The following is a 72,089-nucleotide window of genomic DNA, read 5'->3' as shown; positions in this document are numbered from 1 at the left end:
CGGTGAATATTCAGAGTTCTTACTCTGTGCTAGGCCCCACATTGAGTGTTTATACATGTTATCCCATATATAGTCATATTGCACACTGACAAGTTAAGTTTAGAGAGATTAAGTCACTTGGCCTGGTGACCCACAGCTAGTGAAGGAAGGATTGAGACTGGAACCCAGGTCTCTGGCTCTAGATCCTTTGCTTTTACGCGCACACCAAGCATCTCCCAACTCCAAAGGTCCTGAGCTTCCCTCACAGGGTGCTGGTGATGCGGTGTCAGAAGAGAGGAAGATACCCTGCTCAGCCCCATTCAACCAAAGTAATGCTTGGAAGATACCCTGCTTAGCCCCATTCAACCAAAGTAATGCTTGGCTGAATCCTAGTCCCAATCCTCAGAGAGCTGGGATGCCCTTCTTCTCCCTGCTTACCTCTGCCTGGCCCACCTCTCCTCCCTCAGATCCAGGCCTCTGCAGAGGGCCAGCTCAGTTCTGGGAGCATCCTGCCTGCTAAGGTTAGAGAGCTAGGCCTGAGGAAAAGGAATATATTTTTAGCAATAATAATTATGCAAACCTGGACATAGAAATATAATCCAGAAGGAGGCTTCATTTGCCCACAAAATAGCTCTACTTTGAAGGAGAGGCCTGGAGAATCTTTGCATGTACAATTTATGTAAGCAAGCTTCCTAATAATATCCTTTTCAATGAAATTAATTTAAAAATATCACTTGGGTATAAAAGAGACTAGGAAAAAAAATCTGTATAAAAAGCAAATGGGGTTCTTAAGCCCATAAAATCTCTTCATTGACACAGAGATTGGGGTCGGCAAGGAGACTTTTCGAAAGATTCTCCAGGTATGAAATACTGGTTAGGAAATGCCCTCTACCTGGTTGGAGGTAGGAAGATGGGGGTTATCAGGACACGGGCCTTGCTAAGTCCTCAGGGTCTCGCTGTCTAGAAGGTTCCACACTCAAGGACTCCAGGCCTTCCATATACACCACAGGATAAGTGCTGTGATTCTGGAGTCAGAGAAAGCCAGGGCTGGATTTAAGCTGTGTGCTTTCTTCTCCTACTGAAAATAGAGAGAAGTCTATTCTCACCGCTGCAGTCAGAGTGATCCTCCTGAATCAGATCAAAGTACTGATCTGCTCAAAATCCTGCGATGGCTCCCCACTTCCCTTAATGGCAGCCTACATCCTTACAGGAAGCACTGGCCTGAGGTCCTTTTAAGTTCTTAGTAGAAACCCAAGCCACCTAAGGTGATACCTGTTAAGCTCCAGTCACCCTGACTCATATGCTAAACTTGTTCACTTTTCTCTAGCCACATTGTCCTCCAACGATGCCAGACGCAGCTCCTACTTGATGGCCCTTGTATTGCTGCTTCCTTGGCCTAACCAATGGGTTCACCTCCTTTATGTCTCTGCCTACATATAAACTTCTTAATGAGACTCACCCTGTGAAATTATTACAATCTCTGCCTGCACCCCTTTTCCTTCCCCGATGTTTTTCCCTGATCACCTTCTTGGTATACAATTAATTGATTTATACATTTTATTTTTTTCAATGTCACTTTCCCCTCTAGTTCAATCTACATAAAACTAGAAGTGTTTGTTTGTTTCAGTCATTAATAGATTCCAAGGACCTAGCATGGTGCTTAACATACAGTACATGCTTAATAACTTATGGCTGAATTAATGAATGAATGTTTAATGCTCACAAGCCACTTCCTCTCCAAGCCTCCGTTTTCTTTTCTCTAAATGGCGGTAAAAATAATACTGCAATGAGCAGCTGCTGCTTTTGCCTACCTGGTATTCCTTCTACATTTGATAAGAGAGCTCCTCTTTCCTAAACCCATTTCATGTGGTTCTGATAGCAGCAATCACAGGGTTGCTATTGTCACCCTGGCTGCCCTGGCAATCAGGGAACAACACCATTTCCCTGGTCATGGTGGTGCACAAAAAGGCATGCGTTTCAAGCAGGGCCAATCTGTGGGACTAGGTCAGTGCTCTCTGGATGAAGGGCCATTTGGAGGAGCCTGTGCTGGCAGGCCATGTGGGCTGTGGCTGTCAGCAGTGATTTTGCAGACTCTTGAAGGCAGCTTTCTTGGGATGTAGCCAAGCAGAGTCAGGCAAAGCAGAGCAGTTGCCTGGAGAAAGAACAGACCTTGTGCTCTTTTTGAAAGTAGGGTCTAGCTGGAAGAGAGCTGAGGCAAACAGACCCTGGGAATGGACAGGACTAATATGGAGAGACAAACTGAGGAGCCAAAAGCAGAAATTCCTCTGCCTAGGACGGCATCCTTCAATTTTTGCTTGGCAAATTCCTGCTCATCCTTCAGAACCTCATTTGAGGACTTCTTGCTCCCCTAGATCTCATGGGCTGAATTGATCACGATTTCCTTTGTGCCCCATGGTACCAGGTTTCAACTGTATCAAATTCATCACTACAAATTGTAGTCATCCATTGTGTTCATTTGCTAGAAATGCCATAACAAAATAGCACAGTATGGGGGGCTTAACAGAAATGTATTTTCTCATGGTTCCAGAGGCTGGAAATCCAAGATCAACGTGTTGGCAGTGACGGTTCCTTCTGAGGCTTGTCTCCATGGCTTCGCCCTGTCCTCACTTGGCCTTTCCTCTTTGTGTGCATCCCTGGTATCTCTTTGTGTGTCTAAATGTCCTTTTCTTAGAAAGACATGAGTCAGATTACATGAGGGCCCACCCTAATGGCTTCATTTTAACTTATTTACCTCTTTAAAGGCTCTATTTCCAAATGCAGTCACATTCTAAGGTGAGGGTTAGGGATTCAACATATGAATTTAGAGGGACAAAATCCATCCCGCAAAATCTACTTTCCTACTTCCTCCACCAAGTTACTTGAGGTCAGATGGAAGCTGCTTAATAAATGTTTGATTAAGAAAGGATTAAAAAGATGAGTGAATGAAGAGAAATCATTGTGCTGCCTCAGGGCTAGACAGATCCTTCCTTTGGCACCAGTGGTCACTTTCCAGTCTCTCCTCAGACTGGTCTGGGAAGATTAAGTCTTCCAGAGAAGGGTGAGGTTATTGGAGTTTCTTCTGCCCTGTTTCAGGGTGGGCCAGCTGCCAAGGGGATGCCTACGTGCCAAAGGCCAAGAATCAGTTTTGCTATTTTAATCCCATTTAAAATCTTTCTAGCCTCTACTCTCTTACTGACTTCCCACATCTGGTAAATTTCCTGAGCTGTCAATTCTTCTCCTAAAGTAGCTATCACTTCTCTCAATTCTTGTGAGGCTGGCAGAAACCCTGACTAGCTCTTTCTTAGATCAGAGTACCAATCTCCTAACTAGCTGGTCTGTCACCACCGTCCCCACTTTAATATACCTTATCCTTGTGATTGTAATCTATCTGAAATCAGTGCTAACTGTGCCATTCAGATGCTAAGAAAGCTCTGATCTGCCCTACTGTCTAAAAGTCTAGGTCCCCTTTACATTCCTCCACATGCCCTTCAGACCTTTTGTGGTATTCATTTTATCATCTCTCCAGGGTCCTCTGTCGCCTTCACTCTCCTGCCACACCAAGGCCACGTCTCTGTGCCGCCTCATGTGTTTTTCTACAGCCTGCAACACATCTCTTTCCCTTCTCCCACAAGGATCCCATGCTTCACAGGCCAACTCAACATTACATGCTTATCCAAAGCTTCCCAAGAACCAAGTTTAGTTATACTTTGAGCTGTTTACCATAGACTCTACCATTTTGCATTGTAGCTTTTTTTGTGCATGTGTATGTTTATCTACATCTGCTAGACTGTGAGTACTTTGATGGGGAAAAAAAAAAATCAGTCATTTTTTTTTTTTTTTTTTTTTTTGAGACAGAGTCTTGCTCTGTTGCCCAGGCTGGAGTGCAGTGGCGCAATCTCAGTTCACTGCAACCTCCGCCTCTTGGGTTCAAGCAATTCTCCTGCCTCAGCCTCCTGAGTAGCTGGGAATACAAGTGCCCACCACCACGCCTGGCTATTTTGTACTTTTAGTAGAGATGGGGTTTCACTATGTTGGCCAGGCTGGTCTCAAACTCCTGACCTCAAGAGATCCACCCACCTTGGCCTCCCAGTGTGCTGGGATTATAGGCATGAGCCGCCTCACCCAGCCAATCAGTCTTATTAATCAATATATCACTAGCATTCAGTACATATGTAGAATATAAAAGATACTTACACTCATAGATAATTTCAAAATAGTTAGTTGACTTTTTTGGTTGCCTAAATGTGCCAGGCATAGAAACACATATGGATCTGACCCAGGTATAGACACAACATGGCCATGACTTGCAGTAGTGTGCTAAGGGATCAACAGAGGTGGAAATGAGAAAGGCTTCCTGTGGTGGTGGTGTGTGACCTGGAGCTCATCACCTCAGTAGCAATTTTGTAAGGAAAGTGAAAAATAATTCTTGTTCACACAGGGTGAGGATAAGGGAAAGCATTCCCAGTGGAAGTAAATTACCCAACTGGAGGAAAATAAGGAGCAGGTAGACAAAAGGCTAAAAGGCTTCAAGAATACTGAGTGACTGCAGTTAGCTGAGAAGAATCGTTTGCTGAAAGTCTTCATGTTGAAATAAAGGTACCTGGCTTGCAACACAGGTCACCTGTTTTCATGAACTTCCAGATAGCAGCATAAAAGACGAGAGCCCACATATGGGATGACTTAAATTGGTGCGAGGAAATGCGTGTGTCACTCTGATCGGGGTGGTACGTGCTGCGTTATTAGGCCCAGCCTGAGGCCACAGTACAGTCATAAATCAAGAAGAGGGTGTTTAAAAAACAGTGGAAGTGTTAGGGAAACATGAAGTGGCTGACCTGTGGGGCTGGGCTGTTCCTCCCTACGAGAACTTCTATGACTAATGATGTGGATAAATAGTGCTTAACTTTCTTATAACCACACGTGTAATTTATTTAATTCTGGGGTACTATGCAGTTCTGTTGAAGCCCCTTCAGATGATGGTGATCAGTTGAAAAGGGTTTCCCTCTACTCAGAAGAGGCTGGAGCCTTGTTCTCACCAAGGAGATTCTTTTTTTCTGATAACTGGGATTAATGTATAGAAAGGTGAGATTTAGGAGTAGCCACCCACTTTTCTAGTTTAATTTATAGCTCTTGAAAGTCTACCAGCAGATAATCATTCCACTGGATATTTAACAGCCTTTAAAATGAAAATGAAAATAAAAATATCTGGGAAGAAGGTGGGTCTCTCTTTAGGATTTGTTGGATCACATTCATTGGGATTCATGAAAGTTGAGTAAGGAAAAGTCCTAAAAGCTTGTGGGATTGCAGGATGACAAGTAAATGAGTAGAAGCCTAGACTGGCCACCTGCGCTACTCATTAACAGCTGCCACCTTCCCCCTCTAAGCCTCAGTTTTCTCATCTGTAGAAGGGGCTAATAATACCTACCTCATAAAGTGTTATAAAGATCAAAGTCCAAAGTCAGACACCTATTCCTAGACATGATATATTTCTTAGATGTGTGTAAAAGTCAAGTATATTTAAGTTGAACAAGCATATAGATATATTGTAAGAAACAGCTGGTTCCAGATAAATATAAATCACAAAATTTCTAATTACACCTTACTATTTCTGTATAAAAATCTTTATTCTTAGAAATATTTTTAGCATTTTATTTCTATTCTTTAATAATTGTTTTAAATTGTATTTTATAATTGAACACAATGATAATGAGTGTAAGCCCAATGCATATTGAGGTTCATTAAGGTCATCAATTTTTTGCTTTCAGTACACGCATTTCATTTCATTCATTCATTTATTCAATCACTCAACTGGAACAACAAAGTGAGTATCAACTACTTGGCAATTTAGTCTCAAATGTGTTAGAATTATGAAACTTAGATTGATGTATCGCTGTCTTTTTTAAAATTTTAACCTTTCTTTAAAAAATTATAAAATTCAGTCAATATTCATGTAAGTCCACAAACACTGCAGAACATACACGCCACTGTCAAACAGAACTTTTGGCCTCCAAAAATGTCCTAGGGATAATTCAAACAGTTTTTTTTTTATTAGTGATCATGAAAGTCTAAATTCAACATATACAGAAGTTTCAGGGGTATCAATGTAACATATAGATAGTAGAAAAAGTTGAAAACCATTAGTAATGTATCTAAAATGTTTTGGTTAAGGCATCTTCCAAATATAAAGAAATATCAGGAATGGGATATCAGAGGGTGATGCCAGAGTGAGAGAAGAAAGCAAGAAAGCATGCAAGCAAAGGGTAAGTCCTGTTCAAAGACTTCATGCATTTCCTGAAAGCTGGCTTAGATCAAGCTCATTATTTTTCTTCATTATTCAGGAGAGCTTCTTAATGTAGACATTCTCAATCCTGGCTGCTTCTTCAAAACATTTATTATTCCCATAAAAATAAGTCAAGGCCTGGGGCCCACCCAAGGTTGATTAAATTAGAATTTCTGGGGTGGCATGCAGACATGGGTTTGCACTTATGCTTCTTCAGTTACAAACAGCATAGTAGTGAGTAAATGACTTGACTTTTGTATAACAATTTTCTCATTAAAATGGTTACTGATCTATATCACAGATAACTGTCTAGGTTTACACCTGATACACAAAAAACTGCTCAAAATATACTACTTTCCTCTGTATTAGTAGACAGTGCTAAAATAGGCAGACGTGAACAGCATTTCTGAGAGATCTTATAATATTATCAAATGAAGCAGGCTGATGAGAGGATGCAGATGCCAGAAGGAGCCAGGGAAAATAACAATATGCTTCTCAGGAAGTAAGCCAATTGCAAAGCATCTGCCAGTTTTCTCAGTCTTAGATGGGGCACCATCCATAAGCCAGTAAGTATGACTGCTTCTGACCTGGTCAATGGAAAGTAGAAAGAGAGCTTGCTAGTAGATGTGATGGAAGAGGCTCAGCACCCCAGAGTGCTCTCTAAGGAACAGGGCATGTTAACCAACCTACTTCTTGCAACTTTTCTTAAGCCGCTGAATATTTGATTGGATTAACTCTTCATAATGAAAGGTTACACCACAGGATCAGAGGGTTGGAATTTATAGTTTCACTCCCCAGCCTCTGGGGAGGGTAGAGGAACTGGAGATTAAGTTCAATCACCAACGGACAATGATTTAATCAATCATGCCTATATAATGGGGCCTCCATAAAACCCCCTAACAATGGGGTTCAGAGAGCTTCTGGGTTGCTGAAGGCATCCATGTGCTGGAAGGATGATCCACTCTCTGTGAGCAGATTATTGAACCTGAGGATAGGTTGGTGACAACCTGTGATTTGTGGCCAAGTTGGACAAAATGTAGGTAACCTGTGGATCTGCTACTTGGAATCAATGCCTTAAGTTGTAGGGGAGAGTGGTCTTGTGAGACTGGGCCTTTAACTCTCAGAGTCTGACATTCATTATTCATAGATAATGTCAGAATATAATTGAATAATTGGACACCCAGCTGGTAATTGCAGAGAACTGAAAAACTGGTACCCCACACATTTAGTGTCAGAAGAGTTAGCAATAGAGGAACCATTTCATTTGCTTTCATTTTTTTTTAAACCTTCCTTTAGTTTTTGCTGTACTTTCTTTAACTTCTAGAGATAACCACATAAATGACTGATTTCCAGTTATGCTCTATTTTTATATATTTATTCAAGACTATAATTTCATTATCTCTTTTTTTCCCAAATATTTTAAAACTTCCACCTGAGGTTGGGAGTTCCAGACCAGTCTGACCAACATGGAGAAACAGCGTCACTACTAAAAATACAAAAATTAGCCAGGCGTGGTGGCACATGCTTCTCCTGAGGCAGGAGACTCACTTGAATCTGGGAGGTGGAGGTTGCAGTGAACCGAGATTGCACCACTACACTCCAGCCTGGGCAACAAGAGCGAAACTCGGTCTCAAAAACAAACAAAAACAAAAACAACTTCCATTTTGATTTCTTATATGATCCATGGATAATTTAGAAGTATATTTCCCTCCTTTCAAACTTATGAGAGTTTCAAATTATCATTTAGTTACTGATGTTTATTTTAGCTGAATTGTGACTAGAGAATACATTCCATGTAATCTCAAATCCATAATATATGTTGAATCTTGCTTTATACTCCGATAGAAAGTCACATTTTGAAATTCCACATGTGCTTGAAACTTGATGTATCCTGGAGTTGTTGAGTGCAGTGTTCCATATCTATATATTGCATCAACTTTATTAATCAAATTGTTGTTCAAACCATCTGTAGGCTCACTGATATTTGGTCTGCTTTCTCAACTACTGAGAGAGATGCATTTTAAAAATCTGCTATGACAGTAGATATGCCTATTTTTCTTGAAGATACAGTTTTGCTTTTTGTTTTGTACATTTGAGACTCCACAATTTTAAATTTTCATACAGATAAATTCTTGCAATTTTTTATAAAACTGTTATATTTCCCTGGTGAATTAAAACTTTTCTTATCATAAGTGACCTTCTTTTTCTATGCTAATGGCTTTTGGCTGAAGTTCTAGTTTGTCTTAATATAGTTGAATAAGTTCAGTAACTTAATTGAATAACTGGTTATTCAATTGGTTACTGTTTTCCTGAAGTATCTTTTTTCTTTCTTTTATTTTCAACCTATCCTCATACTTACATTTAAGATGCATCTCTTGAAACAGCATGAAATTAGACTTTTTAAAAAAGTCTAAAATCTCTTCTTTTTACAGAAGTATTTAATCAGTTACATTTATTATGACTATACAGTTTTGGTTAAATCACATTATTTTGTGACTCACACTATCTTATTTTTTTTCAGAAAGATTATTTTTATCTTTCTGGTTATTTTCTGCTTTCTTAGTTTGGAAATTATACCATCTTAATATTATTTCAATGGCTATTCTCAATTGTATCATGTAACCTTGACTTAAATTTTAATATCTATCTTTACTTTTATATTATTTCTAGACAATGGAAAACATTTAGAATACTTTAACTCAATTTACCCCTTTCTGATTTATACCTAAATATTGTTAGATGTAAGTCATCATTTTACTTTATTATTTTATATTATTATTTTCTAATATAATTTTCAGTTTTATTTTTACTTAATATTTTCTCTGGTTTTGCTTATTTCACAAGTCTCAGAACCTCCATCTGGAATTATTTTCCTTAAAACTGAAGTGAATCATTTAGAATGTCCTTTGTTATAGTTCAGCTGTTGCCAGTTCTCTCAGTTTGGGTATGTTTGTTAACATTTTTGTTTCATATCCATTCTTGATATATATTTTAATTGAGTATAGAATTCTCAATTAAAGTTGGCAGTTATTTTTATTCATTAGATTAATTCCTCTGGCCTGGCTTACATAATTGCTGGTGAAAAGGTAGTTGTTCATCAATTGTCTCTCTTTTAATGATGATCTTTCTCTTTTTCTCTGTGGTTTTTATGATCTCTTTGCATTCTGTTGTCTATAGTTTCTTTATGATGTATCTTAATATGAATTTTTTTTCTAAATAGGATTCACTTTTGGTATAATAGTTTCTATGGGTTTTGATATGCATCTACCATTGTCATACCACAAAGAATAGTTTCGATGACCTAAACATCCTCTGTACTTTACCTATTCATTCTTCCTTCCCCTCAACCTCTGGCAACCATTAATCTTTAAACTGTCTCCATAGTTTTGCCTTTCCAGAATGTCATATAGTTCAAATCATATAGTATGAAGCTTTTTGAGTTTGGCTTCTATCACTTAGCAACATTCATTTAAGGTTCCTTCTTGTATTTTTATAGCTTGATAGCACATTTTTCTTGTTAGAAGGAGTCCTGTTTTATTGATTGAATGTATCACAGTTTATTATTGTTCACCTATTGAAGGGCAGGTTGCTTCCAAGTTTTGGCAATTATTAATAAAGATTCTCTGAACATCTGTGGATCTTATGTGCACTCATGTGTAAATGTAAGTTTTTAATATATGCCTTTTCAATGTTTCTATTTAAAATTAGGCTTCCTGGAGCTGTGAATTGTTGTTTTTCATCAATTCTAGAAAATTTTCATTATCTCTTCAAATATTGCCTCTGTTCCTATTCTCTCTTTATTTTCTTTCTGTGTCTGACAATTCCCATATCTGAAATATTTGGATCAGTGCTGCTGATTCTCACTCATGGTATCTGTACCTGTATCCTTGGCGCTACTCACTGCCCTTAAAAAAATTATTTACAGAGGCTGCCCAAGCCTTTTTATGAAGTTATCTTCCTCAAAGAAGATGTGGGTTTTTTTCCTGCCAGTCATTTAGTATACTATCAGTCCCTAACAATTTTAGACCAAATCGATGGTTTGAACTTTCTTGGATTGCCCTGGTGAAATCATTTGTACTTCTGTATGGAGGCCAGTGCTTAACTTGTAACCTTCCTGGGAAAGATTTTCCTTTTTTCCCTTTTATACATACCCTCTCTGCTCAGTGTTAAGGCAACTCTCCTGTTCCATGGGAGAGTTAGGAGTGTAATAGTGTTAATTCATGCATACCTTAAGATAAACATGTAGTCCTTCAGAATCCAGCTTATTGTGAATCTGTGTGGGTATCTATCAAACCCCAGATTTTTTGCACTTTCACTTCTGTTGTCCTTGAGGTGCTAGGCAGTCGAAACAAACGTTCACATTCATTGTTGTTTCTTCTAGGAAGACAAATACCCTCTGGGTAAAAGTGATTTTGCATTCTCTCTTAACTTTTAGGTAGGGTTCTCACCTTCATGTTGGCTTGATTTTGACCTAAAAATTTTTCACCAGCTTGTAGCATTATGATGTTTTTAAGAAAAAAGAGTAGAATATGGATATCTATGTATCTATGTATCTATCTATGTATCTATGTATCTATCTATCTATCTAAATTTCATCCAGAATTTCTAGTTGTTCTGGAATAAAAATTGGTCAAAGTAATTTAGCCCATCATGTCTATAAGCTGACATTCCCTTAAATAATGTTTTTGAAAAGGAAAATACAACATTTTCTCTGTGAACTCTAATTTTATTCAGACAGTTTTTATGAAATAATATTGCTATGTGAAGTGTGTTATTGGTTGTATAGTGGGAAAGCTATACTAAATATTTGGAGTCTTTATTGGGTTTTCAGAGTTATGTCTAATCTCTGAATTCTCAGCAGATGTTGAAGAGTTAAAACGGTTGCATTTCAAAAGAAATAATTGCATTTACTATATAGTACTGTAATATGGTTCTTTTGATCACCGTATTGTGATTTAACTCAGACATGTTCATTGTTTGTGCAATTTCTCCAAACCCCTGAAAGATGATATATATCCCTCTGGCAGGAAAGCAACCCTCTAGAGTGGCACTGGGTTATTTAACCACCCTTATAAATAATTTACACTTGGGGATATTATGCAGAAACCTTTTCAATTAACTTGTGTTGACAGAGAAACTAAATATAGTAGTCAGTGAATTTTTTTTAACACATTCTTGACCTATCAGGCAGAAATAATCTTATTTGAAATAACATCTACTCTAGAAAATTAATATATGAAAGAGAAAGATTTTGAATAATAACCATATACGAGAGTTAAATATCTATGATTGTTTTGATTTCAGAGGAAATTTTAACTTTTTCTAAGTACATCATTTTAGTTCACTAAAAGAAGGATCTGCTGGTAGAGTAAAAAAGCCAAAGGTTCTAAACCCTAAAGATTTTGGTCCAAATCGTGGCTTCAGATGAGTCACTTGAGTTTTCTGAAGCCTTGTTTCCTTATCTATAAATTAGGAATAAGAATAGCTTACAATGTTGTTACAAGAATTAGAGATAATATATGTAAACTATCTCAAATAAATTGTAGTTTTTATTCTGGAAAGAATTTTCCCTAATGAGTTTAATCACATGTCCTATTTTATTCTATTAACTGATGAGCCATGGTCTTAGGGATTTGCAAGAATGTGGCACTATCTTAAAAAGAAAATAAGTCTTCTTTAGTTTTTTTCCTACATGTAAACTTATTTTAAAATTAATTAAGAGCTGGAGTAAATTAATACTAAATATGGCAAATTAATTGTGTTGGCTTTAGCAAGTCAAATCTGTCAACTGAAGACAGGCTGCTTACTAAAATACACAGGCATCTGCAGAAAGAACTAGAAGATGGTAGTCAATAATTTGACTGAACTATACAGAAGTTTCCAGGGGAATTTGTGGCAGGATGATGATGATGATGATGATGATGATTGTCTGTATGCTTTCTTTGTAGACATTCTAGTTTTCCTTATACTAATTCCCAATTACCTTTGACTATCATTGTCAAAAATAATGCCACACTTACTTAATGGCATTTTCATGCTTACTGTTTTGACTGTTAAATATGAGTGTTAAAGAAGAATCCAGCATTGGCTTCACAAGCCAGAAGAGCTCTCTTTTCTTCAATAAAGATGGAACTCATTTCCTAGGGTATAGTAAGAGACCATCTACCAGGACAGCCAAATCAGCCCCATCTACCCTGACCATCAGTAATGTGGTAGACACCTGAGCTTTCAGGTCATTAATTAACTAATTTGTCAACCTAATATTTTGTGAGTGATTGATATATAATAGCCCCATTCCAGATGTTAGCAGGATGCAGAAAAGGTTCAAACAGATTCCTGCTTTCAGTGTACTCACAGTTTAGTGCTTGAGCACTCACAACTAACCTTTGAATCCCTTCCTATCTCTACTTCTCTGACTTGATTTGCAGCATAAACATAGGAATAAATATTCCTAAGGTAACCAAGAATTTGGTCATGAATGTCTTTCTAATCCATTCACACTACCCAAAACACTTATGCAGGATTATCCATCACGAGTCATTCTACAGCCCTAATCACACTGGCTGCTGAAGGAAGCCTCGTATTTATTACATTTTTCCTAAATGGAAAACAGCTGTGATAAATTAATCTATTCACCAGAAATCTCATATTAGGAAATGAAGTCTCATATTTCTCATATAGGAATATCTATATCCTGATATAGATTTTTCTCAACTGTCAGTGTCTCCAACTGGAAGAGGAAGAATAATATCTTCCTCTACCTTACCTGTGTCTTTGAATGCGGCTGGTTCACTTGGCCCCTTCTACTTCTTTGTCATACAGCAGAGACAAAATGTTTCCTCAGCTAGGCTAGAAACATTTAAATGATAAACACATTTTTTTTTAAAAAAATGTCACTCAGATGCAGTAAAGTCAGCAAAACAGAACACATAATTACAAGGCCCACTTAAAGAGACACATCCAGAGCATAAATCTCCTGCTTAAGGATGGGCCTAATGCAGATATTACTGCTAATGCCACTAAACATTCAGTCTCAGAAGTCACTTCCTGTGCTCTGATTCTAGAAGAACTAATTAAGATTCTGAGTATAAGTTGGCTTCCCAAATGGATTTTCTTTATTGGGATACATTTTGCTACCCAAAGAAAAGTTTCCTGTTCTTTTGTTGGTTTCTCATTATTGACAGATATTTTGACAAATTCAAATATCTGAGGCTACTAAGCTAAGGCTTAAACATTGTACAATTGTGATTAAAGAAGTGTCATACTGATTGCCTCTCTTCCCCCAACCCACCCCCAGCCCTTCAAGTAGTAATATTGAATTTCTTTGTGCCTTCTATATATGCCATGTCTTGGTCATTTGCAAAGTGATTTTAATTACCAACTTATGTTTTTCCTTTCTGGTCAGCAATCCTGGTAGATTATATTCATTATATGAAACAGAATCCATCCCAGATATTTTAAGGAGAGAGGAACAGAAAACATTAAAGTAAGTATGTATAAAATAATGGCAAGGGCTGGAAGAATGGCATACGTTCTAGAAATAGAAATGACTCCAAGAATCCACAAGAACTGACCTGCGAGGGGAAGGTACTACTTCTGCCCAAATCTGCACCTTCAGGAAGTTGTAAGACCTAAAGACTGCCAATGGAAATACAAGTTAAAACACATGGCATCATGTGTGTCATACTAGGATCTAAACATCAGGGAACTGGAATCAAGATACCACCGCCACTGCAACCTCCTCTCAACACCCATCAGGAGGTGAGTCGACATGGAATCATTGTAGAGTCTGCCCCAATGGCCTCTTGTTATCAAAGAAAACAAAACTAAACAAAATTGACTCTGTTTCTATGGCCTTTCTTGCCAGCAGAAAATAGCCAAAAACTGTAGGTAAAAAGGCCTGCTCAGTTGTCCCCTCAGCATCTAATTTCATGGGTATATGTTTGCTGGAAACTGGTTTTCATTCATGATGTAGGTAATGTAGTTTGTTTTTGTTTTTAAATTGTCCAAGTCATGCAAGATAAAAAAAGGGCACTCTAGATGTAGGTAGGAAAGAAAACTGAATACCAATTGACCATATCCAAGATATTTCATCTTCCATTTGTCTTCTTATGTTCCTACAAATGTAATATAAAAATTTATGCATGATACCCTATCTTACACATAGTCTACTCTTTGCATGCAGTCTCTTCATGCAGATGTATGTACGCATTTGAGAATATGGTTGAAAATTTGCCCTGGAGTTGGTTGTAAATTATTATACTTAGTAGCATACTACATGAGATTCTGTGTAGTACTATAACTAAGGATGCTATAGCTAATGATTAAGTATGTAATAAGTGTATCGTTGAACATCCCTATGCCATATGTAGGCTGAAGAAAAAGCCAGACAAACCTCCAACGAGAAAAGAGCACACGCATGTGACTTTTTACATCCCACATTTACTTTAATGAAATATGGACGCCCTAATCTGCTGTTTCTTTCCTTTCTACTATGCTACAATACTTTTCTTATTTAAGAATAATCACTTTTTTTGGTAGCTTCAGTTATTTCTTTCAAAATATCCAAATACAGTTATCTTCCTCTTTTCCAGCTCATAAAGAGAACATGCAAAATGTGTGTTCAGTGAAGAATGAAAAATATATATCCAAGCTTTCTCCAAAAAGGCCTCAGTGACTTTTGCAACATCCTCAACTTCATTTATCTATAGGATGGCTTTTGATAGCTTTATGTAAGCTTTTTAAAGTTCAGCCAAGCCAGCTGCATGATCAACACAAAGACAATAGCTCCCACACACAGGGTTACATGGATTAAAGAACCCGATCCATCAGTAAACCTGCCAGATGGCAGTGGAAGAAAGCTTGTAACTCTCTCACTTTCATTTCAACAGCAGCAAACAACGTTCAATGTTTAAAATAAACTCTTCCAGATGAGCTAAAGATAAACTCTGAGGTGGGTGGACTTGATCTTGCTAGGCTGCAGCTCTGAAGTGTTTGATTACATTAACACAAAACCCCTGGGTAGAACCCACTTCTGTCAACAGAATGCCTAGACTCAAACACCTACTACACAAAGCCATTTCCTGTGCTTTCATGGGTTGGTGGCAGAAACTCGCTCTGCTTTTTTCACAGACTAATAATGATTATATATTTTTCTGTGCTCAACATTTCCTCAAACCATGTGGATAACTTCAAGATATAACTAAAATGCCAACATGTATGTATGCCTGCACAGATGAAATGTTTTGAATCTGTTTACAACTTAAAACTCTACTATTTATTCACCTTACTACTCTCATAGTAGCAAAAATGGGGGCTATTAGGAAGATTTAGAACCAATTTCATTCTGTCAAAAGCTGGAGAACTATCTACATCTGTGGGTTATACCAAAAAGGAAAAAAGAGGAAGGTACAAGTGCTTAAGTTCAACATTATAAAGGAAGGTAGAAACTTCTTTGTTTTTAATAGACTCTAAAACCCCCAACTTAGGACAAACCAGCCTGGAATTGTCCATATGTAACATGGCAACTTCCAAATATAAAATGACATACTGAAAAATAACTTTATTAAATATTCAGAAACATATTTATCACAATTAATAGGAGCTTTTAAAATGAGAGAGAGAGAAACAAATCTGATGATGAAACTAAATTTTAAGAACTGGCTACAAAAACACTTTAGGACCAAATATATCAAGTTATCAATTCAATATATTGGTGCATTTTAAAAAATAAAACTATTCCCAAATTTAGATTAGAACTCCTTGGAAAAACATGCTTCACTACACAGAACACATTTATTGTCAATCCCTCCAAACGAAAACTCTTCTGATATGAAGTGATATCTCTGCTGTACAATAGAAGCATTCTTATTTTGAATTGGTTGGTTACATTTAAAAAGTTGATTAAAACAGAAAATAAAAAAGATGAATCATATGTACCACAAAATGTTTGAACTTAAAACATATAGCATGTTCATTTCTTTGTCTGTCTTCTAATATAAGGCTATGGGTTCAACTGGTATCTTTGTTGTTTTCCTTTTTGAGCATGGACTCACTTGGAATTTCATTTTCTTACATTGTTCAAGAATACCTTGTTTTATCATGCTTCACTTGACTGTGCTTTGCAGGTACTGCTTTTTTTTTTTTTTTTTTTTTTTTTAACAAACTGAAGGTTTCTGGCATCCCTGCATGGAGCAAATCCATTGGTGACATTTTTTCAATGGTTTGTGCTCACTTCATGTCTCTATGTCATATTTTGGTAGTGCTTAGCAATATTTCAAACTTTATGGCCGGGTGCAGTGGCTCATGCCTGTAATCCCAGCACTTTGGGAGGCTGAGGTGGGCGGATCATGAGGTCAGGAGATCAAGACCATCCTGGCTAACACAGTGAAACCCTGTCTCTATTAAAAATATAAAAAATTAGCCGGGCGTCGTGGCGGGTGCCTGTAGTTCCAGCTACTTGTGAGGCTGAGGCAGGAGAATGGCGTGAACCCAGGAGGCAGAGCTTGCAGTGAGCTGAGATTGTGCCACTGCACTCCAGCCTGGGCGACAGAGGAAGACTCCATCTCAAAAAAAGAGATGTATTTCAAACTTTATTATTTTATCTGTAATGGTGATTTGTAATCAGTAATCTTTGATGTTATCATAGTAATTGTTTTGGGGCACTAGAAGCCCCACCCATATAAGATAGCAAATGTAATTGATAAACGTTGTGTGTGTTCTGACTGCTCCAGTCATTCCCACATCTCTTTCCCTCTCCTTGGGCCTCCCTATTCTCTGAGACACAACAATATTGAAATTAAGTCAATTAATAATCCTACAATGGCTACTAAGCGTTCAAGTGAAAGAAAGAGTCTCACATCTCTCAATTTAAATCAAAAACTAGGAACTATTAAGCTTAGTGAGGAAGACATGTCAAAAGCCAAGGCCAAAAGCGAGGCCTCTCATGCCAAACAGTTGGCCAAGTTATGAACACAAAGAAAAGTTCTTGAAAGAAATTAAACATGCAATTCCAGGAAACACATGGATAAGCAAGTGAAACAGCCTCATATTGCTGATATGGAAAAAGTTTTAGTGGGCTGTCTAAAGTGATCTTCTAAGATCAAACCAGCCACAATATTCCCTAAAGCCAAAACCTAATTCAGAGCAAGGCCCTAATTCAACTCTATCTGGGTTGAGAGAGGTAAGAAAGCTGCAGAAGAAAAGTTTGAAGCTAGCAGAGGTTGGTTCATGAGGTTTAGGGAAAGAAGCCATCTCTGCAACATTAAAGTGCAAGGTGAAGCAGCAAGTGCTAATGCAGAAGCTACAGCAAGTTATCCAGAAGAGCTAGCTAAGAACATTGATGAAGGTGGCCACACTAAGTGATATGGTTTGACTGTGCCCCACTCAAATCTCATCTTGAATTGTAGCTTCCACAATTCCCGCGTGTTGTGGGAGGGACCTGTGGGAGGTAATTGAATCATGTGGATGGGTCTTTCCTATGCTGTTCTCATGGTAGTGAATAAGTCTCAAGAGATCTGGTGGGTTTATAAGGGGAAACCCCTTTTGCTTGTCTCTCATTTTCTCTCTTCCCTGCAGCCATGTAAGACGTGCCTTTCACCTTCTGCCATGATTGTGAGGCCTCCCCAGCCAAGTGGAACTGTGAGTTCATTAAATTTCTTTTTCTTTATAAATTGCCCAGCCTTGGGTATATCTTTATCAGCAGCGTGAAAATGGACTAATACACTAAGCAACAGATTTTTAATGCAGAAAAAATAGCTTTCCATTGGAAGAAGATGCGATCTGAGGCTTTTATAGCTAGAGAGAAGTCAATGCATGGAAACAAAGCTTCAAAGGACAGTCTGACTCTCTTGTTTGGGGCTAATGCAGGTGGTGACTTTAAGTTGAAGTCAATGCATATTTACCATACTAAAAATTCTGAGGCCTGTAAGAATTATGTTTAATCTACTCTGCCTATGTGCTATAAGGGGAACAACAAGGTCTGGATGACAGCATATCTGTTTACAGCATGGTTTCCTGAAATTTTAAGTCCACTGTTAAGACCTACTGCTCAGAAAAGATGCCTTTCAAAATATTACTGCTCATTGACAATGCACATAGTCACCCAAGAACTCTGATGGAGATGTATAAAACGATTAATGTTTTCACGTCTGCTGATACATCTAGTCTGCAGCCCATGGATTAAGGAGTAATTTTGACTTTAAAGTCTTATTATTTAAGAAATAACATTTCCTAGGGCTAAAGCTGCCACAGTTATTCCTCTGATGGATCTGGGCAAAATAAATTGACAATCTTCTGCGAAAGTATTAACCATTCTAGATGCCATTAAGAACATTCATAATTCAAAGGAGAAGGTCAAAATATCAACATTAACAAAAATTTGAAAAATCTGAGTCCAACCTTCATGGATGACTTTGAAGGTTCAAACCTTCTTTGGAGGAAGTAAACACAGATGAGGTAAAAATCACAAGAGAATTGGAAGTGGAGCCTAAAGATGTGAGTGAACTGCTGCAATCTCATGATAAAACTTGAAGAGATGAGGAATTGTTTCTTAGGGATGAACAAAGAAAGTGGTTTCTGGAGATGGACTCTACTCCTGGTGAAGAGGTCGTGAACATTTCTGAAATGAAAGCAAAGGATTTGGAATATTACATAAACTTAGTTGAGAAGGGAGCAATAGGGTTTGATAGGATTGACTTCAATTTTGAAGGAAGTTCTACTGTGGGTAAATACCACCACATGCTACAGATAAATATTTCATGGAAGGAAGAGTCTATCAATTTGGCAACCTGCATTGTTGTTGTATTTTCAGACATTGCTCCAGCCAACTCAGCCTTCAGCAACCACCACCCTGAAGTCAGCAGCCATCGAGGTGAGACCCTCCACCAGAAAAAAGATAATGACTCACTGAAGGCTCAGATAATTGTTAGAGGTTTTTGAGCAAAAAAAAGTATTTTTAAATTAAGGTATGTACATTGTTTTTTTAGACATAATGGTCTTATACACCTAATAGACAACAGTATAGTATAAACCTAACTTTTACATGCATGGAGAAACAAAAAAGTTGTGTAACTCACTTTATTGTAATATTTGCTTTATTGTGGTGATCTGGAACAAAATCAGAAGTATCTCTGAGGTATTCCTGTATTCACTTAAATAGTAGAGTTGGATTTCTAGCTTTTTTGTCCTTAAAATGGACTCAAAGTTTAAAGTTACTTACAAAGCACTAACTACAGACTCCTTTCATATTTTTGTATTTATTTTTAGTATTTGATAGTTGCTTTGAAACTTTAGTCAACAGTGAATTTTTAGTGACTTGCTTTCATTTAGTTTTTACAAAACTACTTTTCTACTTTTCATATAAATTCTCTTTGTACTCACATTTCATTGACTTGCAGTATGATTAATAATTTGTAATGTGATTATTAACCAGCACAGTTGACATATGCATACACAAATTGGGTTGGGTTTTCTTTATTGCCTCCTGCATTCCCAGAACTGGAATAATGCCTGGTTACATAATAGGTACTCAATAAATATTTGCTAAGTGAATAACAAATGGTACACAACTCACTCTTAAGTATATAATAGAACAAGAGGAAACAGAAGGACTGTTGTGTGCTAGAAGAAAGCCTATCAGCCTAGAGTTTCACATGCTATGTGCATTAGTTTTTTTTTTTTTTTTAGAAAAAAAGAACGGAGAATCAGTTATTACAGCAAATCTCTTAGATGGTAGTTGCTTAAAAGTGCTTCCACTGCACTTTGATTACACATCTGGCTTAGCAAAAGCTTTTCCTTACTGTTTGCATAAAACTAAGCATTCGTCTTAGTTTCCTCTAGGAATAAACTACTTTTCTCCATGTTAACCTGTAACTAATTTAACTCCCCATCGCCCAGAGAAGGCTTGTGGAACATCTGAAGCTGTCTGTGCGGGCCAAGCTCCTGAAGGGTGATTAGTAACATGTTCTCTCTTCAGTGTTCCATAGGACATTTGGAATCAATTAAATATTCAAATACAGAGTCCCTCAGATCTCTGGCCAGGCCCAGCAAGTTTGTCAGGGGAGGGACTTGAAGGCAGATAACTGCTCTTCCTCACACCAGAATCTACAGCTGGAGACAGACTTTTAAAATATACTCTTTAGGCTTCCTGGTCTGCAAGCAAATAGTTGTCCACAACATTAGAAATAATATGGAGAAACAACAGCAGCCTTATAGAGTAATAGGAGTCACAGCATATACAACAACTACTCCCAAACAAGGTGTCTTAAAGGTAAACAAGTAAGTGAGTACATTGGGCCTGGAAGACTGTACCAGTCCATTGGGCCTGGAAGACTGTACCAGTCATTTAAGTACAATAGTATGGTATGTGCTGGCTACAAATGGTTTTTACATTTTTATAAGATTATAAAAAGAAATCTGGCCTTTTAGATGAAGTTGGCTGACCCTTGGTTTAGAGTTTTGTTTCCATGATATGTACTTGCCTAACCATTAGCATCGCTAATTACTATTACTGCTAATGGATAGTAATGATTATGCGCATTGTGGAAGGAGAAATGGATGTGTACCTGTATGTGCCAGGCACTTTGCTAAACACTTTACCTACTCTGTCTCTTTCATTCACTGAGTAATCCTTTAAAGTAGACACTTATATTTCAATATAAAGCCAAAAAAAAATAATAGCTCGGAAAGGTTAAGTAACTTGCCAAGGTTACAGGAAGCATTACACAGTAGAGCTGTTAGTCAAACCCAATGTGGTGGTATGTTTAAGCTGTGAAACCCCTTGTCCAATTAAATGCTACTTAGAACCCCACTATATAAAATAGTTACTCTGAGCAAAGGTGAAACAGAAGGCCAGCAACCTCAACCCTTCTCAGAATAAGCCGCTTGAAACAGGAGTCAATTTTTCAAAAAAAATGAAGCTGAGAACCAGCATGGAAAATGGGCTTCCAACTCACTTCTTCCATTATCTGGCACATTACAGTTTCCCCTCTAATATATTGCTGAGGGTGAGAACAATATCAAAATAACAGGACTGCCTTTTACTTATTTCTTTGCCCGGTAAAATGGTTTAAAGTGAGTCAGCAAAAGGGAGAAAGAAGGAGGTGAAGTTAAGGACTTCTTCAAAATCGACCTCATCATTTTGGAGCTCTTAGTCCTCGATTCCATCAAACACAGTGGTGGGAAGGACATCTTCCAAATGGCAGCTCATTTTACCTTAATAGTTGGTGTTTCCATATAAGTTTCTAGCTTTCCATCATGATAAGTTAATATATCCTATTTTATTATGGTGCCACAAACAAGAACTCTGAAAGGCTCAACTCTTACAAAAGGTCCAAATCCCCTGAAAAGCATCAAGTATCAAAATGCAGCCAGAAAAGATGGTATTAAATGAAAAAAAGGGGCTCCCTTTTAATGAAGTTGAGGTGTAGGACAGATTTATTAGCTTCCATTTTTCCAAGTTGCATTCTGGTGTATTTCCTGCCTATATTTCTAAGTTCAGCAGGTCTCTTTGTAGGATTACTTTTTAAAAATACAATGTTTCAAAGAACATGATGCAGCTATATCCACTACACCTGCAGAGGCACACCTGTGATGATACACTGTTTCTCCAATTCACAAGGCAATGCTCTAACAGAAAACAGACCTTCTGCATGATATGCCAAGATCCTGCCATTCTTGAAAATAACTGATACTCATAAGCTGATATTATAAATGGTCTTAAAAATAATAACCAAGAATTATCCCTGGGCTAAATAGTCATTAAATTCAGTGTAACTGTCTATACTTTAGTGTTATAATTCCTTTTTCCGATATGAGATAGTGAAACAAATAATTAAAATTAAGTAGATACTTCTGATGTTGTAACACAGATGCCTGCAATATTCCTATTTGGGCTCAATTATTCTTATGCATACCATTATTTACTGATTTTTTACTGTGTGCTGGGCACTATACTTGATTCTTGACGGAGGAAAGCTAATAATAAATCTCTTTTCCTTAGAGAATTTCTATTCTGATTATCTGACTGAACCTGTGAATGAATAATCAGTGCACTAAACTCCTAGTAAAAGTACCAAGATCAAGGGGAAAAAAAAGTAGGAAGAGAGAATTGTCTCTGCCTACGGGGGTTGGAGAAAGGAACACATTTGAAAGGAACCTGAAGGTAAGTCGTATTTCCAAGGAAAAAGGAGAGGGTATTCCAGACTGAAAGAACAATATAAAGAAAGGCCCAAAGCACGTGAGTAGGTGACTGTTCTAAAATCAGGACTGGATTATCTGATGGGATGACCAGAGATGTACTGTCCAAGATACCAGTTGCTAGACATGTGCCTATTTAAATTAACATTACATATAATTAGAAATTCAGTTCTCAGTTGAATTTGAAGTACTTAATAATCCCATGTTTCTAGAGTACACCACATCAGACAACACAGAGTATTCCTTTCCTCACTGCAAAGTTCTGCTGAACAGTGCTGAGTATGACAGTGCAGGGTAAGCATGGTGCTATCTCATGGAGCCTCAACTCTATCTTCAACAGTTTAATCTTTAGTCTAAATAAAAGTGGTTTATAAACCACTATATTCTACGAAATCCCTTTAGGAATTGCCGTGGGGGACTCCACCTTGGCAGCACTGCAATAACCTGCTTTACCCCTCCAGCTTCTATGTTTCAGTGAAACACTTCTTTTGAAGAAAGAATTCTGCCCATTTTTTTTTTTTTAAGGCTCAAAACCCACTGTTTTTTAAGCAGGAATGTGATAGATTTGGGTTTTAGGAATATTATCTCTCAGAGCAGTGTACAAGATATGCGGCAAGAAGAGACTGGGCAGACCAAGATCAGCATAGGCTAATGGTGACATGATAAAGGACTGTATTCAGTGAAGCCTCCAAAGAAATGCGCAGTTAAGAATTTGTACCAGTAAATTTATTCCCAGTAAGACTTGTGTGCACACACCAGGCAGATTATTTCCACACAAACACCAAACATCGTAGTAAAAATAGTTAACACTTTGGCCGTGAAACTGAAAGATACTTGAAAAACTTCTCGATAGCACTTTGAGTCACTTAATTCTGACAAATATTAATATGTCATCCATGCTTGCCCAGTTATAATTTTACAGTATAATTGTATTTTTCATTGTACTTATTATTCATTATACTTACTATATATATTTAAAACATCTTTGCTGAAATTCTCTTATCCCAAAAATAATTTTTCAGTAACTCCAAAATACCCACATGTATCTCTTAGCAGTGCTATTCCAATATCAAAATTCTTTTTCTTCAAGTAACAAGTTCTCAATCCACACCATTCCTGATCACAGATATAACTGATATGCAGTTTTATAAACAGCTCTTTTACTCCTTGTTCCTATTTTAGCAGGCCAACCATCACTTCACTGATATCCCAGAGTTTTCTTGCAACAGATTCATCCATAGCTTTGGGCAATAGTTCTTCCTCTTTACAATCCCCAAAGTATCTTCCTGACACTCCTTCTACCTCAGGTGAAGAGGCCAAATAAATGGAAGTCTGGGCACCTTCTACTGGAGTTTTGAAAAAAGCCCATGACACCAAATTGAAGAGTGGTTTGACCAACAGTGGAATGTGTATGTGCCTCCCCAGATTTGTCCGTACAATACCAGGATGCAACACATTGACGGTAACATTTGTGCCTTCTAAGCGGCGGGCTAGTTCCCTGGTAAAAAGAATGTTAGCCAGTTTGCTCCGGCTATAACAAAAGCTTTTATTATAGCTTTGTTCACTGTTCAAGTCATCAAAGTTGATGTCTCCGTATTTATAAAGTTTGGAAGAAACTACCACAATCCTGCTGGGAGCTGAACTTTTGAGGAGTCCAAGGAGCAGATTGGTGAGTAGAAAGTGCCCCAGATGGTTCACTCCAAACTGCATCTCAAACCCATCTTCAGTCTTCATGTAAGGGCACTGGAAGATCCCTGCGTTATTGATCAAGACATCCAGCCTAGGCTCTTCCTTTAAATGTCAAAAAGAGAATGGCAGAATTATTAAGAACACACGCCTTGTATTGCTTTTTCTGTTCATGATAATTACATTTTAATAAAAATGGGAACTTGAGACTAAAAGCATTTAATTTTAGTTGTTGGTCTATCGATCAGAGAACTACTTGAAACACTGGCAATTTTGTGTTTAATAAATGGGGAAAGGGATTCCTTTGCAGGATGTTCCTCAGATAAACACTGATATTCATGATCTTTCATTCAACAGCTCTTTTTTCTCATTTATTAAAATGATATAAAGAAAGACATTTATCCACAGTCATCTTCCAATAAAAGATGTAGAAACTAAATCTAAGACTTAATTTCTGGTTTTATGCTTTTATAACAATAACATTTACAAATATATAAACTTTAACATTGCACTAGAAAGTTGACTATGTGATCAGTACCAAGATCTTTCTCAAAACAGAAATACAGTCAATTTGAGGACAAGGCACTCCTATAATCCCATATTTCTGCGTTTAATTTCAGTTGAACTAGGAAAATATCAATTTGGGAGTTATCATGTTAATACTGAGATCATATCAAAATTATAAGTGTACCTATGATAAAATGTTTAAAAATACTTGCAAACTACTAAAATTCTACAAAATGCTTCTATGAGTTTCCAATAATTGAGAGAAAAATAGAAAAAAAAAATAGATGCAGAAGCTTGATAGGAGCCAGGCTTTGTGCTTTTCACATGTCACCACATCTAATTCCAACAACTGTATAAGCAAATGAAGCTCACAGGCTAGGTGACTTGCCCAGTATCAAACTCCTAAGTAGCAAAATAAGATCAGATCTGAAGATGAAGTCTTTGACATCAAGGCCTATTTTCTTAATTAGTAAGCTGGCATGGCTAATTGGGATTTTCAAAACAGCTAGAGAGGCAATGAAAGCTAGACAGACCATATGCTGTAGAAAACAGGTAAGCATAGTTTATTCCCAGAGCTACTAGTTATCAACACCAAGGGCAAACTGATGGTTGCTTTATTCTGTAGTTCTCTCAGGATAAATGGCACCATGGGGGTGGAACAACTTCAAGTCATTTCCTTAAAAGTGAAACAAGCAATAGAAAAGGTCTGAAATGCAAACTTACACTGGAGAGAACATCATGAATAAATCGAGATTCATAAAGAATAATCAAAGATTAAGAAAAAAAACCCAGGTAATATAAAAATATCCAGCGTAAAGGGGACTCTAGGAGATCTGTACAGTCAACATTTTATACTTTGAACATATGCTTCTGTATCTTTCCAAATTAAAGTCCTAAAATTTAGACTGTTCTCATAGGGAAGTCTTTTTATTCCTTAAATCATGTAAGATGGTCTTCTCTAGCCTTTTCTCGGTTGTTCTATGTTTCTTTTGATGGACAAAGAAACGCACAACATGTTCCAAGCATAAAGACACTGTGATGACCCATGATTAATATGAGGTCAAATTTCAAATTTCACTGGCCCTTCTGCCAACTATAAGTGAAAAAAAAAATGTGTTACATTTCACAACTGTTATCGAAGCCCACCTGTCAGAGGATTAACTATTTCTCATTCTGCCCTGTCTAAGCATTTTTGGGTTTTCCAATAGTCAACTTCAAAAAGAAGGCAAGAGTTCACTCATGGGGGAAAGAAAGGAGTATTCTTTTTCACTAATCCTTTGGAAGATTTTCCTGAATTAATCATTTGTTAGCCAGCATTCTTTGCTGGGCTTGTGTTATTTTAAAATTTTATCATTTACTATTTTTTTAAATTCTAGGAGATAAATGAAATAAATACCAAGAATACCAACCTGTGGGAAATCTACATTTCCATTTTTTTTTTTCCTTCTAATTATAGTCACTTAACTTCACAGCCAGGCAGGAACAGAAATACTTAGAAGCAAGGACAACTTAGTTATCTCTTTGTGTCCCCACTTTTTAATTAGTTCTGCCTCAAGTGCCAAAGAAGCAAACCCAGCCCCATCTATATTTGAAAGAGGAACAGAAAGATCCATTTTTAATGCTTCCAAAATCTCATTGATGAGTATTATTTCTTAACCTGTGTTACACATAATTAAATACTAGCAATAAACAAAAAACCAACTCTCTAGTTCTGCAACAGCTCTCAAACTGCGGCCTACAGCATTGCAGCAAATTCTCAGGGTGTTGTGGAATATTTTAAATTTTCGAGGGAAACACAGTAATATTTGCTCAATACCTCAAAAACTACTAGCTCCAGGTGGTTCACAGCTTGAACATTACATTGTGCTATATTCCTTTCAATGACATTGTTTCTTTGTGGAGCTGACTTTTAAGCAGCTGTTAGCAGTTGCTGTAATAAAAAACAAGAACAATGCTAAAAATCTACCTAGAACAAGAAATAAGGGTGGCAGTGTCCAATCTGATTCCAAGGTTTCAGACACTGGTGTAATGACCAACAAGGATACATTTCCCATTAGTAGTTATGGCTGTTTAAGAACAAAATAAAAATATTATTTTTTCTTTCAATTGTGTTATCTTCTCAAATAGCTACTAAGTTGTTAGGACATAACTACTTATTAGGTTGTGTCAAAGGAAAATAAATCTCAGAACCCAAAATCACTAAGTCAAAGGTTAAAGTCAAGCTGGGAACTGCCTCAGACAAACCTGCCTCCCATTTTATTCCTAAATAAGATAGCTACAAAGAAAAAGAAGCTACATATCACCCTCACAATTTGCCCACATGGGCCTCAAGATCTTTACCCTAAAACAGTTCTGTTGAATTTCACCCTGGCAATGTATTAATAAATTGATAGCTCATCTTCACAAGTGCCAAACAAAAGACCAAACTCTAAAGTCATCCTTCTGCTCACCTGAGATAAATGCTTATGATTGCTGACTCTGCCCTATTGTTTATGTGAAAATGCAGACTCACTGAGCCAGTCTAAGACATAAGTGATTATTCCTCTATCCCTCCTGCACATGTAAATTGTATTCAGTAAAAGGCTAATCAAAGACCCAAAAGAATGCAACCTTTGGTCTCCCATCCATCTATGACCTGGAAGCCCCCACTTCGAGTTGTCCCACTTTTCCAGGAGAATCAATGTATATCTTACACATGTGATGTGTCATGTCTCCCTAAAATGTGTAAAACCAAGCTGTGCCCCGACACCTTGGGCACATGTCCTCAGAACCTCCTGAGGTTCTGCCACGGGTGCATCCTTAACCTTGGCAAAATAAACTTTCTAAATAAATGAACTGGGAAATATTTCTGGCCTAAGGGCATCATGAAAAAATTACTGAGAAAATTTGGGAACCTATTCTCTACACTCAAGAGACTCCATGTCATATAGGCACCTTTCTTGTCCCAGCTAATTTTAAATTTCACTCTTCTGAACAAATGCCCTCTGAATGCCAGTTATCCCTGCAAGAAACTCTTCTACCTCAATCTCAACAGAGAACATCCACTTATGTGGAATTACTTACCATTTGCACAAAGAAATCCTCACATCTCACTGCCAGGCAGCAGGAGGAAAGAACAAGGGTTAAAAGCAAGTGTTCTGGAGACAGACCACAAGCAAGTTTCTTAGCCTTCCTATGCCTCAGTTTCCTCGCGTTGTAAAATAGGGATGATAATAATGCCTACTCCACAGGGTTACTGTGTAGCTTCAATGACAGTTATAGGCAAGGACACTTCATTTTCATTTAAAACAAAAAGGAAAATCTGAAATGCTTGGCACAGCTCCTGGCATACAGATCTTCAGTAATGCTGGGTATTATTTTTATTCCTGTTCCTGTATGGAGCATGACCACTGGATTCCAAGTTGTATTCTACTTGGAATCAGGCCACAGTCCCGTTAAGGATGGTGCTGAGTTTACTGGTGGCAGCGAGCTCCCTACCCCAGCAGAAAAGGGGCAGAGGCCAGGGGAGGGAGTACTTTTTTTTAAAGGACTGATCTGAGGTCCTTGGCTAGCAACTTCCCCCAGTGCTCTGGGGTTCTGAAGACACAGCTCGGTGCAAATTCACTTCTGACACAGGAAAAACAATTCAGAGGCCATGGATCTACTCCGGGGCGGTCCTCACGTAACGAAATGAAATGTTCAGAAACTGGTTTATTTATTTTTCTCTTGGGCCCATTTCTTTTTCGACATCCTTAGAGGACAGAAGGCAGCCCTCCCAGTTAGTTTCTCTTTCCTTCTCAACCTTGCAGCTTCCCGGCCGCCTCAAAGTGGCTTTTTGGATTCCTCTCAGCCTCAGCGGTTCCCAAGGTGACACCCTGAACCCCAGGGCGGTCCCTCGCGGCTCAGCCCAAGCCCGCAGTCCCCTCCCACCCCGTGCCCAGACCCTCCCCACCAGCCCGGCCCCCCGAGGCCCACACCTGGAGCATTTCCTGGCAGAAGGCGCGCACCGAGCGCAGCGAGGCGAGGTCCAGCTCCCGGACTATGAGCTCGCCCACACCGCTGACGCCGGGCTCTGGGCCGCACTCCGCGGCCTGGCGGAGCTCGCGGCGGAGCTGACCCGCCGCCTCCTCAGCGCGGGCGCGGTCCCGGCAGCCCATGATCACCCGCGCCCCCAGGCGCAGTAGCTCGGCGGCCGTGGCGCGGCCCAGGCCGCTGTTCGCCCCGGTGATCAGCACAGTCTTCCCGTGCATGAGGCCGGGGTCCCCGCCTCTGCGCAGCCGCTGGACCCTGGGCCCCACGAACCGGCGGGCCGCCAGCCACAGCGCCCCGCCCAGAGCGGCCAGTACTGCCGCCGCAGTGGCCACTGCCATCGTCGGGCCCGAGGGCCCACCTGCCCCTCTACGGGAGTTCCGGAGCCGCCGCCTTACCGGAACCCAAGCGACCACCTGTACGCGGAGAACTCTGGGGCGCGGCGGGTCGGCCCCTGACGGTGCGCGTGGGGCATGCTGGGACTTGTAGTTTCCCTCTGGGGGGCGCCTGATTGGTTGTGAGAGTTCGGCGCCCTGGGTCCTGCGCCCTCCGTGGAAGCTGCTCAAGCCTAATGATGGAGGCTGGGCAACCAGTACAGTGTTCAGGCTGCTGGGGTTCATATGTATTGAAATCCCAGAGTAGGGGCGGACTTCCCCATGGGAATGTCTGATGAGTACTTTGAATTACAGATCTCTGTACAGGCCCTGTTACAAATGCCACTTTTCAGGGCATTTCGTGTGTTTTCCTTTGAGGGCTCCTGGGACTTGTAAATTCAGTTCAATTCACCTTCTGAGGAATGGGCCCTGACAAGCTGAAGTCTGAGGTAGGACTGTTTTTCATAGATGAGACAAAGAATTAAGCAACATGAATCAGTTGGAAATAGAATGGTCGAGTAGTTCTCAAACTTAAATGCACATCAGAATCACCTGGAGGACTTGGGGTGGGGGTTCAGGGTGGGGGAATGAAACAAAACGAAAACAAAAAACCAGGGCCCCAGTATTAGGGTTTCTAATTCAGTAGGTACAAGGTGGGGCTTGATAATTTGCACTTCTAACAAGTTCCCAGGTGCTGCTGCTGCTGCAGATCTAGGAACCACACTTTGAGAATCACTGAACAAGACATATCATTGGTCCCTATTAAAAAAAAGTCATCTTCAAATGATCTTGACACTGGCAGAGGTACAGTGGGAAAAGCTTGGACTTATTGTAAATATAGGCTTCTGAGCAGGCCATTTACAAATGCCTCCCTGCCCTCTCCATGGGACTATTACACACAATGATGGAAGGCAAAGTGCTTGGCTCACTGTAAAATGCCTCATTAATATCAGGGTTAGTGTCACAGGGACCCTTCTTCAAGCTACAAACTTCATAGCTGTAGACTAAGCTACTTTTAAAGACTCATTCGTTCGTCTGCCTCTCCATCCAATATGTGCCTGGCCCTGCCTGTTCCCTGTTAGAGCCACAGAGAAATGGGACACCATTTCTGCTCTCAGGGTGCTTACTTTCTGGAACTGTGATCTCCCACTTCCCACCCTCCACCCATTGCAGGTTCTTCAGACAAGGAAAAAGAGCCACAGCTTGTGTAGTTTGAGACAAACTCCCCAATAATTGTGATAATCCATCTTCCACTCCCTTACATTTGGGAAGGATGTAACGTGCAACTAATAGTCAGAATACAAAGAAAAAGGGATGGATTCCAGGAGGTTTCTTATGAGTAATGAGAATGGAACTCAGAGGTGGGAAAGAGCCCTCTTACTGGGGATTATACAAGGCACCAGGAACAGGAATCATGAGAAGTGGTCCTACACCACCCTATCCCCAATTTGAAGCTGCTACTCAAACTCATTGATCCCCCAGCATATCTGTTTCCACTTTATTGTCCTTTCTACCCATCCACATCTTGCCCGTCCATCAAAATCACAGGCTACCTCAAGTCTTTCTTTCCTGACCACTTCCAGCCTATAAAGATCTCTGCTTCCTTCATGTGTGACCCTCACTGGCAGCGAAGACAAAGAGCCTTCTAGTATTGGCTGTTTGAGTTTGCACATTTGACTTCCTTGACCAGATTGTTAAGGTTTTACGTTTCCTAGAGGATAGGATTGTGTCTGCATACCTCTTGTGGTCTTTGCCTGGGAGAACACTTAAAAATGGTAGGTACTCAGTAAGTGTCACATGTCACAACCGATATATTTTGGACTGGTTTACATAAAATTAGGGAGCATGAGAAGATGTGTTTCAGCTGTGGTCTTCTCTCATCTAGAGCCAGGGGTGGAATACATATGTACAGGTGGAGTAGAGATGAAGGTGGAGGTAGAGAGAGCAGGAGAGGGTAGGAGGAAAAGAGGAGGGAGGAATCCTTAGACCTGCAGTGTAACTGCTGTGTAGTTTATGCATGGAACTTAATGAAATGATTAATATGTACCAGATGGGTCGAAAGGCCATGAAATTAATAACTCTATTTGGAAGGGAGGAAAGAGACCTCATTATAACTTTTCAAGTGAGATTTGAATTTGAATCTAGTCTTAACACTTATTAGCTCCATATCCTTAAACAAGCTATCTAATCTTTTTTAACCTTAGGCTCCTCATTGCTAAAAAGGAAGGTAATAATAATACTATGTCACAAACATTTAATTTGATAAGAAAATGAAGTAACATGTGAAAATAACCAGGTCACTGTGCCTAACATATGATATATTTAATGACCAACCAATTTTTGTTGAAAACAAAACAAAAATCACAAGAGAATGACAATGAAGGGCCAGGATACTACACTTCATGTCACTTTTTGAAGTGGTAGCATAGGGTCTTTTTTTTTTTCCATACAAATATGGGTGTGCCAGCCTGCCAGGCCCAAAGCCAGAGACTTTAAATATGAAACTCTGTGGACCAGAGGCATTTAACCCACCAAATAATTTTCAGAGAACCTTTCTTAGGGGTTTCTGTTTAAGGCTTATCTTAGAAAGTACCCTGGAGGAACAACCAGATGATTTATTTCTAAATGAGCAGTATCAAAATTGTTTTACTCATGCAGGGAGAGTGAAATTCTCATTTTGCTTTGGTTAAAAAGCTGGCCATAGCAGTCAGAGAATACAAAGCTCCAGTTTTCAAGAGTGTACTTAACCATACTCCTTCTGCCTTTGAAGACACTATTCTACAATGCTGATGGGTAACAATTCATTGTTATCTACAAACATCCAAAAATGAGCAGTGCTTTATAAAACTAAGTAAGCTTCTAAAACAGTGCCTTAAGCATGCAAGTATTCAAGTTCTAAACTTATCCTAAAGAGTCATCATTATGACTTATGCAGAGATAGGTGTAATGGCATTCAACAGTATTGGTAGTTCAAAGAGAAGTAGTTTGATGGTAACTTGAGGGTTCAAAAGGTTTTCCAAAAAATCAAGAGAAAACCTTTCCAAAGAAGCAAAGTTTTAAGGTCCAGTTTTCTGAAATACCTATCTAATTATCCTAGAGAGCCAAAAGAAGTGGCTTCTATAATACCAGACTATTACCACTTTATTTCTCCTTCCTGCCCCTAACTACTGAATTTTTTATTAAAGCCATAAGCTGCGATGGAACCTAACTTTGGTGCCCCTTCAATGTGGAACATGTGGTCATCAAAGAAGATGTGGGGCCGGATCTTCACCAAGATGGGACTTTTGGGGGCTCCAGCAAGGAAAAGTGCTTCGTCTATCTCTAGACCCCAGCGTCGAAGGGTCTTCAGCACACGGGCGCCTGAACTGGCTGCACTTCTAGCTGTAACCAGGTAGGTCCTGATAGGACAAAGTAACCGTTCATTTTTGGCATAGAACTTCTTTTGCAGTCTGCCTAAATCTTCCAGAAAGCCTTTTAGGGGACCCTGTAAAAGGAACATATATCACAGCTGTGATACAGTGAGCCAAAGAAAGTGAATGCTAAAAAGCAGAGACGTATATGATACGATACAATACAAAGGATATAATACAGCATGACATGCAGTGTTGTGAAGCTGATGGCAAAATGCTAAAACTCGATAGGAATTTATGTGAAAATGTTTTCTGATATAGAACCATCCTTGCATTCCTGGAATGTGCCTAAAATGACTGTATTATTTAACATGCAAACCTATATACTTTAAGTATGAAAGAATGTTCAATAAATAATTAAGCCAGGACAACAGACATAAACTATCCATGGTAAGCTGGAATAGAGGGTCACTCTAAATAAACTCTAATTAGTTACCGAAGCACTACTCTTTTCATTTGTTTTTTGTGAATTGTGCATTTTAACTTGAAGAAGTATATGCTTTTGTCTAGTTTAATGCTGTTTGGCTTGAATCTAACTGTGTCTTTCATTTTTAACCTTTCCAAACACTTAGTTTTAGTATCTCTTGTATAGAGCCTAGAATTGGATTTTGCTATGTGATACAACCTGAAAATCTTATTTTTTAAAACAATGGTTTTTGTTCATTTACATTTATTCATATTACAAATATACTTGAGATTGTTTCTGTCTTATGTTTTTATTGCATTTTCCATGTTTTAAAAATTTTAAAGGATTGTTCAATAATCTGTTTCTTTCTTCTTTGTAGTTGTGTATGCGTGGTTCTTCTTACATTTAAGAAGGTTTATATTATTTCCTTTTAAGAATTACCTTTACAACTATAATCTTTTATAGTACCCTCAGTCCTCTATTTTAAAAAGAATCCCAGATCTGTTATTCTTCATAACAAGAAATAATGAAAGCAGGGCATTTCTTCAATGTCTCTGTAGTCCTCTATTTCTTCTCCACCATCTAATTTTAGTCATTTATTTACTTTTTCTTGGTATTTCTTTTGCATTATTACATTTTGTTTTATTTCTGTTTACATTTCATCCTTTGATTGGCTATTATAACTGAAAATTCCAGCATACTTCTTCCGTAGACCTTCTTTCCCCATATTTTTCCATTTTTTGTTAGTTATATAATTTGTATATCATACAAATTTGTTCATTTGTACAGTTGTTTTAGTTTTAATTCTATGGTTAGGTATATTATATGACCATTTGTGCCTTTGTGCTTCTAGTCCTCTGCATGTTGGCCGAAATTTGTCCTGTAGTACTGATTTTCTAAAAAACATCTTATGGTAATAATCCCTGAAAATATAGTATATTCTCAACTGTATATCTGTTTCCTCTGTCCTTGAATAGACTTTTGGCTAGATATAGAATCCATGATTTACATATAAGATTCTCCACAAGATTTTATAAGTAGTGCTCCACTGTCTTTTGCTTTTGAATGCTGCTCTTGAGAAGTTTGAGGGCCTCTTGATTCCCATCCCCACCTCTTCCACCACTTACATGAGTAGGCACCCCAGATAATTATTTCTTCATTTTGAAGACCAATAATTTCACTAGGCCATGTCTCAGTGATGGTCGTTTTGATTCTATACCTCTATCATATAATATGGGCTTCTAATCTTTAATATTTTATAAACATCTTTTGATAATTTAGCAGTTTTTAATTTATATTTTTATATTAATTTGCATCTTTATATTTAACATCAATCCGCCTCCCCCAACATGATTTTAAAGTTTTTCTTCAGGGATTCTACTTAGGCATATGCTGGGTCTTCTTTACCTGTTATCTATTTCTGTCATTTTTCTATATGTAATTGTATTTTTAACTGTACCAGATGGGTAATAACTCTATTGGAAGGGAGGAAAGATTTACAGCATTCTATAACTTTCACATTTTATCATCTCTTCCTTGACTATTGCATTTTTACTTTATGATCTTGCTTTAAGTCTTTAAAAGTCATGGCAAATGTTCAGTCATAATTATCTGTATTATGTCAACTTTTTCTTCTAAGAGCTCTTCATCTGTTATTGGATTTTTTTCGTTTTTAATCTGCCTTTTTCTCATAGTATCTTTGAATGTATTCAATATCAGTTCTCTTTTTATTATTACTTACACTGAAGTAGACTGGTTTTTCTTGGGACAATTGGTGGGTTTCTAGGGGAAGGTCAAGCGTACTATTTGGAAACTGACTTGTTTTCATGATTCAAAGGCTCCCTTCTTTGCTGTCATGGAAACAAACTGTTTTCTGTAAACATGACTTATTGTGTAACCATTTGCTTAAATTTTCTTTAAGGTTGTATATCTTAGAAAAAAACAAGTAAATTTACTTTCTCACGGTAAGAGGCCATACATATAGGTAAAAAAACTGGGACTGTTTTTATGACAAGAGCAGCAAACTCATAGTGACTGTTGGCAGGAACCACCCTCATTGCAGTTAGTCTTTAAAACACAGAGGCGCACAGTTTCCCTTGCTGTTTTTGGATGATTTCCAAATGGAAGAAACAGAGAATGCTGAGTTTATGTCACCACATTCAAACCAAGTATCCATCTCATTCTCTTTTACTTCTATTTTGGGGTATGTTTTATAATTTATATATTTGCACACTAGTACAGCATATAATTTATCAATAAAAATATAACAATACTAGGGAAACTTACAAAAAGCAAATACTAGGGAAAGACTGTTACTCCCACCCTAATAACAAGAAAACTCCAATCTAAAAAATAACTTTTCTTGAGCCCATCAAAGAGCTGAGATTGCAGGGTAACCACCTAGCATGAAAACTAGGGAAAAACAGTCATCTTCAAGAAGACATGGAGTGCAAGAACTGCGTACTTTTGGTAGAGTGTTGAAGAAAGTTATACCAGGTTCCATACAAACAAGTACAAGCAATTCAAGTAATTTTAAAAAGACATTGACAAAGAACTAGGGTCCACCAATGAGAGAGCATAGGAGCCCTAGGATTCACAGGCACAAGAAGTACACATTCTCTTTTAGGCTTTTCTCCATGGACTTCACTAGATGCTGATGACAAAGACTGCAGGCAGTGGGATGATAGAATAAAGCCATCCTTGATGGTACAGGTGTGGAGGAGGGGAGCAGCTGCCACTGGGGGGCAAAGACTAAAACTCCCCCTAGTTGCTTATACCCTCAGGAACAAAGAGCCTAGACTGCTAGAAGAGCTTCAAACACTGTTATCCTCCAGGGCATGAGTAAAGATCCACTGTTACAGAAGAAAACATTCTAACTTTGGGAGGATAAGAGACTATCAAGGATTGGTACCATTAGATATTGGCTATCACTGGGGCATGGCAAGATCCAGGATGTTGATCCCTAAGCCCTAGGAAGATAGAAGAAATAGCTGGGAAGGGGTAAGAATGAGGAGACCTTCTCTGCAGCAGACACACAGGGAAGGCCTGCTGCTGAAAGTCGACTAGAAATCTTGAGAAAAACCCTCTGGCAAGCCAGTTTGCACCCTAAGAACAAAGTTGATACCAGACAAACTTGGATCCTGTGGTGCCACGAAGATAACCATAGCAACCACAAAACCTAAAACAACTTTAATACCTGATTTGATTGATTCAATCTATCACAATAATTGCTAGTCCCACAGTAAAACAGAACAAAACAAAATGAACAATCTACTTTCAGGAGAAATTAAAAGAACTAGACTTAGTAATGACCCAAGTGTCACAAATATAACAGAGGGAATTGAAAATAACTGTGATTAATATCTTTAAATATCTACTTTAAAGGTGGATACCATACATGAGTAGACTAGCAATTTTGGCGAAGAGATTGAAATGAAAAGAGAGTTGAATGGAACTATATAAAGAGTGCCTAATGGATGTGTCAGTAGACTCAACACAGCTAAAGAAAGAATGAGTGAACTTGAAGACAGGCTGACAGAAATTGCCCAAACTGAAAAGAGAAAGAGAAAAAAAGAGTGGGGAAAAAAGAGCAGAGCATTGAAATGCTGTGGGACACACACATACACACACTCCCCTCTCATATTCAAACCAAAGGAAATATAGACAATTATGAAGGCAGCCAGAGAAAAATAGATGCATTACATACTAAGGACCAAAGATACAAAATTCATAACATTTGTCATCAAAATCTATACAAATGAGAAGGCAATGGAAGAGCATCTTTAAAGTGCTGGAAGAAAAACACAGTAAGCCCAGAATACTACATTCAGTAAAAATAAAATATTGTTTTAAAAACTAAATAAGATTAAGACTTTTTAGGCAAAGAAAAACAGAGATTCAGTACCAGTAGATTTGTACTACATGAAATGTTAAACAAAACAAAATAAAACAAAAGATCTCCTGGCAGAAGGAATATGATAACAGAGAAAAACCTGATCTACACAAAGAAAGGAAGATCTCTGAAAATGATTAAAAGGAATTTGAATATGAAATACATATTTTTGCCTCATCCTTATTTACTAGAAGGTATTTAATTGCTAAAAACAGAAATAGTAGTAGAAAAGAAAAATAAATGTTGCAGTCCCCAGGTCACTAAACTAAAGGGAAAAGTCAAGCCTGGAACAGCTTAGAGACAACCTGCCTCCCATTCTATTCAAAGTCACCCCTATGCTCACTGAGATAACTACGTATCTGATTGCCTCCTTTGGAGAGGCTAATCAAAAACTCAAACCCGCTTGGAGTCTTCCTACCTTTGCTTCAAGCTGTCTTGCCTTTCCAGACCAAACCAATGTTCATATTACATATGTTGATTAATATCTCTTGTCTCCCTTAAATGAATAAAACCAAACTGTACTCTGACCACCTTGGGCACATGTCGTCAGATCCTCCTGAGGCTGTGCCATGCTTGCGTATCCTCAACCTTGGCAAAATAAACTTTCTAAATTGAGACGTGTTTCAGATTTTTGAGGTTCACAGTAGCAAAGTATAGAGAGTTTATAGCATAGATAAAATAAAAATACTTGACAACTGTAGCACAAAACATGAGAGGGAGAGTTTGGCAGCTCATTGTTGCAAGGTTCTTACAGTACATATGATGTTGTAGAGTATAACATTGACAATAGACTGTGATTACTTAAAGTTGTATATTGTAAACACTAGAGTAACTAATAAAAAATTTTAAATGAGTCATAAGCCAATAGTGAAGATAAAATGGAATGTAAAAACACACAATAAGTCTGTAAGTAAATAGGGGAAAAAAGAAAAGAAAAAGGGGACTAAGAACAGTTGGAACACAGAACAAACATAGGAAGATAGTAGATTTTAATCCAACCAAAGCAATGATCACATTAAATTTAAATGTCCTAAAAATAGCAATTAAAACACAGGGATTGCCAGATTGTATAAAATAGCAGCACCAACTGTAATATCTATAAGAAAAATAAGTTAAATAGAAACACAATTTAAATATAAACACATAGATAAAAGTATAGAAAAATCATATCATACAAACATTAGCCCCCCCAAAAAAGCTGGAGTGATTATATGAGTATCAGATGAATATTACATAATGAAAAGGTATTAAGATTAAGACAATATAATAATCCTAAATATGTGGGCACCTAAAAACAGAGATTCAAAATACATGATACAAAACTGATAAAATTGAAAGGATAAATAGGCAAATTCTCAAATACATTTGGAGATTTCAACATTGCCTTCTCAATAGTACATAAAACAAGTAGACAAAATTACCGACAATATAAAAAACCCAAGCAATATGAGCTGAATTAATTTACATAATCTAATTGACATTTATAGAATACTTAATGACAACAGAATATTCTTTTCAAATACACATGACATATTCATCAAGATAGACCATATTCTGGGCATAAAACATACCACAACAAATTTAAATAATTGAGGTACAAAATATGTTTTCTAATCACAACACAATAGAGTTAAGCTTTTTCTATTGTTAAGCTAACAATAGAAAGATATCTGAATAAACTCCAAATATATGCTAATTAAATAACCTACTTCTAACCTATTTCCTTCAAAGACGAAATTACAGAGAAATTTAAAAAATATATTTTGAATTAAATAAAAAAACCATCAGCTATCAAAATTTGTGGGATGCAACTACAGCAGTGTTTAGAGGAAAATTTATAGCATTAAGTGCTTATATTAGAAAAGAAGAGAGGTTTCAAATTAACAGTCTCAGCTTTCCACATTTGAAAACTTAGGAACAGCTGGCTCAGGAAAATTGATTTACCTCTGGCCAAACTGACCAAGAAAAACAACAACAAAAAAGAAAAGACACAAATTACTAGTATCAGAAATAAAAGTGGAGACACATCCCTAAGGATCCTACAAATGTTAAAAACATCTTGATAAAACACTCTAAAAGTTTATGTCCATAAATTCAGTCATTTAAATGAACAAATTCCTTGAAAAATGCAAGCTCATAAACAGAGAGAAGAAAAGAATGAGAAAAGGAAGAAAAAGAAAAATGGAAGTTCTATAGCTATCAAAATAATTGAATGAGTAGTTAAAAGCCTTCCAACAAAGAAAAAAGTCCAGACCCAGATGGCCTCTCTGAAAAATTCTACCAAACATTTTAAATAGTTTGTATCTGAGGTTAGTACTACCCTGTTACTAAAGTCAGATTAAGATATTACAAGAGAAGAAAACTATAGAGGATGAACATGAATACATAAATGAATAAATAATACAAAATATTAACAAATTGGATTCAGTGATACATGAAAAGGATAATACCACATGACCAACTTGAATTAATACCAACAATGCAAAGCTGCCTCAGCTTTTACAAATCCATTAATGTAATTTACATATTAAGACTAAAGGAGAGAAACCACATGATTTTTCTCAATAGATGCAAATCAGGCATTAGTCAAAATTCAACCTTCATTTATTATAAAAACTCCCAAAAAGCTAGAAAGAGAAGGTAACTCCCACAACCTGACAAAAGGCATCTAGAAAAGACCTATGGATAACAGTTAAGAGTGAGAGACCGATGTCCCCCTAAGATCTGGGTATGTGGCAAGGGTGTCCACCCTCATCACTGTTCTGAACATTGTACTGGATGTACTAGCAAGGTAAAAAGGCAAGAATGATAAATAACAGATATACAGCATGGAAACACGGAAATAAAACTGTCTTTAGTCACAGTCAACATCATTGTTGACTTAGAAAATCAATCTACAAAATTGTTGTGAGAACTAAAAAGGAAATTGAACAAGGTTGCAGAATACAAAAACCAATTGTGATTCTATGTATTAGCAATAAATAATCGGACAGTAAGGATTTTTAAAGTACCATTTATGATAGTACCAAAATATTACAAAATGCATAGGTATAAATAAAAAAAGTAATATCTGTGTGCTAAAACCTACAAAAGACTAAAAAAAAAAAATTTAAATGATCTAAATAAATGAGGAGAGGAGAAATACCATGTCCACGGACAGAAAGACCTAATATTGATAAGATATCTATTATCCCAAGATCTATCTATAAATAAAATAAAAATAAAAAATTATTGTAAAATTTTTGCCCCAGAAATAGATAAACTTCTTAAATCTATATGAAAGTGCAAGGTAATCAGACTGTACTCTCTCTCTCTTTCTCTCTGTATATATATATATATATATATATATAAATTTTAACAGAGTTGAAGTATTCACACCACCTGGTCCTAAGAAATACTGTAGCCAGGTGCAGTGGCTCATGCCTGTAATCCCAGCACTTTGGGAGGCTGAGGCGGGTGTATCACAAGGTCAGGAGTTTGAGACCAGCTTGGCCAATATGGTATTTTAGTCTCTACTAAAAATTCCAAAAATTAACCGGGTATGGTGGTGGGTGCCTATAGTCCCAGCTACTCCGGCGGCTGAGGCAGGAGAATCTCTTGAACCCGGGAGGCAAAGGTTGCAGTGAGCTGAGATCATGCCATTGCATTCCAGACTGGGCAACAGAGCGAAACTCTGTCAAAAAAAAAAAAAAGAACTACTATAAAACTACAATAATCAAGACAATGTAATATTGATAAAAGGATGAATATCTGTATTAAAGGAACAAGACAGAAAGTCACCCTTTTCAACAAATAATGCTTGAACAATTAAGATATCCAGGAAATTAGGATAAGCAGGAAAAATGAACCACAACTTGTGCTTTGCACAAATACCATATTGACTCAAAATAGATGATAATCCTAAGTAAGAAACCTAAAACCATAAAATTTCTATATGAAAAGTCTGGAGATAATCATTGTGGCCTTGGATTAGGCAAAGATTTCTTATATATGACATTAAAAGCACAATTTCTAAGAGAAAAACTTGATAAATATGACTTCATCAAAATTATAAGTTTCTGCTCACTGAAAAGCACTGAAAGATGTTAGAATGAAAAACAAGCACAGGCTGAGAGAAGATATTTGTAAAACACACATCCGATAAAGGATGAGTATCCAAAACATATGAGGAACTCTCAGAAGTTGATAACAAACCAAAAACCCAATAAAATAAGGAAAATATTTGAACAGGTACTTTACCAAAGAAGATATGTGATGGAAAAAAGCACCGATAAGATGCTCAGTAACATTTGTCATTAAAGAAATGCAAGCTAAAACTACAATGAGATAATTTTTTTATAAACACTAAAATTGCTCAAATAAAGAAAGAAAAGAAAAATACTCAATACTACCAAAGGCCAGCAACAATGCAAAGCAACAAAATCATGCATTGCTTTTAGAAATGCAAAATGTTATGTCGTTTGGGAAAATAATTTGACTATCTCATCAAATAAAACATACACTACTTATCACATGACCTCGCAATTCCACTTCTAGGTATTTAAAAATGAAATGAAATCTTATATTTACACAGAAATTTGTATTCAAATGTTTAAAAGTAGCTTCATTTATAAATGCCAAAGACTAGAAATGACCTACTCCTTCAACAGGTAAATGAATAAAGAAAACGTGGTACATCCACAGAATAGAATACTACTCAGCAATTAAAAGGAGCAAAGTACTGATACATGCAATGACATGCATTATGCTATAATAAATAAAAGAAGTCAAATTGCATCCCGTATGATTCCATTTACGTAACACCTGGAAAAGGCAAAACTATAGAAAAAGAAATCAGTGGTTGATGGGGTGTGGAGATAGGGTACTAGGATGACTACAAAGGGGCATGAGGGAATTTAGTGATTTAATGAAACTGTTGAGTATGTATTTTTATGTTAGTGGTTATTTCACAATTATATATATTTGTTAAAACAAAATTATCCACTTAAAATTATAAATTTTACTCTATATAAATATACTTCAAAAATTCTGATACACACACACACAAACATACACACACACACTTAGAGACCATTATTCCAGAATGGTGAGACAAGAGATAGGGATCAAATCAGGAGCTATCAGTTACTTGTCACTGTACTACATTGGAGATTGGAGGCTCATAAACTACATTCAGACTTGTTAAATTAATCCTCTCCAGCTGTCCCATTTGCTGGTGACTTTCAGACCTCTTCCATTTGACAAAATTAAGATACTGTCATGACCAAACCACCACCCTACTAGCAACATACTTGAATGTCTTCAGTAGGAGTTGTACCTCATACATTCTTTCTCATCAGTGGAACACACCTGGCAAGGCCTTCTGGCCTTTATGGAAAATGATCTTTTTTATGTAAAAAAATGGCATGTTTTTTAAACTGGCAGAAGTACTGCATAATAAAGGAAAGCATGTATACTAGAAATGTGTTGAGTATTCCTGCAATAAGTAGGGTTGGGATTCACAATTTTAATTGTTTGATGGGAGAAAAAGGCAATTTAAGGAGCAAAAATAAGTGAGAATGCATAAAACTAGAAAGTTTCTGCAAAGCAAAGGAAATAACAGAGTGAAAAGGCAACCTATGGAATGGGAGAAAATATTTGCAAACTATACATCTGATAAGGGTTAATTTCCAAAATATACAAGGAATTCTTACAACTCAACAGCAAAATAAAAACAAATTAAGCTGGTTAAAAATGGGCAAAGGACTTGAATAGACATTTCTCTAAAGAACACATACAAATGTCAATGGGTATATGAAATGGTACTCAACACATTAATCATCAGAGAAATCCAAATAAAAACCACAATCCAATATCAAATTTTACCAGTCAAGATGGTTATTATAGAAGACAAAACAAAACAAAGATACCAAATGCTGGGGGAGTATGTAGAGAATGTGGAACCCTTATACACTGTGGGCAGAAATGTAAAATGGTATAGCCGCTGTAGAAAACAGAATGGAAGTTTTTCAAAAAACTAAAAATAGAACAACTACCAAATGATTCAGTAATCCCACTGTTGAGTATATATCCAAAAGAAATGAAAGCAGGATCTGAAACAGCTATGTAAACTGCAGTGTTTACTACAGCATTATTCACAATGGCCAATATCTGGAAATAACCCAAATGTCTATCATCAGGGGGATGGATAGAGAAAATGTGGGATAAGACACAACATAATATTAGTCAGCCTTTAAAAAGAAGGAAATACTACCATTTGTAACAAAATGGATGAGACCTGGAAGATCTGCTAAGATGAATAAATTCTAGAGATCTGCTGTACAATGTTGCACCTATAGTTAGCAATATGGTATTGTACACTTAAAAACTTGTTAAGTGGATAGATCTTATGCTAAGTATTCTTACCACAAAACAAAAAAAAATTTTAAAAGACAGAGTGGTGGATGTGTTTATTACCTTATTTGTAGTGACAGTATCATGAGTGTATGTATATGTCCAAATTCATCAAAATGTATACATTAAATATGTGCAACTTTTAAAAATTAAGTATAACTCAATAAAACTGAAAAAAAGAACACAGTACAAAATGAGAAAAGAACTGAAAAATGTAAAATCTAAAAGAAATTTAGATTATTTACTTCAGATGGGAAAATACTACTTTAACATTTGTCTGGAAGTAATGCTTTCTTTGAAGTGTTTTTGTTTAAGTGTTCTTTTTATGGAGGATTTCCACATTTCAATAATGGTGAAAGGCTCTGAATTTCAGCAGAGTGTAGACTGATATAAAATATAACAAAGAATTTTCTTCTCAATAGTAAGCTTTGTTAATACGGAACTTTATAACACTAGGTCAGGGTTTCCAAAGGAGCTATTTAGAAAGAGAATATGAAGTTGAACACACACTCCCATAGTTTAAATATTGCTTGCTTTAATGAGAGGTGACTAAGTAGAAAAACTTTTCAGCTTTCAATTAGTCTATTCATACTTTTATGAATTATATAAAAATAACAATATTTAAGTTTAACTTAAGTTCAGGAAGAACTGAGAAAAAGAACAATTAAATTTCTTGGGAAAATTGATAGAATAAAATTAAAAGACCTATCAGTTTAGATTCAGATTAAGTGACATTTTGATTTCAGATTTCCTTTCGTTCAAAAGTTATAGGTTCTGTTCATTTTCGACCTTGATTTTAACACTGCAGTTCGTGGATGGATTGAAAGGTACTCAACAGCACTAATCCAAAACAATCTAAATGTTTAGTTTCAGTTTGATTACATATTCATAATTTGCACTTGTTTGAGGATCATTATTTGATTCAATTCAAGTTCTTAGTTGTGCATATTTTCTCAATTAAGTGATGCCTTTCTTGAGTTTGAAGTCAAGGACAGAGATTCAACACATGCTTACTCTAATCTATTGGAAATGACCCTACTATTTTGATAATTTATTATATAGAAATGGCTTATTGATAAGCAGTATTTCCTGTTACTCCCAATTTGGAGAGGGTAGACTTCTTATCATGGGAAGATCATGCAAGCATTTCCAAAAGGATAGATAAAATAATGTTAAAATTAAAAATAAAGTTGTCAGCAGTGAATGCATCGAAGTGAGCAATTCATGAAAGAAAGAGAGAAAGCTCCAAAGATAAGACAGTAAGAAGGAGTGCCCTGCCTAGAATAACTTAAACATTCATCAGCATGGACCAATATTGATATTTATATATTAGAAAATAAATAAGTACATAAAAATTAATTAGCACTCATTGAACCTACCTGAGCAAGAGGCTTACTTTCACATAATGTATCATACTGGAAGAATTTGTCCAGCCCATGCTCCTTGGTAAAATGTTCAGACTCATCAGAGAAGAGGACAGCATCCCCATCAAAGGCTACACGGAGCTGAGTGTCACAGTAAGCCATGTCTTTGGCTCCATCAAACATTGTCGCAGAGGCAATACCTGATAGATCATGGAGACTGATTAATACTCTTCTCAGGCCCATGAGTTATAGTTTCTACCATTAAAAAAACAAATTCTCCCAGACCTTATGTTTTCTCTCTAGCTATTACCTGATGGCTCAACTCCTCTTCACAACCACAGACCTCAGAACAGTTGTCTATGCACTGCCTCTGTTTCTATAGGGATGGGAACATGTAAAATGGATTGTATGACAATTACTGAGGATGTCCATTTCCAGGAAAGTCAAAGCTCTAAAGGACAGACTTAAGTGTTGCCCCATGTGGAAAAACTTCAGAAGAATATCCAACAAGACCATAAGCCTCATAATCATATGTGAAACTTAATGTAAGTAACCGTTAGTGTAAACCTCTTTATTAACTAGAGGAATAAAATCAGACTAATACCTTCTTGTATTGCCTCTTGCACTTTTTCAGAATCTGCAGCAATATACAAATTGGTAAGATATGCCTTCAAATAGCCAATGGGGTTTTTTCCGCCGGTCAGACAGAAGCGGTCAATCAGTAAGCCTATTATCAGGCAAGAAAGACTTTGTTATGACAGAGATTAAAGACAAAATGCTGTAAATCCAAGTAAAAGTTACCTTAGAGATAACTGAGTTTATTTGTAAATTCAACTGGCTTTATTTGTGAACCTAAAGGAAAGTTACCTTAGAAATAAACTTTAAAAATCATCTTATAGCACCAGTATTTAAAATTCCTCAACTATTTTATGTAATACTGGTTGTATTTGGTACATTATAGTTTATGGGCATAGTATATTCACATAGATCATGCCATTTTATTCTCACAAACATACTGAAGGTATTATCTTCATTACAGGAAAGGAAAGTTAGACATAAAGACTTATCTAACACACTGATGTAGATGCATAGAGCAGACTTGAGCCCAAGTGTTTGACTCTTGTCTAGGCTAAAACAGGGTACTTTTTCTTGAACTACAGCCTCCTCACTAACTGTAAAGGTCTATTAAGGTATGGCTCTCGAGATCGTGCCACTGCACTCCAGCCTGGTGACAGAGCAAGATTCTGTCTCAAAAAAAAAAAAAAAAAAAAAAGGCTGTATCTCAAAACCATACAATTACATGGAAAGTAAACAACCAACCTGCTCCTGAATGACTTTTGGGTAAACAATGAAATTAAGGCAGAAATCAAGAAATTATTTGAAGCTAATGATAATAAAGATACAACATACCAGAATCTCTGGGACATAGCTAAAACACTGTTAAGAGGGGAGTTTATAGCACAAAACACCTTCATCAAAAGATAGAAAGATCACAAATTAACAACATGACATCACACCTAGAGGAACTAGAAAAAAAAAAGAAAGAAAAAAACTAACCCTAGAGCTAACAGAAGAAAAGAAATAACCATAATCAGAGCTGAACTGAATGAAATTGAGATGTGAAAAAATATACAAAAGGTCAACAAAACCAAAAGTTTGTTATTTGAAAGAATAAAGATTGATAGACTGCTAGCTAGACTAACAAAGAAGAAAAGAGAGAAAAATCCAAATAAACACAATCAGAAATGACACAAGTGACATTACTACCAACCCCACAGAAATAGTAAAACAAAACAAAAACCCCTCAGAGATTGTTACAGACACCTCTATGCATAGAAACTAGGAAACCTAGAAGAAATAGATAAAATCCTAGAAAAATACAACCTCCCAAGATTGAACAAGGAAGAAACTGAAACCCTGAACTGACCAATAACAAGTTTCTAAATTGAATCAGTAATAAAAAGCCTATCAACCATAAACAGCCCTGGACCAGATGGATCCTCAGCCAAATTCTACCAGACGTATAAGAAGAACTGGTATGAATCCTACTGAAACTATTGTAAAAAATTATGGAGGAGGGACTCCTCCCTGACTCATTTTATGAGGTCAGCATAACTCTGATACCAAAACCTGGCAGAGACACAGAAAAAAGAAAACTTCAGGCCAATATCCCTGATGAACACAGATGCAAAAGTCCTCAACAAAATACTACAAAACCCAATCCAGCAGCACATCAAAAAGCTAGTCTACCGTGATCAAGTAGGCTTTATTCCTAGGATGCATAGTTGGTTCAACATACACAAATCAATAAATGTGATTCATCAAATAAACAGAACTAAAAGTAAAAACTATATGATAGTCTCAATAGATGCAAAAAAGGCTGTCAATAAAATTTAACATCCTTTCATGTTAACCCCCTCCCCAAAAAAACACTCAACATTAAAGGAACATACTTCAAAATAATAAGAGCCATCTGTGACAAACCCAGAGCCAACATCATATTGAATGGGCAAAAGCTAGAAGAACTGCAATAAGACAAGGATGCCCACTCTCACCATTTGTTTTCAACATAGTCCTTGAAGTCCTAGCCAGAGCAGTCAGGCAAGAGAATGACAAAAGACATTAAAATAGAAAGAGAGGAAATCAGATTATCTCTCCTGGAAGATGATATGATTTTTCACCTAGAAAATGCCATAGTTTCTGCCCCAAAGTTCCTAGCTCTGATAATAACTTCAGCAGTTTCAGGATACAAAATTAATATGCAAAATCAGTAGCATTTCTATATACCAACAATGTTCAAGCTAAAAGCCAAATCAAGAATGCAATCCCATTTGCAATCACCACACACAAAAATAAAATACCTAGGGATACAGCTATCCATGGAGGTGAAAAATCTCTACAAGGATTATAAAACACTGCTGAAAAAAAAATCAAAGACAGCACAAACAAATGGAAAAACATCCATGATCATGAATAGGAAGAATCAATATTGTTAAAATGGCCATACTGCCCAAAGCAATTTACAGATTCAGTGCTATTCCTATCAAACTACCAATGACATTTTTCACAGAATTAGAAAAAACTATTTGGAAATTCACATGGAATCAAAAAAGAGCTGGAATAGCCAAAGCAAACCTTAGCAAAAAGAACAAAGCTGGAGGCATTATATAACCAAGCTTCAAACTATACTACAAAGATACAATAACTAAAACAGCATGGTGCTGGTATAAAAACAGACACATAGACCAATGGAACAGGTTAGAAAACCCAGAAATAAAGCCACACACCTACAACCATCTGATCTTCAACCAAGTCAAGAAAAACATGCAATGGGGAAAGGACTCTGTATTCAATAAATGGTGCCAGGATAACTGGCTAGCTATATGCTGAAGATTGAAATGGGACCCCTTCCTTTCACCAGATACAAAAATTAACTCAAGATGGATTAAAGACTTAAACGTAAAACCCAAAGCCCAAGCCCTAGAGGAAAACCTAGGAAATACCATTCTGGACAGGCTCTGGCAAAGATTTCATGATGAAGACACCAAAAGCAATTGCAACAACAAGAAAAAATTGACAAATGGGAGCTAATTAAACTAAAGAGCTTCTGCATAGCAAAAGAAACTATCAACAGAGTAAACAGACAGCCTATAAAATGGAAGAAAATATTTTCAAACTATGCATTTAACAAAGGTCTAAAATCCAGAATTTGTGAGGTGTTTAAACAGATTAACAAGCAGAAACAAGCCTCATTAAAAAATGGGCAAAGGACATGAATAGACACTTCTCAAAAGAAGACATACATGCAGCCAACAAGTGTATGAAAAAAATGCTTAACCTCACTAATCATTAGAGAAAATCAAATCAAAACCACAGTGAGATTATTATCTCATACCAGTCAGAATGGCTATTATTAAAAAGTAAAAAAATGACCTGCTGGTGAGGTTGTGGTTAAAAACGAACACTTATATGCTGCTTTTGGGGGTGTAAAACAGTTCAGCTGGTGTGGAAAGCAGGTTGCAGATTTCTCAACGAATTTTAAATAGAATTATCATTTGACCCAGCAATCCCATTGCTGGGTATATACCCAAAGGAATATAAATTGTTCTACCATAAGAATATATGCATGGCAGGGCATGGTGGCTCATGCCTGTAATCCCAGCAGTTTGGGAGGCCAAGGCGGGCAGATCATCTGAGTTCGGGAGTTTGAGACTGGCCAGATCAATATGGAGAAACCCTGTCTTTACTGAAAAAACACAAAATTAGTCGGGCGTGGTGGCACATGCCTGTAATCCCAGCTACTCAGGAGGCTGAGGCAGGAGAATCACTTGAACCCGGGAGGCAGAGGTTGCCGTGAGCCAAGATAGTGCTATTGCACTGCAGCCTGGGCAACAAGAGCAAAATTCCATCTCAAAAAAAAAAGAATGTATGCACACGTGTCTTCATTGCAGGACCATCCACAATAGCAAAGACATGTAATCAACCTAAAAGCCCATTGATGATAGAGTGGATAAACAAAATGTAGTGCATATGTACCATGGAACACAACCATAAAAAAGAATGAGATCATCTTTTTTACAGCAACATGGATGGAGCTGGAGGCTATTATCCTAGGTGAATTAATGCAGCAACAGAAAACCAGATACCACATGTTCTCACTTATAAGTGGGAGCTAAACATCTATTATCCTAGGTGAATTAATGCAGCAACAGAAAACCAGATACCACATGTTCTCACTTATAAGTGGGAGCTAAACATTGAGTACACATGAACACAAAGAAGGGAGCAATAGACATCAGGGCCTACTTGAGGGTGGAGGGTGGGAGGCGGATGAGGATTGAAAAACTACCTATTGGGTAATATGCTTATTACCTAGGTAATGAAGTAATCTCTACACCAAACCCTCATGACATGGGATTTAGCCATATAACAGTGAATTATCATCATTAAACATTAATGTAACATCAAATGCTTTTTTAAATCAGTAACAATTACAAAAAAACACTGGCTGTTTGTAAGAGGTTTATAAAATATGCACCTTCATATACTATGGGTAAAAGTATACATTGGTACAAGCTGTCTAGAAAGTGATTTGATGATATGCAATATGTATCAAGAGCTTTTAACAGGTTTGTACCTTTTGACCTAAGATTCCTTATTTTTTTAAAAAGGAATATTCTGAAATTCTGATAAAGATTTCTATAGAAAGGTCTCAGTTTAGGGTTATTTATAAAAGCAAAACATGTTCAACAATGTGACAGTAGTTATATAAAGTATAGGATTATCCATATGATAAAATATCATTCAAAGTTTTTTTTTTTTTAGATATATGATAAACTGGGTAGCTGCACATGATATAAAGCAAAATACTGTGTCTAGTTAGTTGTTTGTCATCTGTATGGACCAAGAGAGTAGGTCAGGTCCGTTAACTGTCTTGGTGGATGTATCTGCTTTGGTATTAGAAAATGCTCTCATTTTTTCACTTATGTCAATATTGGGCATATGTGGCACAAAAATGTATTCTACAAATCCCTAAATCATATGAATTTCATCACCCAGAAATTATTTGGTGACACTGAGACTCCAGAAATGATTAAAGCATCATCCCTCTTCTTAAGGAGATCACAGTTCACTGAGGAGCCTGGCATGTAAAACATTTGTTATAATAAAGACCCTGGAAGATGGAGATACGAATTGCTTTCAGTACCCGGAGAAGGAAGTAACTAACTCTTCTGGGTCAAAAGATTTTTATTCCATGAACAAAGCTGCATGAGAAGGTTGTACACAATCAGTTCATTAGCAGAATTAACAGGTAAATAACTGATTTTTTATGCTTCCAGCCTTGATAGGTCAGCGTGGTGACGGATAGATAGACCTCAATCACCTACTAAATCAATTAAGGCTATGTGTTGTTACATACTAGCTGTTGTTTACTAGGTGATTGCTATATGCCACTCATCTATGTTAAATTTTTATGTTCTCTCTTTTTAATTCATAACACTATGAAGACTGTACTTTTAAAAGGCAAAAAATTTTAAAATGTGCTTCAATGATTCCAGCCTTATAGTTAGAATAATATAAAGTAAAACTCATAACTTATATCTTGATTATTTGTAAATATGCCCAATTTAAATGTTATTTTAACTTCACATACCCATTTAGAAAATAGGCTAATTGTGCCCGAAATAATTCAGGTAGTTCCATAATAGGAAAATTTGGAACTTTCTCTTAAAGTCCCCAACACACTGATAGAAATACTGAAGAGACTAGAATCAATCAAATTTTCTATGTAAATTATTTTATGTGTGGGGAGAGAGAGCAGCCGGGGACAATCAGATTTTAAGAGTGGAAAGGAGAGGTGAAAACCTTTAAACTTTTAACACGAATCTGTGGTGAGCAAGAAGTTTGATCACACAGTAAAAGCCTTTGGGTTGACGGCTTCTTGAAGTCAAGTTCAGAAGTGAAAAACATACAACAGAGAAATATATTGCAGGACCTAGGATTAAGACTTTGAAATTCACACTTGACAAGTTAAGTCCAGAGCTTTGAGCCCAACTCTGTGCTGAAGTTAAAAATGAACATGGCCTCTCTTGTTCTGACATAGGCAAATAAACATTCCTGGCGCAGAAGGGGGTGTCAGTATCAAAGACACTGCATTTGGTTGTCACAGTTAGCAAAATAACATGGCTTCTCTCTTTCAGAGTGGAGAGCTGGTCTTCCACATGGTATTTATTTTACTTACCGTAGTGATTGACGCTGTTTATAAGCCGCACTCCCACTTGGGCATGGTTATTAGTCATCAGTACAATATCAAATAAGTCCTGTTCATCAGGATATAGATCACGGAGTCTAGCATTGACATACTGTAGTGCCTGCAGGTTACAAACATGAATGTGTGTAAAGAGGGGCAGGCAGGGTGGATTTGGGGAGGCCAGAGAGGAAGCATCTCATCAGAGTCAAATTCAAGCTCTGAAGAATCTTCACTGAGAGATTCTGGCTCCTTTAAGGAAGATTTATCTCATGCATTTCTGTATTATCAACCTCTCATTCATAGGAACTCAGTTAATGTTCACAATACATGAGTAATGTTTGTTGAAAATTGTTTCAACTTTGGGTTCACTAGAATTATCTCTGGGGGACAGGTAGAGAGTAGGGTCAGGCTAACCCTTTTATGCTTTGCCTATGTTTGATTGATTTTTAAAATCTGCTTTTATCGATCATCTAATGATTTTTTATTTTGAAAAATATGGACCGCTTCATGAATCTGCATGTCATCTTGCCCAGAGGTCATGCAAATCGTCTCTGTTTTGTTCCAATTTTAGTATATATTCTGTCAAAGACAGTACTTTGTGTATTAACATGTATCTTTAGGTTTGTGGCTCCTGCTTATGCTTTTACTATGTCTCATAAGTACATTCTACCAAGAACTTGTAGAGGTGTCATTTGTTTTTGCATGGTTATGATGTTATTGTGTAATATTTATATAAGCAGATCAAAGTTGTAAGTGCTATACATTTCAGTGTAAGTTCAGAGAACCTTACCTTCTCTATTAAAGTCACACCCCTAAGTGCCAAGGGCATCTTTATTTTCTTAATATGCTATGTTTGGGGCCAGAAGAGCTAACGTGAATTTCATTTCACTGTAATATGGCGTTTTATTTCTACTACTCAGGATCATAAACTCATTATGGCTTCTTAGCACTCCTTCGAGGGAGAGAGGCTTCTGTTACAGGTCTCATGATTAGGACTTCACTTAGGGAAGGCTAACATACCAAATCTAGGGCTGTGGGCTGGAGTCCCTTCCTCCACAGTCTGGAAGCCTGTGCGAAATCATAAACTGACCTGGGTCAGCTAGAAAGAGACAAGAATGACAAGGGTGGGCTAGGAATGATCTGGGAAATTGGATGCCCTCCCAAGGGTTGGCCTGGGTCGCTCCCTCGCCATCGAGCGTCCTGGCGGGCCAAAGACAGCTTGCAGAATACCTTGACGAAGCGGAACGCCGGGCCCGGGGTCAGGATGACGTTCTCATTGGTGAGCTGATACTCCATGTACTTTTCCAGACCCTCTTCCTCGTAGATTTTCCTGCCGTCCACCATGTTGAAGAGCGCGCAGGATGAGAGAGCAATGGTGATGGCGTTCTTGGGTTTGGGCTGCAGAGAGGGACGTCAACGGGAGGATAGTCACATAGCCACGAAGGGGACAGGATTGGGGCTCCTCCAGGGTAGGGTGAGAGTAGGACAGCGGGCCCCTGCTTTGAGAAGCGGGATGCTGGAGACAGCTGAGGCTGGGACTCCCCGAAGTTTGGGGAAGAGAAGCGGGAGGACCTCCCTGCGCAGTGGAGAGGAGGGCGGCTGGAAGAGGCTCTGCTGCGGGCTGCAAGGAGTGGCGCCCCGGGTGCCAGGGGCGGCGGGCTGGCTCACCGGCCAGGGGCGCGAGCAGCTCGAGTTCTTCTCGTAGAACGACCTCATGGATGCCCAGTAGGCAGCCTCGTAGTCGTCCTCGTCCTCCCGCTGCTGCTGCTGGGACAGAGAGTCGCGGTCCAGCTGGGTGGAGGCGGGGTAGATCCCCCTGCGCTGGCTGGAGGACTTCCACTCGGTGGGGGACGTGCGCGAATATTCCCGCGGCTGTGAGTCGCGGGTCTGGCGGGTTTCCCGCACGATGCCTTGGGCCCAGGCCTCCGGATTCTCTTGCATTTTGGTGCTGCGCCGGGAGCCAGGATCGGGCTCTGGGGGCGTGGGAGGCCGCGAGTCCAGCGACCGGGGCGGCTGGGGCGACGCGGGTGGCTGGAGCGAGGGCTGCCCGGACAGCGGCGGCGGTGAGGAGTCATGCAGGCTTGGGGAGGTGGATGGAGTCCGGGAGCTCGTGGAGCTGCTGGGGAGCTGCGGCAAGACAATGGGCGTCTGAAGTCGAGGCCTGCCTGCCCATCTCCCGTCAAGGATCTATCCCTTCTGCCTATTCCATTCCTAGACTTCTGATGGGTGCTGGTTCATCTCAGCTCCTTAAGTAAGGCTTAAGGGATCCGGACATTTCTAGGCCTCAGCTGTTTGATATTTCTGTTAAACAGACACAGAGACTGTCTGCTTTCATTCTCCCCTAGCTTCCCCATAAGCATTTCACACATTTTTATTTGTTTGGAGTAGATAGGACCCAGTCCTCTTCCTCCCGCTTAGGCACCTGACACATGGTTTGCAAAATTCTGTCCCCTGCTTGGCATATACCTACTCAGTCAGAGGCCTGCAGGTAGGACAGAGGGCGTGCAGAATGGATCTTGCTTGGCCAGTGCCTTAGTGTGCGACTTCCAGTTAACTCCATGAGCAAAGTGGGCCAGACATTCTCACCAGAACACTCTACATAGCACCTCAGGGCATGTCTCTCCCCGCTCCCCATGTGAATGATGCAGTGATGGCTGGGAAAGTCTCTTGTCTGGAGACTGGAGCATCTCCCCAGGGCCTTCAGAGCTCCTTGTGCCAGTGAAGCACAGTTACATAGAATCATCCTCCTAAACAGGAAAGGGCCATTCTAGAGAAAAAACTCGTTTACTAAGGTGAGCAAGAAGTTATTCGGTATCCATATATGATTTCAGATTGTTTCACACATGACTCAAAAAATCATGTTTTTGTTTAGATTATTGAGTCAAATCCAATAGAGATGATGCATTGGGTAGGAATGCATGCTCTCCCAGTGGCTGGGTCTGGATCATTCACTCTGCTTCCAAAATCTTAATCTCAAAACTAACTTTTTTTTTAATTGCTTATGTGATCAGGCCTAATTAAAAACTCAAAGCCCCCACAATCTGACACTCTTTTTCTCTTGTGGTGACCATTTCCTTCCCTCTTCTGAGAATCACAGTTAATTACTATTTGTTGAATGAAGGAAGGAAGGAGGAAGTGTGCAGCCTCTAGATCTAGAGCCCCTGGGTTTTAATACTAGCTCTACCCTTATTAATGTGAAACCTTAAACAGGTTCCCTCTGTACTTCAGGTTTCTCAGTGGTAAAATGGGATTTATGGGCGGAAGGGAGTTCTCCTGAGGGCTAAATTAGCTAACACATGTACAGCACATAAACAGGGCCTCGCACATAAAAAGCATCAATAAATGTTAACCATTGTTATTATTCTGTCATCTACTCCTCCTTTTCATCTTTACCTCTACCTTAGCACTGATGTTCCTGCTTCTAGGCTCATCTATGGATGGAGCCTTGGTGGATGGGCTCCGGGATGTTCTAGACCATTGACTGCGCACAAGGTACCCTCGAGAGTCTGTCTTCCGCATTGATGATTCTTGTGATCCCTGTGATGGAAAGAAGAAACCCAAGGGTGTAAAACCCCATCACCAACTCCTTCTATACATGTGCCTGCAGAACAGTCATGTCAGGCTGAATATAGCAGCACCCAGTGAGAAGATCCCTGGCCTCAATGACTCTTAACTCAACCTGAACTCTTGTGTACTATTCTAACTCTGGTCTAGTCCTCACTTCTCTTTGGAGCATCTATGTGGGGGTCCACTTGAAAGAGCATCCAAAACCAAGATGCAAACATATTTTTTCACTGTGACTCCTCTTATATGGAACTTAGTATGATTCACCATTGTTCCTCCCTTTTCCTCACTTCTTCCCTCGAGGATAAGCCTGTTAACAGATGCTGAAACAATATATCCACCATTTTTTACCAGACTGTAAAGGTGAGGGCAGCTGGTGCCCCACTGAGGTTGCAGGGGGACTCTAAGGCAGCTGCTTAAAAGGAATGGAGCCCTCAAGCTTTTCTTTTAGGAGAAACAAGAATGAAGGACACCATGGAGCAGCAAAGTTTCTATTTGCCATATTCTTCCCCTCACCCAGATTGTCTGTGGTTCCCCTCCAGAATCAGTAGTGCGATCTCTGCTCACCCTCATCATGGTGATCTGCTGGCCCTGCTCCCACAACAGGCACATGTGAATATAAATACGTATTGTGCGGCAGGGGCCAAGGGCTGTTCCCTCAGCTGCACAAAGGCAGCGTCTACACGACGAGTGACCCCGGAAGGGGCAACATCTCAGCGAGTGATTCGGATTGACTGCATGCCTCATCTGAAAGATTGTGCAGAAAGTGGTCAATGCCATGGCCAGACCCCCTCCCCTCCCTGATTTGAACAAAGACCAGTCTGCTCCCTGTGTAGGCTGAGCAGAGGAGCCTGCTGTGGTTCCACACATTCTAAGTGAACACTAGGGTATGGATGGAGGGGAAGGCAGGGCCCAACCTCTCCTAGTTCCTTAACCTCCTCATGAGGACATTAGGGACGCCTTAATACAATTCTCAACAGCTTGGTCTTCTCTCCCAGAACTCGCTGCCCCCTAACATTTTCCATTATGCTTTCTGCTCCTTAATTTCCTCACCTCTGCTACAGAGATCGGCTCACCTGATTGCTCAGACGAACTCCTGTTTTGTCAGATTCCTTTCTTTTTTCTGCTTCTAGACTCTCTTTTGAGGACCTCATTCCGAGCTCATTCTTGACAAGGAAACAAAGAATGTTTATTAATTTTTAATCTCAGGGCATTAGGAAGTTTGGCTTTCGGAATAAAAGGATAAAGAAAACATATAATTTATTTATTTGCCAATATAAAAACGTATAAACTCTAGACCTTAGTTTCCCCTGTTCTAACAAGCATGAGTAAAAGGTAACACATATTTTATTCAAAAGAATTATATAAACAAGGTTTAATATAGAAATTTGGTGGTTCATAGATTTGAGATATAAAGCATTTATTGTTTAAAGACTGATAACATGGGAAATATTAGAGAATTGTGAAGTTGTTTATGTAGAATAAGTTTGGTTTTTTTTTTTTCTCTATTACTCTGAAGATTTCTACTTATGGAACTTACTTTTCCTTTCCATTTAGAATTCAATTTTTTCTTGTTTTCACCATTACTATAGCTCAAATTTTCTGTGGATCTAGCCTCACCAATATTAGTTTGATTTCTAAATATAAGGACCTTAATCTCATACATATTTATTGAAAGTCACATCTTCTGTTCCTATCATCTAATTACTCATAGATCTAGAGTGGAAAGGGATTTCTTACCAACAAATTAACAACAGATAGGGAAAACCAAGTAAAAGAGCACAAGAAGATAACTCACTTTATGGAACTCTACTCAAATATTTATGTTTTCATTTTCATTTGGAGGAGATACTTTTTGGAATATTATTTGAACTGTTTCATGCTAAGTAAGTAGCTGCAATGTGATCAAGATTAGTGTTATTTATATGTTTAAGGAGCACAACTTCTGTTAGACCAAGATCCACTACAGCAGTTTATATTCATCCGTTTATGCTCTGTGTCTTGCACGCAGGAAAAATCTCATCAGTGTTAGTTGCATGAGAATGTTAGTTGCATGAGAGAATGGCATAGCTGTATGGCTGCTGAACTAATTTTAAAATCTTTTCATCAACCCTCACTCCCCTTATACACATACATAGCAGTCACCATAATATCCTCTTACTTCTAATTCCAAATGATATTTTGAATCCAGTTCCTTTTTTCTATCTCTATTATCATTGCCTTGTTCCAGGTCTCTGACCATCCTGGGACTACATTTTTAGAATATAGCCTTTTGAACAGGTTTCATGGCCTTAAATCCTCTCCACTTCTAGATCTGTCCACCGTATTTATTTAGAGTAATATTTGCAAGATGTAAATCTAGTAATGCTTCATTCCTGGATAAACACTTTCTTCACTTGGTTTGACCAGGAGCCTCATGATATTTTCCTGTGTACCTGCTACTTGCATGCCCTTCACTCTATACTTTATCACTATGTTCTACTAATACCAAGTGACTTGTATTTGCCTGCATACACCAGCCTTATTTCCTTATGGTCTCCTCTTCTCTCTTGTGTTCTTCAAAACCCAGCTCAGTGTGACCTGGGGGAAGTTCCCAGAGTGAAATATTGCCCTGTGTTGCTTGTGTCTTTTGTACATACTTTTACGGATCAATGAGTTGTCCTTTGTCTATTCTCTTTCCTACTAGGCCATGCATTCTTCGAAGATAGCCACTGTTTTTACCTTTTACTACTAACATATGAGTATATGCTAAATGAATACTGACTTATTGGAATCATTTATATACTACATGTTTTAATCTTTTTCTTTGCTGTCTTAATTTATTTTAACTTTCTCCTTCTTCCCTTTTCTCTGCTCTTTCCATTGCCTAATCTCCTTTCTCTTTTCCTCTACCTGAAGCCATTATCTGAAATTATTTGATCGTTTCAGAGCCTTTGCAGAGGCAAATGATGGACGATATCCACATTTCTTCAGCCCCATGGCAAGATTCTAAGACACTCGGTTCACTCACCTTTTTCTGTTTGAGAGATGTTTGACTCATTTTTTACCTGTTGAAATTCTTTTGTTGTTATCCAGATTTTTGTCTCCCCAGCTCCATTTCCTGTCACTTCCCTTGCTCAGTCTAGCTTTGCATTTAGAATGTCAAATTTATGACATCATATGTGATTCCATAGTAACAAACTGACTCTATGAATATGTGATTAACCTTTTCTTAAAAAATAAAAAATAAATGTTTCTTCATTTTGAGTGTATCTGCTCATAGCCATTGTCTTTGTTTTTAGAAATTGATGTCTAAACATTGTTCAAATGTTCAATATGTAGCAATATCAATATTACCACTTCCTTTTTAAATCTTTTTAAGCATTTCCCTGCCATTCATTATATTAATCCCATTTGTGACTGTCTGTTTCCTGGTACTGCCAAAATGAATGGCAAAGTCATTTGTGGATCCAATCATTTATCCATGTTCATTCTGCCAGACAGACTTTGGAGGGCTTTCCTCAGATCTAGAGACTATTTTTGACAGCTGGGATTTTGTTCTAGACATGGAGTTTAGACTTGAGTTTGAGTTTAGCTTTAATGTCTCATGTTTCTTTCAATGGCAAAACCTGTTGAGGAAGACACTGTCAAAGCCCTTTCCCCATGGCTAGACTCAATGTAGAATGTTACCTTTGCTGCCCCATCCTTAACCCTTAACCCTGGGCTGCCCCATTCTTAACCCTTTAAACACTAAAGCTAAACTCAAACTCAAGTCTAAACTCCATGTCTAGAACAAAATCTCAGCTGTCAAAAATAGTTTTCAGATCTGAGGAAAGCCTCCCAAAGTCTGGGAGAGTGAACATGGATAAATGATTGGGTCCACAAATGAGTTTGTGATTCATTTTGGCAAGTAACAGGGAACATACAGTTACAAATAGAATTGATATTTGTAAAAAGTAGCCCCTAACTCTAGTTTACAGAATCTAAACATGTTCTCCATTTTAGTTTTCGCCTTTTATCTTCACCCAAGCTTTAGATAGGAGACATGTGCCATGCCAGCCTGAGCTGGTGAAATCATCAAGGACTGAGGCAGGTTTCCAGCCTGTTTTCATGGGACAGGTTGATAGCTAAGGTTGAATATCGGAAGTTGTTGATGGTTTTAATTTAAGTTATCCAAGGAGTCTTTTAGTTAGTAAAACATTCAGGCTGTAGGTAAGAGTGCCTGGATTTAAGTTATTTCATCTCTTCCCTACTCCCCACTGTATACCCAACCCCCACCATTCTACCCAAACTTTGTACAGGAGTCATTTGTTTTTGCATGGTTATGATGTTATTGTGTAATATTTGTATAAGTTATGTAGACAAAGTTGTAAGTGCTATATGTTTCAGAGTAACTTCAGAGAACCTTACCTTCTCTATTAAAATCACACCCCTAAGTACCAAGAGCATCTTTATTTTCTTAGTATGCTATGTTTGGGGCCAGAGCAGCTAATGTGAATTTCATCTCATTGTAAAAAGGTGTTTTATTTCTACTATTCAGGATTATAAACTCATTATGGCTTCTTAGCACTCCTTTGAGGGAGAGAGCAAAGGCTTCTGTTACAGGTTTCATGAGTAGGACTTCACTTAGGGAAGCCTAACATCCCAAATCTAGGGCTGTGGGCTGGAGTCCCTTCCTTCACAGTCTGGAAGCCTAGGCAAAAGCATGAACTGACCTGAGTCAGAGGTTTATGCGACTCACAGTTCTGCAGACTATACAGGAAGCATAGTGCTGGCATGTGCTTCTGGCGAGGCCTCAGGAAGCTTCACAATCATGACAGAAGGCAAAGAAGGAGCAAATGTGTAACACGACAAGAGCAGGAGCAAGAGAGAAGGGAGGAGGTCCCAGATTCTTTTGAACAGTCAGATATCCTCGTAACTCATTACCATGGGAAGGCACAAAGCCATCCATTAGGGATTGACCTCCATGACCCAAACACCTCACACTAGGCCTCACCTCCAACATTGGGAGTCATCTTTTAACATAAGATTTGGAGGGGACAAATATCCAAACCATATAATGGGTTAAGCATGTTCTTGTCGCAAGACTTTTAAATTTGCTGCTCCATCTGCTGCAGCGGCCCATATATTCACGTGCCTTAATTCCTTATTTTTTTAACTCTGCTCTCAAGCAATCTCTTCAGAGAGGACTTCTCTGACTGTCACTAAAAATGATACTTCATTTCCTTCATCTTTTAACCCTTACGTCACTTTATTTTCAATCATAACAATAATTTCAACCTGACTTTGTTTCACAAGACTTTATTTGCTTCTTGTCTTTTCTGGTCCCACTGGAGCGAAAGCTACTTGTGAGAAGCGACCTATATATCTTTTCTACTGCTGCTTTCTTCTTGCCTAGAATAGTTACTAGGAGGTACTTCCATAAATATTTGTTGAATAAATACATGAATCTTTTAAGAAATGCGTTTACTTAACAGTGATAAGCAGGATACAGAATATTATGGTAACAGTAGTGGTGGAATTTTTTTTTTGAGACAGAGTCTTACTCGGTCACTCAGGCTGGAGTACAATGGCATGATCTCAGCTCACTGCAACCCCCACTTCCCAGGTTCAAGCGATTCTCCTGCCTCAGCCTCCCGAGTAGCTGGGATTTCAGGCATGTACCACCATGCCTGGCTAATTTTTATATTTCTGATAGAGATGGGGTTTCACCATGTTGGTCAGGCTCGTCTCTAACTCCAGACCTCAGGTGATCCACCTGCCTTGGCCTTCCAAAGTGCTGGGATTGCAGGCGTGAGCCACTGCGCCCGGCCATGGTGGAAATTTTAAAAAGCCATTTCCCCATGGCTTTGAGGAGGACCATGAAGTTAGTGCATGGGAAGAAAACCCAGAAAAGTGCTGTATTTCTTTCCTGTCCTTTAAAGCTTTTTTTCTAGAGATCAGGGGTTCTCAAGCCTGAGAGTGCATCAGTGCATTACTTTGAGAGGTTGTTAAAGTGACTTTACAACAGGAGAATGGTTAAACTGTGGCACATTCATACCATGGAACACTACTCAGCAATGCAGAGGAACAAACTATTGATACACACAATAACCTGAATGACTCCACAGAGAATTATGCTGGGTAAAAAAAAGAGCCAGTCCCCAAGAGTTATATACTATATGATTTCATTTGTATAACATTCTTGAAATGACAACAATTATATAATGGAGAACAGGTCAGTGGTTGCCAGCATGATGAGGTGGGTGAAGTTAAGTGAGTGTAACTAGAAAAGGGCAAAATGAGAGATCTCTGTGGTGATGGAAAGTCTGTATTTTTTATTTGGTTGTATCAGTGTCAACACCTGGGTTGTGATATTGTACTATAGTTTTGTAGGATGTCTAAATTGGGCAAAGGGTAATGGGATCATTCTGTATTTTTTTTTTTGCAACTGCCTATGAATCTACAATTATTTCAAAAATTTTAAAAAGTTTAATGAATTTTTTAAAAAACACATACACACAAATTTTTGGGCCTTTCCCCCCAGAGTTTCTGATTCAGTTGACCTGGATAGGGCCCAAAACCTAAATGTGTAACACGTTCCCAGATAAAGCTGATACTGCTGGACTGAGCACCACACTTGGATAATCACTAAGCCAGAGTAATTAGGAATTCTTCATACTCACAGGTAAGCTCTAGCTGGTCCATCAACTCCATGTGAACAACATCAAATAATCCTCTACCATCTTAAATATCATTTCTTGTAGTAAAGACTATCATTAGTGAAACAGTCTCTAGAATGGGCCTGTCAGACTCCAGTGTTCAAGACAAAGCCTCACCTTTTTTCAATAGGGCCCTGTCTGATTGGCTGGACTGTAAGCAGTTCATCAGCAACAGCTGTGTCCTTTTCTGACTGCCTCAGCTGGAAAGAAACTGTCCAAGTTGTAGGTTCACATCCTTGGCTGCACATTACAATTACTGAGAGCTTTTAAAAATCCCAGTGCCTGGGATCTTTCCAGGTCGCAATCACAGACAAGTTTAATTAGAATCTCTGAATGTAAGACCCAGGTATCAGTATCATTTGTGTTTGACTGGAGGGCTGAGCCCTAGGCTCTCAGTAGAATTTCTAAGGTACCTACCTTCTTTCCTCCCTCTCCCCACATTGCCTTGGGTCCAGTTTCCCAGATTCCACAAAGGGGAGGCAGCACCTGCTCAAGAAGCTGAACTCCCAAGGTAGAAACCCCAGTCTTACATTCCTTTCTCTCCCTTATCTGAGGTTCTTATAAGTTGCATGTCTTTTTTCTCAGCAGTGTCTCTCAAGCACCAGGCGTCCTTGCATTCCATTAGCTTTTGCCAAGTCTTCATCTTTTCCAGTGAGCTATGCAAGAGTCTCCTCACCAATCTCCTCAACTGTACTATTGTGTCCTTCTCAAATCCATTGTTATATAGCCACTGAAGACATCTTTCTAAAACACTAATAGATTCTTTCACTCCCTTATTTAAAACCCTTTGTGGAGAACCTTTTTTTCCCCCAAGAAACAAATTAGTATGATACCCAAGACTCTCCGTGACCGAGTCTTTCTCCCATTCCTTGCCTCCTTTGCAAGCCTCATATATCTAGATTTCCCCAATAAAACACTTTCACTGCCTTAAAAAATCCTGGTTTATTGAGATATAATGAACACACCATACAAGTCACCCATTTAAAGTGTACAATTCAGTGGTTCTTGAAATATTTGTAGTCATGCAACTATAAACACAGATGAATTGTAGCATATTTTCAACATCCCCAAAATAAATTCAGTATTAGCATATTTTCAACATCCCCAAAATAAATTCAGTATCTTCTAGATACAACCCCTATCTTCCCATCCCCTGCCCAGCCCTGAGTAATCATTAATTTACTTTCTTCATAACCCATTTTACAGATCAATACGTCACTACCCAGTAGAGTTCTGAACTTTGGAGCAGGACTGACCTAGGTTTAAATCTTACCTTAGCTAGTCTGTATGTTTGGATCACTTACTCCATCCGACCTTCAGTTTTGTTGCCATCAGAATTGGAAAAGTTACATCTACTTCTCATACAGGCTGTGAGGGTTATTGACAGTATAATAAAGTGCCTGGCAATAATAGATAGGTATTATCATTATATTTTAGTGAATTATGAATATAAAATTTTGAAAAAAATCATTGCTGTGATCCTATAACCGATAACTAGATACTCCATTGCAGCAGTAACTACACTTTCCAATTTTAATAATATGTGGGCTAATGTGATATTTCAAATCAAGACTGTCTTAGAAAATTTAACATGATTAGCACTGGACTCAATCTAGGTCATGGGGTGGATAGTTTTGGAAATATCAGGCCTAAGATTAGTCAGCATAGGTGCATAATTCCTGAGGCTCACAGAAAGGCTGTGGAGAAGGAGAAAGGGTCACATTTTCTTATCATCTCCACCTGTCACTTAGATCAGCTTGCTGTATTAATTTTGCATGGCCATGTAACAAATTACCACTAACTTACTGGCTTAGAATAATGTGCATTTATTATCACACAGTTCTGTTAGGTTAAAAGTCTGGGGAAGCTCACCTGGGTTCTTTGCTTAGAATCTGTTAAAGGTAAAATCAAGGTGTCAGCCATGTTGAGCTGTTACCTGGAGGCTCTGGGGAAGAATCTACTTCCAGTCTCATATGGGATGTTGGCAGAATTCAGTTTCTTCTAGTCGTAGGATGGAAGTCCAAGTTGCTGGATGTCAACCAGGGAATCACCCTCAGCTCCTAGAGGCCACTCTCAGGCCCTTGCTCCATGGCCCCCTCCATCTCATTATTGGAGAATCTTCCTTGTGCTGAATCCTATCAGTCAGAAAAAAATTCCTTTTAAAGGGCTCAGATAATTAGGTTATGCCCACTGGGATGATCTCTTTTTTATTAACTCAAAACCAACTAATGAGTAAGCTCAATTATGTCTACAAAATCTGTCTTGCCATGTATAATAACATAATCATGGGAGTGATGCCCCATTGTATTCCCAGGGCAGGGAATTATACAAGGGTGAGGGTCTTTGGAGAGATCATCTTAGAATTTTGTCCTCCACACTTATTTAATTGACTTTGCCTAAGTGAATCCTCAAAATAGGGAACTAAATAAATAAAACCTAGGCTTGCAAATTGGTGACCACCATTATCTGTTTCAGTGCATATGGACTATCTGGGGCTAGTATGAGCACTTGATTTGAAGATATATTCTGTTTTTAAAAGTATAGACTAGGAAATGTAACATGTATGGATGTGTTAGAGCCTGTCACTAAGTCCCCTGGATGTGCATGTGTGGGTATTTTTGGAGGAGTTGTGTACTTTCTCCTGCACCTTTCTGAGGTCTGTGATTGTTGATGTGGGCATGGAACAGATCTGGGAGCACATGGACACCTCAGAGAAAGTTTACAAACTCAAGATGTCTTCATTGGGATAGTCCTAAAATTAAGTACAAGGATAAAGTGGTATATCTTTCTTAGTTCTTTTCTGTATAAATGGAAGTGTATTTCATGGTCGGTCTCCACATATACTAAAGTAACAGTATTGGTTTTGGGGTCAAATAAATTTGAGTTTTAAAACCGACTCTGTTACTGACCACTTGCTTAACATCAGGCTAGTTACTTAACTTCGATAAATCTTTTTATTTTATGTCTGTGAAATGGGTGTTATACCTAGTTGGAGGGTTTTTAGGAAGAAATAAATGGGTAGCACATATAATGTGCTTGGCCCAAAGTACTGGTTCGTGGTTAGGGTCTATGGTAAGTTGAGTCATGAACAATAATTTGAAGCTGGATTCTATTTCCCATCTTTTGAATTTGGCTCTGTCTTGTGAAATGCTTTAACTAATATAATGCAGAGAAAATAACATTATGTGAGTCCTTGAGCCCAGGGCTCCCAAGGTTTGCAGTGACTATGTTCTTGGAATGCTGCTTCCATGGAGTGGCTTGAAATCATGTTAAGAAAATAAGGACAATAAGAAATAATATTTTTGAGTACATGCTAGACACATTGCATTTTATACTATTTAGTACTTTTTAATCACCAAGCAGTGTAGAGTGAAACAACTTGCCTGAAGTTGTGAAGTGACAGTTGTTTAATCATACTTTCTCTTCTGCAGTGGTCCGGTCTTTTATACCTATCTTAACAATAGGCCAATCTGGAATCCTATGTAATTAATTGGATAGTCAAAAAGTTGGATAAGTAAAGTCATTATAGTTTCTAAGTATGAGCTTCATCCAATGAGACTGTATCTCTATGTATTAGCCTATTTTCATGCTGCTGATGAGACATTCCCAAGACTGGGCAATTTACAAAGAAAAAGAGGCTTAATGGACTCACCCTTCCATGTGGTTGGGGAGGCCTCACAATCATGGCAGAAGGCAAAAGGCACTTCTTATATGGTGGCAGGCAAGAGAGAATGAAAGCCAAGTGAAAGGGGAAGCGCTTTATAAAACTGTCACATCTTGTGAGACTTATTCATTACCAGGAGAGCAGTATGTGGAAACCACCCCCATGATTCAATTATCTCCCACCGGGTCCCTCCCACAAGACATGGGAATTATGGGAGCTACAGTTCAACATTAAATTTGGATGGGGACACAGCCAAACCCTATGACTCTAAAAGTCTCTACAGGTCTCAGATCATGATAGAGGAGCAGCTTCTCATGAGCTTGGCCCTGCTCATGGTGCATATGCAGAATGCTCTTGCCAAACGCTGGTAAGTGAAAATTCCTTATCCAAAATATCAACTAGAGGTCAATGTGTATCCACTTGCCTCTTCCCAGGTGGCAGTTTCATCAACATTCCACTCCTGTAGGTCAAAGCTGAAAAATACAAGTTCTGAGAAGGTTATCAAGAGAGGTGAGCATGTCTCTCAGAAGTCATCATCGAAGAAAAAAGTTTTCTTTGAAGTTCATAGTTCTTGAATCAGTCCATCTTGACCATCCACATGATTCAGGAGTTACTGTGGAGTCAGAGCACCAGAGAACTTTGTCCATGGATACTAGATAGAACACCTTTGATGGATTGGGAAAAAATTTTTAAAAAGTAAAAAACACTTGTACTTTAAGAAAAGAATTTTTAAAAATATCCTGGGGAAGGTAGTCTCAAATGTAAAGATGCTCTATAAAATATAAGGTCTTGAAAAATAAAAGTGCCAATTACTTGCATAGATTAGGGCTCTGAAGTTCAGTCTTCTCATCTGTAAAATAGGAATTAAATGCCTATGCACATCTTACAATTTTTTTGTGAAATGTGAATGTGGTCATGCAAAGAAAAGCACATAGGAAGTTCACAGGAAGTTCTTTATAACACATCCCACCAAAAATCTGCATGATGAACAAAGAAATAGGTCACTTGGGAGATGGCCAAAGGACTTGAAAACTGGGCAGGCTAAGTGGAAATTGACTACCACTTCCTCATAAAGGTAAGGGAGCTTGGTGTCCGTGCAAAATCGATGCCTTCCTCTTTTTAAGGAAATCATGAGGAATTTTTTCCATGTTTTATTAGGCTTAGCCAAAATGGTGCATGTTCACCTTTTTCCCCTCCATCCTGCCTTCAACACTCACTTTAGTAAGTAAAATTAACAAATAACCCCTTTCTCCCATTAGTAATAGCCATGAATTGGAAAGTTCAACACTCACCAGCATTAACCAAACCCTAATCAACCAAATGCTGTCTGCCACCCCCTCCTTACAATGCTCACCTTTCTTTCCCCACGCCTGTGATAGCTTTCCTGAAAGACATTTGTGTGCAGAACTCCTGTCTTTGGTTCATTCTCCCTCACATCATTAATCAGCATGCTATGCCTCATCCAAAAGAGGGAAAATAATCCAGTTTCCTGCTCCACGCCAGCCAGATGAACAGGTGCTAAATAGGACTTACATAGGCACTTAAGCTGCTGCACCTGGAATCGTGGTGTGTTTAGGAGATCATGTCTTGGATCTCACAGAAGCTGTCTTTATGTTGACTGGTTCTGTATGATGTCCTAATGCTTCTGCTGTCCAGGGCCAGGCCTTAAGTAGAACAGCACAGGAAAATAACTTCTGGCCTAGGTTCTTCAGGAGTTTATCAGTTTGCTAGGAGAACCTATGATCCGAAAGGGACTGTGGGGATGAGGAGACTTTGTCTATTAGGTAACTTTTAAGAAAGGAAAATAATGAAACAAATAGGCTCAAGGCATCTGCATGTACACACAGTTAATCACACCTTGCCTGTATTGATACCAAGGGATTTCTTGTGTGGGGGTGGTCCTCGTAGGAGCTTTCAGGCACTAGGAGCTCCCAAGTGGCATGCTCACCTCCTTGAGACAGGCAACGTGTTGCCAAGAAAAGAAACATCTTCATACTCTGCAGATGTGGCTTTTCATATTAGTGCTGCCACTTCCTATGTGTCTCTGAGAGTTGCTTAGCCTCACAGCCCATTTCCTCATTTGTAAAATAGGAATAATAATAATAGTGACTTCATAGAGAGAAAGGAAATGAGGAATGTGAAGGATCAAGCACAATGCCTGGCACAGGACAGGCACTCAGTAACCATCGTCTTCCCAGGTTCCCTGTCTCCCAATTCACCTGCATAAACATACTTCAGGCACTCTGGGTAGGATTTTATCTGGACCCTGTGACCACCTAGGGAGGGCCCTGCCCTGAACCCCAGTGCCCCATGGACGGCAGACTGTGTGTCTTGTCTGTTTGTTTTCCTTTGGCCTGTTTTTTATTTTGGGTCTGTGTGATTTCCTGGCAAAAGCCCCATCAGTGGTGAGAAAATATGTGTGTTTGCTATTATATGTGAGGAGTGAGCAGCTTGTTCCTAGAGGTCCCCCAACCCCCGATATTGTTGCAAAATGTAGATCAGCAATGTCCTCAGTGCAGCACAGCTCAGAGTAGAGTCCCAAGTCTGGACCAGCTTGGATTCTGTATTTTTGGTGATGAAAACAGATAGAATTCACTCTAGTGACATTTTTCAGTTTTTTAACATTTGGCTTTGGCATCAATGACCTTCGTTTTCTTTTCTACTTAGTTCGTTTGGCTTCCCACTTCTTCCTGTCCAGTAAAATTTTAAAAAGCTTGCTTTTACTCCTATGTTTCTGTTCCTGTGGCCAGGACCACCATCCTCCCAATCAAGAGTTCAGGAAAGATCCCAAATTAATCACAGATTGCTGCATTTTCCTCACTGTCACATCCTGTTTCTCTCTAGCATCTTTTGGCTTGACTTCCTTAATACCAATAAAAATCAGCCACACAGCTGCATCACATGTCTAGTGTCTTACCGTGGGCCCTTCTGTGGTACCCTGTGCATTCTCTGTCCTAAGCCCCAGGCCTGCCAAGTTATAATTACTTGTTCTTATGTTTTTCTTTTCCACTAATCTGTGAATGCCTTTCAAGGACAGAGCCTATGCATTATTTACCTCTGTATCCCCAGTGTTTAAAACAGTGTTTGAACAATATGTTTCCTGAATGAATAAAAGAATGAGTAAAAAATCATGTGTTCCCAATTAGAAAGACTGTGTGTGTCATAGGGTAGACAAGGGTTTGAGGAGGCACTTTCTAGGACCATAAAATGAGACTCCCAATCCTATCTCCATCAACCCTGGGCTCTAATGAGACTATGCCTATTTGAATTTTTCCAGCTTTCAGCCAAAACACATTCAGTAATTGATTAGTCCCCTTTAGAGCTTGGCAGAGGATATTCTAAGTAAATATAGGTATGAGTGCTGCCCTGATGACCCAGGAATACGAACAGCTTGACATGTTCAAAACTGGACTTATTATCTACCTCCAAAATTTTTTCTTTGTCCTCTGTTTCTTATTCCAGTGAGCTCTGTTACCTGAGCAGGACTGGAGAGGCATGCAGAGCCTCTCCTGGCTCCACCAAGAAACTGTTCATTTGGTCACTGAGTTCTACTGATTCATCTTCTGTAATGTTTCTTGAATCTGCACCCTCCTCCTGCTCACTGTCTAGTTCCTGCCCTTCTTGCTTCTGATACAAACTTCGACACCAGGTGCACTGACTTCCCCAAACCGAGGTAATCACTTCTTATTTTAGGCCACAACTGTACTGAGAGTAAAAATCTCTACTGATAAGATGTTTCATGTGTTTGTTAAAATATCTTTCTCTCTACTAGACCATTAACTGACAACAGGAATTATGTTCATTCAATAAATAAATAATACAGGGTTGAATTTTAGTATAATTTGAAATTAAATTATAAAAAGGAATTCTTAGATTTGTTTAACTCAGATTTGCCAATTGTTTATATTTTATTCCACTTAATTTCTCTATCTCTTTTTTTCTTTCTTCCTCTTACATAGACGCTTTTTTCTAGTTTGTGAACAAATTGTAGTCAATGTGCCCTTTTATTCATAAATAGTTCAGTGTGCATTTACTAAACAAGGATGCTCTCTTACATAATCATAGTGTAGCTATCACAAACTTGAAAATTAACATTGATGTAATATTATTATCAAATCTATGGTCTATATTCACATTTGGTAACTGCTTCAATATAAGGTTCTTTAAAGTTATTATTTTCCCTGTTTAGGATCAAATCCAGGATCACACGTTGCATTTAGTTTTCATCTCTTTAGTTTTCTATCACTGGTGTATTTCTTCAGCCTTGATTTTTTTTTTTCCTTTTTTTGAGACAGAGTCTCGCTCTGTAGCCCATGCTGGAGTGCAGTGGCACAATCATGGCTCACTGCAGCCTTGACCTTTCAGGCACAGGTGATCCTCTCACCTCAGCCTCCCGAGTAGCTGAGACTACAGGCATGTGCCACCACGTCCAGCTAATTTTTGTATTTTTTGTAAAGATGAGGATTTTCACCATGTTTTCTCGAACTCCTGGGCTTAGGCAATCAGCCCACCTCGGCCTCCCAAAGTGCTGAAATTATAGGTATGAGCCACCGTGTCCAGCTGACCTTGACTTTTTGGAAATTATAAGCAAAATATTATGCAGTATGTCCCTCCTTTGGGGTTTTCTGACAATTCCTTATTATTGGATTCAGGTTATGGATTTGGGGCAGGAATGCCACTGAAGTGATGTTGTGTCGTTCTGAATGGTAATGTCAAGTTGTCCTAATATTATTTGGTGACTTGGTTGAATTTGTGCCCTCCAAGTTTCTCAGTTACTAATTGTCCCTGTGTAAGTAATATGCAATTGTGATGAAATGTGTAAATCCTGACCAAACTTTCATCAGTAGTTTTAGCTTCCATTGATGATTTCCTAGCTCCATTATTCCTTTTATGTTAATTAGATGGTATTCTATTTTAATAAAGTACTTCCCATTCTCTCACATTTACTCATTTCTGTAAGTATGGACTCATAGATTCTTATTTATTCAATAGGTGTAGTTCATGATTTATGTAGATGCTCAAATTGTCTCAGATTTGGCCATTGGAAGCCCTGTCAAGTGGGTTCCCTTGCTTTTGAAATGTCCCTGTGTTACTTTCAGCACTTTCTTACCTTCTAGAATAACAAAATTTTCCAAACTTATCTTGTGCTTTTTCTCTCACATCCTTGAATTAGCCATTTCTTCACAGCTCTAGTTTTTTTGGTGAACAATAGTATTTAGAAGTCAATATGTAGGCGTTAAGTATTCGTTTTGCTTCTAGGCCCTGTCAGTGGATGGAACTCTGGTTTACACACACACACACACACACACACACGCTTATTCCCATATCTCTTTATCTACCTGCCTGTCTATGGCATTAAAAACTATGGGTTTATATTGGTACCTTCAATTCCAACCCAACTTTTCTGTGTTAACATTTACTTTGAATGTATTGTGAAGATCTTGTGGCTATCTGAAATATTTGCGTTCAAGAACAATTTTATGGTAATGAAAAGCCTACAAGTTCTATATATTTTCATTAAAAGAACTTTGTAATGTAGTTCTTGTATATACATAGGTGTCTGAAATAATTATTCAATTAAAATCCCGCTCATATATTTCTATGAAGGAAGTCAATGTTTTATTAAATTTTTATCTTGCTTTAAAAGATAGCTCAAGAGGGAGATATGGATATTACTCCAGCTCTTTCATTAATGCAGACAAGAGAGTTTTGAAACAGCTGCCAAGCTAATGGCAGCTGTTACCAGGTTTGGATGTTCCTCCAATAACATCATGTGTGTTCCTCTATTTTCAAACATATTACACCACATTTTAGTTGTCATTTTATATGTCTGCCTCTCCTGTGACATCATGAAACCCTTGATTGTACTTTTTACTTTGATACTTTATCACAGGCCTCAATAAATATTTTTGAAGGAATGAAGGATAGGTGACTGATGAAATGAATGACCTTCTCTGTCTCCAGGATCTGTTTAACTCACTCATTTTAAAGCCTGATCTCAGGCTGGGAAGCTGTGGGATAGGAACGAAGGGGAATATACATGCATTTCTGCAACAGGATCTGTGTGGCAACAGATAGATTATAAGCTATGGCACATATTGAGAACCTGCTAGGTGCTAGATGGCTACGTTATGTATTTATCTTATTTAAGCCTTACAACAACTCAGTGATGAAGGAAATAGTAATTTCATTTTCAGATGCACATTTCAGAAAAGCTAAATAACTTTCTGAGAAAATTATGGAACTAGAATCCAAACTCTGGCTAGTTTAACTTTAAAATTTAAATTTCATTTTGCTATGTGATGGTGCACATCAGAAATAGAATGACATCAGAGCTGTGAGGTAACACAGCTAAAAAGTTAGCTAATAGGTGGCATTCTCTAGAGGGACATCACCAAAATGAGTGAACTTATCAAGTAAATGCAATGGTGAATATGAATGTAGTTTATTGTATTGGGGAGGAAGTGTGACATTTCTGGGGGGACAACAGACTTTAAAAAAATATATGGGCTAATTGAGTAGGTAATATTTCAGATACTATCAAGAAAAATGGACTTGGCCGGGTGTGGTGACTCATGCCTGTAATCTCAGCACTTTGGGAGGCCGAGGCAGGCAGATCACCTGAGGTCAGGAGTTCAAGACCAGCATGGCCAATGTGGTGAAACCCCATCTCTACTAAAAATACAACAAAATTAGCTGGGCGTGGTGGCCGGCACCTGTAATCCCAGCTACTTGGGAGGCTGAGGCAGGAGAATTGCTTGAACCCGGGAGGTAGAGGTTGCAGTGAGCTGAGATCATGCCATTGCACTGCACCTGGGTGACAGAGTGAGACTCTGTCTCAAAAAGAAGAAAAAAAAAAGAACTCATGTAAAATGAGATGAGGAAATCGAGGCCTAGAAAGAAAAAGTTATCTAAAGTCACGCAGCAGGTTGATGTT

General features: G+C 38.3%; 2 protein-coding genes and 1 non-coding gene across 12 annotated transcripts; all 3 read right to left on the bottom strand.

The window, feature by feature from the left end:
- Positions 1–23,157: 23,157 nt before the first annotated feature.
- On the bottom strand, positions 23,158–29,133 carry RDH14 (retinol dehydrogenase 14). Its single transcript, XM_054475009.2, has 2 exons — positions 28,603–29,133; positions 23,158–24,244 (listed from the first exon to the last, which is right to left on the bottom strand). The coding sequence occupies exons 1-2, from the start codon at positions 28,993–28,995 to the stop codon at positions 23,627–23,629; spliced, it is 1,011 nt and encodes a 336-aa protein (XP_054330984.1). The 5' UTR covers positions 28,996–29,133; the 3' UTR covers positions 23,158–23,626.
- A 2,192-nt stretch (positions 29,134–31,325) lies between these two features.
- NT5C1B (5'-nucleotidase, cytosolic IB) lies at positions 31,326–58,482 on the bottom strand. 10 transcript variants are annotated; one of them, XM_054475004.1, is made up of 11 exons: positions 57,819–57,948; positions 55,885–55,974; positions 55,376–55,555; positions 54,644–54,781; positions 52,913–53,371; positions 52,475–52,642; positions 51,236–51,365; positions 45,098–45,220; positions 44,509–44,693; positions 40,273–40,409; positions 31,326–32,512 (listed from the first exon to the last, which is right to left on the bottom strand). In XM_054475004.1, exons 1-11 carry the CDS (start codon positions 57,846–57,848, stop codon positions 32,503–32,505), a joined length of 1,650 nt encoding a protein of 549 aa, XP_054330979.1. In that variant the 5' UTR covers positions 57,849–57,948; the 3' UTR covers positions 31,326–32,502. The 10 variants fall into 10 exon arrangements, with proteins under 10 accessions (XP_054330979.1, XP_054330977.1, XP_054330974.1 ...); XM_054475002.1 differs by having other exon boundaries at positions 54,638–54,781; positions 57,819–57,896; XM_054474999.1 differs by lacking the exon at positions 40,273–40,409 and having other exon boundaries at positions 57,819–58,482.
- On the bottom strand, positions 51,734–51,837 carry LOC129030920 (U6 spliceosomal RNA). The gene has a single exon (XR_008500818.1). It is a non-coding gene; the product is annotated as a U6 spliceosomal RNA (small nuclear RNA).
- Positions 58,483–72,089: the final 13,607 nt, after the last annotated feature.

Source organism: Pongo pygmaeus, chromosome 12, assembly GCF_028885625.2.
Source record: "Pongo pygmaeus isolate AG05252 chromosome 12, NHGRI_mPonPyg2-v2.0_pri, whole genome shotgun sequence".
Taxonomy (NCBI): Eukaryota; Metazoa; Chordata; class Mammalia; order Primates; family Hominidae; genus Pongo; species Pongo pygmaeus.
This window is presented reverse-complemented; position numbering and strand designations above follow the sequence as displayed.

Excerpts from the sequence above, each read along its gene's own strand:
- RDH14 (XM_054475009.2), bottom strand. The coding sequence starts at position 28,995 with ATGGCAGTGGCCACTGCGGCGGCAGTACTGGCCGCTCTGGGCGGGGCG. Across the intron at positions 24,245-28,602 it reads TCTGCCAGGAAATGCTCCAG|GAAGAGCCTAGGCTGGATGT; the intron begins GTGTGGGCCTCG and ends TGACATTTAAAG.
- NT5C1B (XM_054474998.1), bottom strand. The coding sequence starts at position 57,848 with ATGAGTCAAACATCTCTCAAACAGAAAAAG. Across the intron at positions 51,366-52,474 it reads CGGCGTTCCGCTTCGTCAAG|GCACTACAGTATGTCAATGC; the intron begins GTATTCTGCAAG and ends TGTAACCTGCAG. Across the intron at positions 45,221-51,235 it reads AAACAGCGTCAATCACTACG|GCTTACTGATTGACCGCTTC; the intron begins GTAAGTAAAATA and ends GCCTGATAATAG.